At 45.9% G+C, this 72,089-nt stretch overlaps 1 protein-coding gene across 2 annotated transcripts; it reads right to left on the bottom strand.

Moving 5' to 3' along the window:
* Nucleotides 1-18,092: 18,092 nt before the first annotated feature.
* On the bottom strand, nt 18,093-70,581 carry SLBP (stem-loop histone mRNA binding protein). 2 transcript variants are annotated; one of them, XM_086964229.1, is made up of 8 exons: nt 70,379-70,581; nt 68,907-69,038; nt 64,380-64,502; nt 50,705-50,767; nt 32,001-32,132; nt 31,619-31,768; nt 31,348-31,516; nt 18,093-19,454 (listed from the first exon to the last, which is right to left on the bottom strand). In XM_086964229.1, exons 1-8 carry the CDS (start codon nt 70,426-70,428, stop codon nt 19,338-19,340), a joined length of 936 nt encoding a protein of 311 aa, XP_086820355.1. In that variant the 5' UTR covers nt 70,429-70,581; the 3' UTR covers nt 18,093-19,337. The 2 variants fall into 2 exon arrangements, with proteins under 2 accessions (XP_086820355.1, XP_086820357.1); XM_086964231.1 differs by having other exon boundaries at nt 64,380-64,487.
* Between the last annotated feature and the right edge of the window lie 1,508 nt (nt 70,582-72,089).

The raw sequence follows: 72,089 nt of genomic DNA, 5'->3' as shown, positions 1-72,089 counted from the left end.
TTTGCCAAGACGTGTTGCCCCAATCCTGGGTCCAGCGACGTCGACAGCATCAACCATCGTGGGACAGCTCGCACCCCCATCCTGGTTGCCGACAACGCCTCCTGGTCCGTGAGACTGCAGAGCCCAGCGTCGCCCACTCACCTGGTCGAGGTGACTTCGCCCGGTGCCATCCTGGTGCCCACACAATCACTGGCTAGTGATTAAGAACTTGGTCCCCTCTGCTTTCAGGTGTCACCCATCTTCGATCCAGGCTTGGATCCACCGAACAATCTTCACTGGTCGCCTGCCAGCAACAACTTCTTTCAGGCTCCATAGACTGCAACGAGGATTCCCGACGTCTTTCCAGACCTATGCATCCGCAGCCCCTGGGCTAGGTAACTTCGGCATTTCGGTGCCCCAGCATAGCCTCACTATCCAAGGGTCCAGATCCTTTTTCATTTTCAGCCTAACTAGTCGGATTCGTCCGATATCCTTAACTTTGCTTTTACTAGCCTCCATAGACTTTGTCCCGCATCCCGCGTGAGAGTGCACACTCTGCACCCGAGTCCCCTAGGCCTCCTACTAGTAATCTGAAGGTTCAGTAACGTAGTCCTAGCGATTCCAAAGCCTATTAGTCCAGTACTTACCTGCTAGTAATTTCGCATTCCACTTTTGTAGTATATGGTTTTTCGTGCCCCTCGGACATTTGTGTAAATTGTGCAACTTAAGTATTTTCGTAAGAGTTTTGTTGTGTGCTTAGTACCCTGTCCTCATAAAGAGTACAGGGCTGTTGTGATCTAAATAAATACACTGTTTATTTTCATAACACTTGTGTGGTGTCCTTTCACTTGGTGTTCAAGGGGTATATGTGATGGTATAACAGCTGGCTTAACACGCCCTCTAGAGTTTAGCCCGAAGACTGCTCGTATCCATGCTACTAGGATAGCTGGTCTATAAGGTTGACTTACAACCAATCATCAATAAGGGTTGTTTGGACTGATACAAAGTGCTCACCAGAATAGTGAACATTATAGATCAGGCCAACTTCTCACACTCCATATCCGTTTTTGCTCTCTCCAAACACACCAGATAATATTGTGGGTCTTGATATGCTCAAATATTTCAGGGCTACGATACGATGTTCTCCGGAAGGATTACGGGTTATTTTGAATGACAACTACCCTGTGATTGAGAGATCCTGTATTGTTAAAGAGGACATTGCATTAGCCTCACTACCTAGTACGTTGTGGGCTACTTCAGACACCGATGTAGGGCAAATGGTTATTCCGCCAGTGCATATTAGTGTCAAGGAGGGTGCTTTTTTGCCAAGACTGCTCAGTTTAAAATTTCTGGAGAAGAAGCACTTACACGCATTGTTCATGATTTGATTAAAGTGGGGGTTGTGGAAAAAGTTCCTTACAATGTTTGCAATAGTCAGATTCTTCCCATTTTGAAAAAAGATACTGACACCAGGATTTATAGATTCATCATTGATTTAAGAGAAGTCAACAAGATTGGACTACCGCAGTACCCTGTGGTTTCTGACATAACATTACTTACCCTGGTCCCTCCAACAGCAACTACATTTTCTGTAATCGTTTTGAAGAATGCTTTCTTCGATTCCTACTCATCCTCATACCCGATATTTGTTCGGTTTCACTCTGAATAATCGATCATACAGATTTTGTAGAGTCCCTCAAGGGTACCCTGAGAGTCCGAGTATTTATAATCAAGCCTTAAAACGACAACTCGATTCCTTTACTTTGTCTAAAGGAGTGGCTCTCATACAATAAGTCGATGACATATTGTTGGCAGCTCATACACCTGAGCAGTGTGAAAAATGTACTTTGTCTTTGCTTTCTTTTCTTGCTACACACCATCATAAAGTATCACAAAAGAAATTGCAATATTGTAGATCGAAGGTAACCTACTTAGGTCACCTTTTGTCTAAGGAGGGCCGTGCATTGACACCAGATCGCATTCAAGCAATTTTAGACTCCCCAGTACCTTCCACACAGAAAGATGTCTGTGTGTTCATTAGTTTGACTTCGTTTTGTAGGCAATGGATATTGGGCTTTTCACACATTGTTAAACCCCTGCTAGCGCTTTTGACTAAAAACACTCCGATCCCCCTTCCATGGACAGATGAATGCCAAAACGCTTTTCGTCAGTTAAGACCAGCTCTTTGCTCTGCACCAGTGTTAGGCACACCAGATTACACGAAGGCTTTTACACTCTACGTACACGAGAAAGATGGTTGTGCATTGTCCGTTTTAGTACAGAAACACGGGGACAAGCAGCGTCCCTGCGCATACTTTTCAGCTGTCCTTGATCCTGTTGCTCATGCGTTGCCTGGGTGCTTCTGTTCAGTTGCAACGACAGCTATGTCCATACCTCAGAGTGAAGGGATAGTTTTGTCACACAAACTGTTGGTGCTAGTACCCCATGCAGTAGATGCCCTTTTGAATCAGACTAAGACACAACACTTAACTAGTGCTCGTCTGATAGGATACGAATTGACATTGTTAGCACCTCATATAACCTTGAAGAGGTGTGCGACACTGAACCCAGCCACTTTGTTGCCATATCCTGTGACTCAGTCTCAGTCAAAGAAGCCTCACGATTGTATATTCCTTACTGAGGGACAGACAAAGGGTTGCATCAATTTGCAAGATACGCCCCTTTTAGATGTAGATGGGGAACTGTGAGTTGATGGGTCCTGTTTGAAGTTACCAGATGGCACGACTTCAGCTGCTTATGCAATTACCACGCATGAGACAGTAGTGGAAACAGCTCGCATACTTCAGAAGTCAGCTCAAGCAGCTGAACTAATAGCTTTGACACGAGCATGTGAACTTAGCACTGACTTGTGTGTGAACATTTACACGGATAGCCGCTATGCTTTTGGAGTGGTCCATGATTTTGGCCTACTCTGGAAGGAAAGAGGCTTTCTTACATCCCACAGGATGCAGATAATGCACGGAGAACTAGTGCATAATCTCTTGACTGCACTTACATACCCAAAGAGAGTTGCTATTATGAAGTGTAGCGCGCACAAGAAAATCATTGACAAAATAAGACAAGGCAATGCCCTTGCAGATCGCGTAGCCCGTGAGACTGCGATGCAGCGAAGCACTACATCCATGTACATAGTGAAATCACAAGCTGAGCGTTGGCATGATGCTAGAGAGGAAGTATTGTATATACAGAGATCTGCCTCTGTGGAAGAACTTGAGCAATGGTCTAAAGAAGGAATGTTAGACGATGAGGGTTGTTGGCATAACAAAGAAATGAATACGTGGAAATTGCCTGCAACCTATTTACAACTATGGTTCAAATGCCACATGGGCTGGCACATGTTGGAGCTCTAGCAATAACTAAATTGCCTACACAAGTTTGGGAGCATCCTGAAATTGCCAGCACAGCTAAAAGAGTAGTACAGTCCTGTTTGATCTGTTGGCAGTATAATCCTGGAAAAGGGACACGTACTCCTACAGGAGGGTTTGCTACACCAACCGCACGTTTTGAAGTTTTGCAGATGGATTACATCCAACTCGAACACTGTAATAATCTGAAATGTGTCCTAGTTGTGGTATGTGCCTTCAGCAAATGGATAGAGGCATACCCTGCTCTCACCACAGCAAAGGTGCTTCTAATGGGGTTTTTCCCTAGATATGGTGTTTGTGGAGTGACAACGGACCTCATTTTATTGGGAAAGTTGTTGAGCATGTCCTGAAAGGATTAGGGATCAAGCAGAAATTCCATGCAGTCTTCCACCCGCAATCAGCAGGATTAGTGGAAAGGTACAACTCTACTTTAAAATTGAAGTTGGCAAAAAATACTAGCTTCCACGTCTTTAAAATGGCCAGATGCACTACCTTTGCATTGTTGTCCATAACATTGGTGCCACACTCACGAACTGGGCTTACACCGTATGAGACAGTATTTGGGAGAGTGATGAACATTTGGGGAGTTCCTAAACCACGCCCCATACATAATGTTCCTTGTGTTCTGTTGAATGATTATTTGGCACAGTTAACCGACAGTTTGATCTCTAATCATCAACAGGTTCGAGAAGCGCTTCCTGACAGATCTACATGATGGTCAAGGTCTTCGACAGATCGAACAGCTTGGAGCCGAGGTGGCGAGGACCAGAGCAGGTGCGCCTTGCGACAAGGACAGCAGCTCGAGTGACTAACAAGAAGAATTGGGTCCATAGCACACACTGCAAACGTGTGTCGCCTGCCTTGGTGGAATCTGCTGTGCTGACTGACCATCAAGAGATTCTGGAGACGGAGAAAGTTCAAGCTATCTCACCTGATGAATCTGCTGAACTCTTCCCGGACCACACGATCGCTGGAGAATCCTGATATCAGCTGAGACCAAGGAAAGATTCTGCTTCGCTGAAAAAGTATTGTTGAGCTAACGCGGTGGATTAGTGAAACGGAACCCCGATGTGGCGGGGGGGGGGGATCAGTCCTGTGTAGTGTAGTGACACCCGTCTTGGCCCGTGGTGAAGAAATCAACAGCTGCCCAGGGATAAGAGCTCCAACGATTGTTTTCAACAAGTCATTAGAAAGATCAGTTATCGCTGTTGCTGAAATGAATAACAAAAGAATCATTTGTGCTATAGGGTTTGTTGTTACTCTCACCTGGCAATAATCACCTGGTTTGTTGAGAAAGTGGCTCTTGCTCAACAGCTTTTTTTTTGCCACTACTCCGGCTCCAACATCATTACTTCGCTTCCCCACCATGAGCAGAAGTTCGACAATCCTACCTAAATAATACATTCATCCAGATGTTGCATCATACACACAATGCCACGAATGCTACCAACTATTGGGTGTGTGGGATGATACCCGCACACCAAAAGAAAGAAGGAACCTTATGTGGCCTTAATAATTTCACATAAAAAAATAGTGCTGCTAGGTGATCTTAATTTTTGGTTGGACTCGGCGGAGTTAGGTACCCAGGCAGCCGCATTGAAAGATGTCCTTCTAGATATGAACCTCACTCAGCAAATCCACCTCCCTACTCATACAAAAGGTCATAGCCTTGACCAAATCTGGTCTCAGAACATACCTCTGGCCATCAACTCCATCTTGCCTTGCATCTGGTCGGATCACTTTATGATCAAATTTACCTTGACCGTTGAAAACAACAGGAAACCTCCTATTCAGCCAGGAGGCAGAACTAGAACCTGGAAGAATGTGGATACTCCGGCTTTTATTGGCACTTTAAGATCTTCTTGCCCTCTTTTAGATCAGGACACTGAAGAAATGGAAGCAGCATTCTCCATGTGGCTACTTCAGGCAGCCGATGTCTATGCTCCTTACACTAACTTTCCACGCTCTCGTCCCAACGACGCTCATAGGTGGTTCTCACCTCATTTGAAAAGTCTTAAACTTGGAGTTCGTCAGATGGAGCGCAAGTGGCGAACAGACTATTTAGAAGTAGACAGAGTTAACTATTGCAAGACACATAAGGACTATCAAAAACTGCTTCAGGAACACAAAACTGACTACTTCTCCAAAAAGATCCTTAATGCTCACAACAAATCTAAAGAGCTGTTTAACATCGTAGAGAACCTGAGTGCTAGCGACAGAACGTCTCTCCCGATAGCCCCTACTCAGGAGCTGTGTAACTCACTAAACTCCTTCTTCTCGGATAAAATCAGTGCTATCAAACGAAGCATACCTACTACTCAGTCCCCGCTTTTATTGACTGACAATTATCACAACACTGTGACCTTGAGCTCATTTCCCCTAGTTGACAGCATTACGCTGCTCAAACTCCTCGCCAAAGTTACTTCAGGTTCTCCTGACGACATCTGCCCCCCTTTTATCTTAAGAGAAGTGGGAGCCAGTATTCCGGAGGGTATACTTGCTTTACTGAATGGCACGCTCTCTCAGGGCAAAGTCCCTGAAAATTTTAAAAAAGCCCTTCTTATCCCCCTGTTAAAAAAGTAGGTGCTAATCCACAGGACCTGCAAAACTATAGGCCCATCTCCCTGCTGCCTTACTGTGCCAAACTTTTGGAGGCTCATGTCTGTAACAGCATCTCCAAATTCTTGGAAGAATGAGTATTTTGCACCGAATCAGGCTGGTTTCCGCCCATGTCATTCCACCGAGGCGGTCATCCTCTCGGTGCAGAATACCCTACGACGGAATGCGGATGAGGGAATACATCAGGCTCTGGTGCTGCTGGACCTCTCAGCCGCTTTCGACACGGTCGACTATAACATCTTGGTCGACCGTGTCGAACAGGCAGGTCTCAGGGGCCTGGCATTGAGCTGGATCCGCTCATTTATTACGGGGCGCACTCAGGCTGTCAGACTCTGACCTGTCACTGCCCCCACCATACCTCTACCTGCGGAGTCCCGCAGGGCTCTTCGTTATCACCTCTGCTTTTTAATATATATCTACGCCCCCTTTTGCACTCCCTCAGGAGGGCCAAAGTAACGATATTCAACTACGCAGATGACCTGCAGTTGATTTTCCCTTTAAACACCAAGGATGCTGTGGTTGAATTTCAAAACACTATGTCCCACATTTTGAAATGGATGAACTGCAGTCATCTGAAGCTCAACCCTGGCAAGACCGAACTGGTCTTGCCGGGGCTGAGCGCCCTCAGCTGGAACCCCAGCTTCTGGCCTTCCTGTATGGGAACTCCCCCATCCAAGTCATGCTCGGTCAAGAGTTTGGGAATACACATTAGCGAAGACCTCTCCCTCAAAAAACAAGTCGGTGCAGTTGTCTCAGCTAGTTTCTTCCAGCTGAAGAAAATCAAGAAAATTGCTAGCTTCTTTTCCCCGGCCGCTCTAACTCAGATAGTCATCTCCCTGGTTCTGTCCAGACTTGACTTCTCTAACAGCCTTTACCTTGGCATTCAAGCTGGAGAGCTCAAACGCCTTCAGCTAGTTCAGAACCAGGCCGCCAGACTCCTCCTGAACCTCTCTAAGAGGCAGTCTGTAAGATCCGGCCTGAAACAGCTACACTGGCTGCCTGTGGAGCAGCGTGTGGCGTTTAAAACAGGGTGCATTGTATTCAAATCTCTACATGACTCCGGCCCCCTTTTCATCAGAGACATGTTTAAGAGATATACTCCTTCACGTAATCTTCGCTCCACTCATAAATCTCTTCTGACTGTCCCATCCTACAAGCGGAAGCGTCTTGGAGGCAGCTGCTTTGACCTTCTTGCAGCTGGGTTTTGGAATTCCCTTCCCCTCCATCTGAAACTGAATGACAACATCCTCAGTTTTAGACATTCCTTGAAAACCTGGCTTTTCACTCAGGCGCACTGTTGAGCTGCTCCCTCCCCTGTGACCCTGCGCTAGCTCCTTCCTACAGCGCCATGAAGCCTCCGGGCGTACGTGCGCTTATAAATACCTACTAACATTAACATTAACACCTTTTATTCCTCTACCGTTTTCTGGTCAAGCTTGGTATGCACTTATGTTTGCTTCCAAAAAACCTTCAGTAGGTAAAATTATCTTTCACTTAAAGTATGCTGTCAGGATGGATATATGATGTTACAACGCGTACTTTTAGCACGCATACTATTACCACAGATTTTTTACAACGCAGGTCATGTTACAACGGATACCTTTACAACGCAATACACTACAACGCTGATACTATTACAACGCATACCATTACATCGTAAGTATAATTATAGGTAAGTATACAATATTAATTTATATTGTAAATAATTATATTAGAATTTTTATATTTAATTATTTATTATTAAATTAATTTAAAAAAAAATTGTAATTTTTAAATTTGTAAATATATATATAAAATACCCCTGTACCCCAAAACCCAAACCCAGCCCTAAGTATATAATATTAATTTATAATATAAATAATTATTTAAGAATTTTTATATTTAATTATTTATTATTAAATTAATTTAAAAAAATTGTAATTTTTAAATTTGTAAATATATATTAAAAATACCCCTGTACCCCAAAACCCAAACCCAGCCCTAAAACCTAAAAATACCCCTGTACCCCAAAACCCAAACCCAACCCTAAAACCTAAAAATACCCCTGTACCCCAAAACCCAAACCCAGCCCTAAAACCTAAAAATACCCCTGTACCCCGAAACCCAAACCCAACCCTAAGACCCCCTGTACCCCAAAACCCAACCCTAAAACCTAAAAATACCCCTGTACCCCAAAACCCAACCCTAAAACCTAAAAATACCCCTGTACCCCAAAACCCAAACCCAGCCCTAAAACCTAAAAATACCCCTGTACCCCAAAATCCAAACCCAGCCCCAAAACCTAAAAATACCCCTGTACCCCAAAACCCAAACCCAGCCCTAAAACCTAAAAATACCCCTGTACCCCAAACACAGCCCTAAAACCTAATACCCCTGTACCCAAAAACCCAAACCCAACACTGAACCCTAAAAATACCAATACCCCTAATAAATGTTATTTAAAAAAGATAAACTTACCTATAAACTTACCTAAAATAACGATGTAATGGTATGCGTTGGAATAGTACCTGCGTTGTAGAATAATGCGTTGTAAAGGTATCCGTGGTAATGGGGTATGCGTGGTAATGGGGTATGCGTGGTAACGGTACTGCGTACTAAAAATTGCGTGGTAACAGTTACATACCGTCAGGATAAAGATGGTTATCCTCAAGCTGAAGTGACTAAATGGTAAGAGTATCAACCGGACAATATTTCGACACCATATGTCTTCACGAATATGAGGAACATCAAGAGCACTGGACCTTTTGTAATTTCTGTGACCAGAGTTATAGCAGATGTATGTATTGGCAGTGCTGGAAGAATTCCAGTAGGATGCCGGCTGAGCTCTTCAGGTCTGCCCGCTCCAGTATTATCACGGGAAGCGCGACAGCACTCCCTGGCCATCCTCCTAGCCAGGGGTGGGGGGGGGGCAGGGAATCTTCTCGGGGAGCGCAACGGCACTCCCGGGTCTGACTTCTTCCCAGGGCAGCCCCTGGGACTGGACCCACCCCAGGTGCATCTCTGAGACCGGCAGCGGAGCCCCATGCACTTTGTCGCTGGTCCTAGGGGGTCAAAGGTCACCTACCTTCCGGGGGCCATATCTCAGCCCCTGGGTGTCCGATCTGCCCCATTATCGAGTCTTCTTACTCCTGGTGGCGTCCCCCAGCCACTGGGGAGACTCATTTGCCTTCTGGGTCTCCAAGAGGGTGCGTTCTTCAGGGAGCGGTCTTCATGGGCTCCCTGCGAGACGCTTCTCCCTGCGCAGAGGCCCTTGCTTCTGCACACCGGTCATGGGCTCTTCTGGCACTGTTGGGGGCCTGGGGGGCAGTCAGAGGTCCTCCTTCCAACTGCCCATGGCACCAGGCTCCAGCACTTTCCGCCTCAGCAGACCACACCCCAGAGAGAGCTTCTCTTCCTGTGCAAGTACTTTTTAAAAGTTGAGTAGAGGACTGGCAGGAAGTCTGTGTGTGCCCTATCACACAGCGACATCACTTCCCTGCCCCCGCTCCCTCCTTGTCCAGCCCCAGGGTTTGTTCAAAATGGCGTCGTACAGGGTCTCTGGCCGCATGGCCTCTGAAACCCAACTCCTTCCCCCTTCACATAGTTCAGCTTGGCAGTTCACCTTGAAGCCTGGCACCCAGCAACAGCAGTTGATGGATTGGCTTGTAGCTCAACCTATCTTTTCTCCTTGGAGGGAAGCTCTTCGCTCTGGGAAGAAAGGTCATTAATCTAACTTGCCAGACCGCAGCCAGGGACTCCGAGAAATATGAAATTTGACGACCCAAAAGCAGTACAACAATGACTTTGGACGCTGCAGAATACTCATTTTCACATCCGCTACACTGGACTGTAGTGCGTGTCTGGAATCTGTAGGCTTTGTAGAAGTCATTTTAGCCATGGGCCCCACATCTCCATAAAGAAATAATGAAGTGAAAACACAGTAAGACACACTGACTTTCCCTGGCATGTTCCTTTCCAGTGTATAAAGCCTATTCATTCCATGTCACCACCCAATTCTGCATAAGTCCTACCACACCATTCACTCTGTAGCTGCTCCTGGAATGCACACGCTAGAAATCTCCCCTGCGCAGCCCCAACACATATGTACACCTGTGTCTGCATGTAAGCAGCACTGTGTACCATACTCCAGCTGCTGCGCAGCGGCCTAGTCAAGCCAGGGGTACACCAGTAACATCTCCACGCAGTCTCCTTCATTATGAATTCATTGTGGGCGAGTCCCAGATTATGAGGCTCCCCCACAATAAAAGCTCAACAATTAGGTGCTCAAAAAGTGAAAAATCCGTCCGGCCCATAGTGTCAGAACCACCTTTTAACACAATGCCTTTACACCAATGAGGTTGTGGCCACTGCTAATGTTAATGCAAAAGTGTAGAGGTCTATTGAAACGCCTTAAGAGTTATGCCCCCATGCTGACGGTTTTGGTGTATAGTATGCCTTAATGCCCACACATGTATACCTGGTGTCACGCCTAGTGCGTTGCTTGTTTTTAAACTAATGTGCTTCATGCTACTGACAAGGCCTTCATTTTTTTTTTTTAAGACCAACGGTCCCAAACTTTTAGTTTCACAGATAAGCCAATAATTATTCATACAATGTCATAACAATGAAGTATTACTACAAACGGTACTCAGCCAATAGCACATGTTGACATGTCAGTTATACATGAGTGAAAATAAACAGTAGCTAGTGGAGGTGCATTAGTCCATAAGTGACGGTGCCAGGAAATGTCTCAGGCTGCAGTGCTCGCAGTTCGTAGCACTGCAAAAGGACCAGCGTGGTCACGAAAGCCAACAGTCAATGTTTGAAGTTGAGTTCCCTGATTAGTACAGCAGCGGGTAGAGGCAGTATCATACCCTCCGTTGTCATATGGGTCGCTGGGTGCCCGCTTCCTGGTCATGGATGCATCCAGTCAGCATTATGTGAAACGTAAACCGGGAAGGGGGATAGAGCATCATCACGAGTACAGTATGAACATCCTGTGTGGGTCGCGCAGGGGCGGTGACAGTTGAGGATGCGGTGTCGCTGCGGCTGCGAGGGGGCGAAAGGCGGGGGGGAGAGCGGTAGGGGACATCTCCGTTGTGTAAGGCCTCAGTTGTCGTGACGAGGCCTTCATGCTTGCATGTTTATATTCTCAATGCTAATATGTTTGGGCCTATTGTTAATGTGATTTTTGCTAATGTTATGCAGGATAGGTTTTATACTTCATGCCTACTTGATTTATGTTTATTGCATGGTCTTGCCAGGAGCGACTGCGACACTTATTTTATTGCTGATCCTATTTATTTTGTGCAAGTGATAACTGGCAGTGGCCCGATTGGCCCTGCCAGGTAAATAGTCCCCCTGTATACTACTACCCAGTGAAAAAAAACAAGATCAATGTTCATAAAGGCTATACCAGACTTGGAATGCAAGGTCAGGGGGAAGGGGAACCTCTGGGTTTTCCACGAATGGAGGCATGCATATATTTCCACGGTAGGAGTGCCATTGGCTCCAAATTGTATTCCTTTTCCTGGGTTTACCCCGCGCCACATACAGTCTTCTCCCTGAACATACACCAGTCCATATTCTCCTTCCATGCCAAGACCATGGGCAGCCACTGGGAACCCCACAGCTGCGCAATGTCTCTTTTAGCAATCATATTACAAAGGGTCGCCCACTCCATCTGTGCAACATCATAGTAATTCAGTTCCCAGACATTCAACGCCTCGCTTCGGGTAATAATGCCACGCCTGTGACTCTTTCCATCACGGCATGTACACGATTCCAGAACGCCCTCACCCCCGGGCACTCCCAAATTATATGGAGGAAGGCTCCAGCCAGTCCACAACCACTCTTACATAGCCCATCCACTGAATAACCCATATGAATCAAGCGCAGGCCAGTGACATACCCGATGTAGGATTTCAAGTTGAACGAGTCGGAGGCGGGTCGGAATGGCAACCTCCTTCGGCGAGGATAGCGCCGACTGCCAGTACTAGTCATCCAACTCCAAACCGTCGTTGGTCTAGACCTCTGAGCCGCGCCAACAGATCCGTTCGATTATTAATTTCTTATATATCAAAGAAATAGTGCTGTCGGGCACGTGGCCGTCAAGCACCCGATCTTCCAGTGGGGAGGATTCAGGGATGTCAGTACCCTTAGGAAATACTGAATTCAACGCGTGGGTAATCTGTGCAGAACGGAAGAATTCTCTATCACTCAGCTCATACTCTACCTTCAGTGCCTCGAAGGTCTTGAATTTACCCTTGACCCATAGATCACTCACCCTACTGATACCAATCATATCCCACTATTGAAATACTTTTGTTTTCCACAGACAACCCAGTCTTTCAGACGCTTAAAGTGGAATCACACGGGTCAGTCGATCCTTCCATCCAGTTGCCGCATTTGCATCATGCCACACTCAAACCGCTATCTTGGTCGGTCCCGACAGTTCCCTCCCCTCTGCTTTGGAATAAAGGGTGCTGTTATAGTCTCCACCCGGTAACAAGTGCTTATCCATCTCAAATGCGGGGTTGGAGGCTGGTCCATCCATTCCATGATCAATCGCTCCCAACTGAGAGGCCCAATAATATCGCTTGATATCCGGAAGTGCGAAACCTCCGTCATACCAAGGAAGCGTGAGTTTGGCGAGGGCAATACGCGAGTGTCCATCCCAGATCAATCGTCTCTGCAAACTCTCCACCTCCCAAAAATAACTGGCAGGAATATCAAACGTATTCTGGAGCGCATATAGAAATCACGGTAATCACATCATTTTAAAAAGAGCTGCGCACCCAAGTGGTAGCCTGAGCCAGCCCACAACGTCAGATTTCAACCTCTGAAGAGGAGGGAGTAGATTACGATCATATCGAGCCACAGGATCTAAAGATATAAAAATGCCCAAGTACTTGAATCCCGACCGCGACACCTGGATGGGACAACAATGCGGCGGGGGGGGGGGATAATCACCTGATCGCACATACACAGGACTTGGTCCAATTGATCACAAGGTCAGAATTCCTTCCGAACAAGGTGAGCACATCAAACAATACATTCAACGACTTACGAGGGGACGTGCGGTACAACAAAATGTCATCAGCATAGAGTGATATGCGATCCTCGAAGTCCGGGGTCCACTGAATACCCTACATCAAGGGCTCCATCACAGCCAGGGGCAGCAAGGGCGAAAAGAAGCGGGGACAATGGACAGCCCTGCCACGTACCCATCCCAAGAACAAAGGGCTTAGATACTCGACCATTCACTACCACCTGTGCCAATGGCTTCTCATACAAATGTTTCACCCAACCAATGAAACCAGGGCATAATCCAAATTCCGCAAGAGCGGCCCAGAGGTACGGCCACTCCACCGTATCAAAGGCCATTGTAGCATCCAAACAAACCAAAATGGCAGGTTCACGCAACTACGCCGCCCTCGCGAGAACCCGTGCAAGCGCCTCAGGTTTAGTGCTGTATTGCGGTGTGGGATGAAACCGGACTGATTCGGATGAACAAAGTCTCTAATTACTTTTAATAAGCGGTTTGCCAGCAACTTAGCGAGAATCTTTGGTTCGGCGTTTGCGAAATGGGCCTGTAGGACGCACAGCGATCACGCGGTTTCCCCTCCTTATGAATCACCACAATGGGAGTGAGGCACTGATCCAGAGGAAGGGAGCCGATGTCTCGCGACTCTAAAAACATATCACGGAGATACGGCTCCATTTTGTCAGGATGCAACTTATAGAGTTTGATGGGCAGACCATTAGGGCCCATAGCTTTGCCCGAGCGCAGAGAGCGAATAGCGAGGGCCACCTAGTCATATGAAAATGCAGCGTCCATTGAGTCAGACAGGCGAGGCAATACAATGTCACGTAGCAACAGGTGGGAGTCTTCCTCCGGTCTATCGGAGACTGGGGAATACACATGTCGGAAATGTTCCGCAAAACACTCGACAATCTCAGTCGGATCAGTCACTCACTCCGTCAAGTTTCACAGGAACCACACGACTCGCCCTCCTTTTTTATCTTCAACCCACTACCCCCCATCCCGGAAATGAATGCAGAGTCCTCCCCCTAGCGAACACAGTACCCAGATACAAGACCACAATATGTTGCCTTGAGAAAAAGTAAAACATGCCCTAACTCCCCCTTCCACCACCCCCCCCCCATCATCAACCAGTTACAATACCACCCCCCGCACCCGTGCGTTAAGACTCAAAAACATCCTCAACTTGCAGTGTGCCTGTCGCCCTAACAGTAAACTAATCTACAAAAAGAAACCCAGAGGAGGAAAGAGTCCCACTCCCCCCGCCACCCTTGGGTCATCATAGACCACATAAGTATGAAAGAACTCAAACCGAGCTGTATGGTATGTTAATTGTTCGGAAATCAGGGACCACATGGTCATTCTTGCTCCGGCACGCAACCCTCTGCTCCACCAGAGTGCTCCGCTCTGGTCTGGTAAGGTAATGTATTCATCCAGTTACTCACATTCTCAGGACGATCAAAGAAAAACGTCCAGTCGTCATATTCGACACGGAGCCTGGTTGGAAATGAAAGTCCATGTCTCTCAACAGTCGCTTCATCCCCTGAAACCCCATCCTCTGTCTCTGAACGAACTGGGTAAAGTCTGGGGGAAAAGCTAACCGTTGTGTTTTCAAACTTCACGGGGCCTCCCACCCGCGATGCCTGCAGGATAGTGTCTATCTCTGAAGTTGAAAATTCTGGCGGAAATCGGCCTCGGAGGGGCAACCGGTTTCGGCTTCCCACCAGGTACTCTGTGCACACGTTCCACGGCAAAGAATTTACTTAGGCCTCTGGGGGCGAGGTGATTTAGGATGAGGTCCTCCACAAGGAGATCAACTGCAGGATTTTCCATTTTTTCAGGGACCCCAATAATACGTACATTATTGCGTCTGGCCCAGTTTTCAAAATCCTCAAGTCGACGAGCCATGAGATCATTGGAGGATCGCAGATTGCCGGTCCCCGCCTGTAAGTCGCACATATCGGTCGTAAGGCTGGAGGTCTTTAGATCTAAGGATTTGACCTAGTTACTTTGATAAGTCCGCTCTAATCAAATTGGCGTCAAGCGAGTGTCGAGAGACTCATATTGCTGGCCGATGGAAGACTTAATACCAGCAATGGCGCCCATGACATCCTGCAGAGTCAACTCGGTCGACGAAGCCGGGTCTCCGCCTACCTCCTCCAAAATCTTATTCGTACCACCCAGGGACCCCTTAGGCTGGGTATATCGATCCATGACATTCATTTGAATAGTTCCCCCCCAGAGAGGCGTCTTGGTTTCCTGCTTCTCGTTGTCGGGTCAGCCCGCCATATTGGGCAATGTGCCCCCGAGGGGCCTGTGAGACCTGGTGAAAATGGCTCTTCGCGGTCGACCCGCAGGAGTCAGCAGCTGCAGCCCAGCACACAGACGCTCGCGACCGTTGGCATACGGTGGAGTCACAGAGTTCGGAAGACCTCGAGTGACCAGGTCAATCTTGGGATAGGATATGGCCCAAGACTTAAAGCGAAACCGAAAATTAACTCCAAGGCAGTGCGCCGAGCCCGTCGGGCTGTTGTTCAACTACTGCCTATGCGTCTCAACGACTCGAGCCCGAGGCGTCGCCATGGGGTGGGCCTCAAAAGTTCAGGTTGTCGTAGCTGCGGTTCCCGAAGTCCAAATCAATTTTTGACAGCAGCTAAATAAGCTGAGTTTAATCTCCAACAACCCGTCTTCATAATCAGGATATTGTTCAGGATATATGCAGAGGGCGGCGAGGGTCTCGGGAGCCCTGTGCTCATGCGGCCATCTCTGATGCGCGCGAAGCTCTTCCCCGGGTTTGTGTTTGGAGGACATTCTCTTTTTCCTCTGAAGTCGTGGACAGTTTTGAAGAAATTCTGTACTTAGGTAACGCCTCAAACCTCCTTCCATTGAAGGAATGCTGCCATTTTTGCTTCTAGCAGTTGACTCTTCTCTTGTCCTTTCAACATCTTTAGTCCAGGAGGCCCTTTATCTAGGCATGGTGGTTTCAGTCTCCGATGGTTTGGTGGTATTCTTCGAACCCTCTCCAATGGAACCGGTCTTAATCAATTGATGTTTTCCCCTAGTCAATATCCCCGTCGAGGGATCCGAGGGGTTCTTTTGGCCGCAGCTGACCCTCTGTCTTGGTCTTTTTTGGCACCCTGGCTACCTTACATGACTCCCTTTCGAGGCCCTTAGAATCCGAAGGGTGAGATGTTTTAGTTACCTTTTCCTTTTTCCCTCAACACCCTTTGAAATCTTAGAGGCACGTCTCTTCAGCATCCCTCTTGAGGATCTCAATGTCAGATTCTCCGTGGATTGACTTAGCAGCCGCACTTGGTTAGTCTTCATCGCTTGACAAGGCCAAGTCCTTCAACAAAACCTGCTGCTTCTGATGACTGAACATTGCTGTGGGATGTTCCTCCCTTTGCTTTATCCAGGCCTTTAAAGCTTGACAAATATGGGGCAGGCTTCGCAGTTCTGGTCCTGGTGGTCTCTTGGTTGGCAGATGTTACAGACCTAGTGCTGATCGTATAGTGCGAATTTGTAGGGGGGGGGGGGGGGGCGCGGGAGTATTGGAGCAGATCTTTTTTGTAAAGGGGTATTTCCAATTGCCCCTACCATGCCTCATTTTCGGTCCACATGCGTAGCAGAGTTGCTCTAACGGGGCCCCACCATCACCAATTAGAATTTTGGCAGAGGTCCCTCTCCATCAATGTTAAATGGGTTTTCTGCTTGAAATCGAAGAATTCGGTCCAAAAATTCAGACTTTCCCCCCGCATCCTGATCCAACAGCAGAAAAAAGAATCTGAAGATAGTTATCACGCACCAGAACTTCTGGGGCACAGTCAGAAGTCACACAAGGGATGGACCGGGCACGAAATGGTGGTCGACGATGCCCACAAAGGAACAGAATTCTGGACCCAACCACTAGATGGCAGAATAATGCACAGTATTTAAATCCAGAAAATGATTTAGGCTGCAAATAGTTAGGCACAAATGGGTATCCACAAAAATCTTAGTACCCGTTGTTTCGACACTTCCAAGAAAAACACTACACTTTAGCGGCTAGGCCTAGTGCCTCAGATAGGAATGGATCAAACCAGTCAATGGGAGTCTCCTCGAGAGGACTTTCCTTGACCACGCAAGAAGACTCTCCTTGGACTTAGTTTAATCGGTTCCTGTCATGGGCACTGGGCCCAGTTGCACAAGCAGAGTACATTTTTTTTCCTTTTTAATTCAGATGTGTGGTAACACTGGGTTGCAGGCAATGTGTGACTGCAGATGGAGGACGTCCCTCACAGAACTGTACGGAAAATATCTACAGCCAAGGTTTGAGGTTTGCAAGGGCTGCTAGGCAAGAAGCAGTCCTGAGATCTACATGCGGAACACCACCCTGGACTTCCCCCAAGTTTGTAGTTTTCAGGAATGTCTTGGTTTGGTAGGTTTCCTAGGGTGGTGGCAGATTCTAGGTCCATAAATGCACAAACATCAGCATTGCAAAAAAGTTTTGATTTGAAGTGGGAAAAATGATGTTATCACACTGTGTTTAAGGGACTTTACTATCAGAAGCACTAGCCCCACCCAAACAAGTGCGGTAACACTTTAATCAAGAGGCACGTAGAAACAGATTAGTAGAAAATTTGCCATTAACTATTAAATCTTAAAGCTTTGTTTTTTTAAAGTTTGAGTGGAAAGGAGTATACTTGAGTGGAAAGGAGTATACACCCAGAAGAGGATGAGATCAAGACTGGTTTCATTTTGGTTTACTTTCTGAAGAGGAGCCAAAGCACACAAAGAAATATACTTAGGAGACTGCAGGACAATCTGGGCTAAGACTCAAAGGCAATTTGGTAAAGTAGTTGCATAAATGTCAAATAGAAGGATTAAAAAAATGCAACACAAACAGAAGAAACTTTCCTGTATCATCACAGTGAGACACGCTGAACCAGGTGCATTTCCAAGCTGAAGTCTGAAACAAATTAAGGAGATAAGGACCTCCCATCCATCAAAGGGACCAATGCTTGAAAAACTACACCTACAAGTAGCCCACTGGCATTCCATTAAGAAAACTCCATTAGGATGCCAAACGTTAAAAAGACAACACATTTAAGAGACAACATTAAGTATTAGTTTTATTTATCAACATTGTCTCATACAGATGAAGTGGAAACAAATATGAAAATAAGCTTTACAAATTTCATTTCAAGTCTGTACAATGCTACATACAATTTTACATTAAGAGCATAAGTGAATAACTTCCACATGCAGGTTGTTTTTTAGGCGAGATGCTGCTTATGATTGGTTGCTTGCAATCGGCACAATAAGGCTGCAAATTCATGTTGGTGCAAACAGGCTAAATACCAACTTTGAAAAAATTCCAGTTACTGCTTGAATAGACCTAAATGGACACTGCAGGCAGTTTTACAACTATAGCAAAACTGCACACTCCTGTTTAAATGTTAAAAAGAAATGTAAGTGCATGAATGCTCCCATTTGTCTTCCACCTGTTCACATTTCCAAGAGTAGAAATGGCCGTTAACCAGAGAAGAAGCATTTGCTTACAATGTTAAGAATGCACAACCAATTTAACTGTGCTAGGATGTGACCACATTACAACCAAATTTGTAAAAGCACCAACATAGCACAATGATAAAGTAATAAATGAGGCATGTTTTAACCTCAACGTATAAAAATGTAGCCTGCAGTAGCTCCACTGACCCATGGCTCAACCCAGTGCAACTCAAACCTTTAACAAATAATTTTAAGAAACAATATTAATTGTAAGGAGTAGCACTTTTAACTTCCATTGTTCCTTGTTTACACGTCGAATGTAGGTATGCAGGGGTACTACAATGGTGGCACATTTCTGCCACTGGTAGAATAGCAAATGCAGATTAAAGTGTTTAGGGCACTATGTAACTGCATGGTATACCCACTGCGCTGTCAAACAAATTACAACAATTACTAGAGTGGGTCACTGCAAAACATGCAAAAACAAGAGAATACAAAAAGAAAGTTTCAAAATTGGACAGTTGGCCTGTCTGATGAAAAGATATTAGGAATAATTACAGCATTGTTCAACACTTTCATAAGAATTCAAATGTACTTGCTGAAAATGTTCTTATAGCATGTGCTTCTCAAATGCTCGGCTAAGGGCTGAATGTTTCTCCGGGTTTGTTCGCTGCTGGATGAAGTTTCCTACCAATATAAAACCTATAAAAAGCACACTTAAAAATAATGTACACTGCTGTTTAGACAGAAGGTTCTTCGTCGAATCAAACTGGGATCCTTTTACACGGGACAGTATTGGCTTTGATTGGAACAGTCCATCCACCCATCTTGAATTAAGATTAGCTTAGCCATTTTGAATTTTCAACAGTCTCTTGCAAACATGTATCCAGTTCAAACTCTGCTCCATCTTGACAGTCGATACGCCGAACCTTTGTAGGAGTTCCAGAATAAGCATCCTAAGAAGTACAAGGTAACAGTTTTATAACAAATCGGTGGCAAAAAAACACAAAAAAAAAAAACTCATACATGTTCAGTGGCTGCAGTATTTAACCTTAGCTTTCAGAAGAGGTGTTGTTGAAATTTGAGATTCTCCTGGACTACATTAGCCTTTGGAGCATCTTGACTAATAAAGTATTGTAAGAGGCCAAATCCAAGAAGTAGGGTAAATTTATATTAAACTTGAGGAATAAAGCAGGTATAAGGAAATGTAAAGAATAGAATACATTGCGTTGTTGCCAGGACATAGAAGTCCAATCAAGAGGAAAATATGTGAAAAATATAAGACATACATGGTGACAAACAACTAAAACATGTGTGTTAACCTAGAAATTAGAGTATACTGGAACCAACCATAAAATGTATTTCAAAGAGAATATACAGCATAGATTGGCACAGGAAAACATTTGTAGGCTAAGAGCTTATGGAAATATAAAACATAAATACTGTATTTTCCGGCGTACAAGACTACTTTTTAACCCTTTAAAATGTTCTTGAAAGTCGGGGGTAGTCTTATACCCCGGGTGTCAAATCAAACACCGCTCCACCTCAGTGCAGACTTTGGACATTGTTATGTTAAAAGGATTTTTACCACGCACGGTCACCAGTCGGTTTCATGGCACTCATAGACAAGGCAGTGAGGTGTATTCGTAGGCTAGCTGGAAGAGATGGGTTTTGAGAAGTTTGCGAAAGTGGGTGTAATCGGGGCAGAGTCGTATAGTAGAGGGAAGGGAGTTCCAGGTTGAGGGGGCAAGAAAGGAAAAACAGGAGCCACCATGTTTTTTCCTGTTTGAATCTGGGGACGATTAAAAGATTGTGAGCAGAAGACCGAAGATTCGTCAGGGGAATGCGACGCTTGAGGCTGAGGGAAGTGAAGGCTGGGGCAAGGGCAAGGAGTGACTTAAAAACAGTAAAACAGTACAGCCCAGTTTGAAAATGCATCGAGAGGCAACCGGGAGCCAATGCAGTCTCCTCAGCAGGGGCGAGGCATGTTGGTGCTTAGGCTGTTGAAAGACCAGTCTGGCTGCCTGATTTTGCACCAGCTGAAGCCGATTAAGATGGTAGGCAGGGATCCCCACATACAGGGAGTTGGCATAGTCAATACAGGAGGTGACAAGGGCCATGATGACAAGTGTAAGCCTCTGTAGTGAGGAACCTTCGGATTTTACAGATTCTGCGCAGATGGTAGAAGCAAGCAGAAGTGACGGCGTTAATTTGAGGTCTCATGGATAAGTCACTAGAGATGATAACGCCAAGGCTCCTCACAGTATTGACGGGACAGGGTGAGGGGCCAAGAGATTGGGGCCAAAAACTGGAGCTCCAGGGGTTGGAGGACCATCCTGTCAATACCAACTCAGTCTTGCTGGGATTGAGCTTCAGCTGGCTAAAATGCATCCACTCAGATGGCAAGCATAGTGGATTGGAATTTGGTACAGGAAGAAGGAGAGGAGTCTATGGGGAAGATGGTAACGGGGGTGTGACGGAGGGAAGCTAAGAGGGGTTGCATATAGATTAAATAAGAGGGGCAAAAGAGCAGAACCCTGGGGACACCACAGGAGAGTGAGGAGTAGGGGGCAGAGAAGGTGGATAGATGAACCGATTGGGAGCGCTGGAGCAAGAAGGAACTGATCCATGTTAAGGCCATGACATTGGAGCTGAAATCCTGCACCCTCAGCAAACATCAGAGCCTGCGCTTCAACAGGAGTTACCCTACCATAGATTCTAACACCCTAATACACCAAGTCTGAGGTTTATGCATCCTATTCCTTAATTCAGTTGTAGCCTGCTTTTCTAATTATTTTATTTCCCAGTGAAGCAGCAGGGGAGTTTAAGCTCACAGGATGCGGCACAACACAGTCGATCATGAATGATGGTAAGGGGGAAATTCGTGCATCAGCAACAGCCAATAAGTGCTGTACAGAAAACAAAGGCAGGCAACAGCCAATAAGTGCTGTACAGAAAACAAAGGCAGGTATTTAGTAGAACAAATTAATAGCTTATGTAGATTCAGTGTGGGAAAATAAATACCGGTAGGCTGATATTTTCCACTTTATGGCTGAACTTAATATAAGTGTTGGCAAAGGAAGCAGGCCGGAGTATGAGTAGCTTGGTGAAATGCTATACTCAAATTGACTGTACCCACCCGTCTTTTGCTGAAGGTCATATTTTCTGCATGGGTGGTCTGCCTAATTAACTGGATGTATGTGCTTGGAGTCTGTCCTTTTAACAGTGCGATCCATGTGAGACATTCTCTGATTTAAGCTGCTATGTTGGGCAAGAATCACTAATAAGCCCAAAATAAATTCTCAAAATGGCTATGCAGGACTGAATTAGAAGAGGGGTAGTCTTACACGGCGAGTATAGCACAAAACCTACATTTTATCAAGAAAAGTAGGGGGGGTCGTCTTGTACACCCAGTCGTCTTATACGCTGGAAAATATTGTAAATACATCAAAATCCCCAAAAAACATTTACTAAAGGGTTTCAAGCAGGGATACACTGCTGGACAAGCAGAGATCTACTTCATTCTAGGCAACTAGAATATGCTCAAAAATCCATGCAAACAAACATCGAATCTGATCTACACAATTCAGTACACTAGGAGGGAACTACAATAATAAATATGAATTATTTATGCCTCGAACAAGACTGGTTCAGTGCACCGCTCAAGCATTGGCAGCCTGGTTTGCCTGCACTTTGCCTATGTCGGAGGATGCCGGTTCGGCCCAGAGGACTCCTACTTGCAGTCTTGTTTGCTTTACGTCCTCCGACGTTCCACTTCCACCTGTGCCCCCACTTTGTGCCCATATTTGCTTATATTTTACAAGTGTGCAGGTTTACTTTATTTTGTAAAGATTTGGGGCTTTGCCAAGTGACTCGCTTGCAGTCCATACCCTGCTGCCCCTCCTCCACCCTCACCCACCCACCCCCTCCAGCTCCTGTCCTTCATAATGCCGGTCCTCTCGCTAGCCCCTTCCAGGACTACAAATGGATTCAGCACCACTGCCATGCCAAAAAGGCAAGCCAGTGTGCACTTGAACCGCTCCCAGATCCCTCGCGCTCCTGCAGATATACCGGCCATGAACTCCTAGGGTTAGACTCTGGGCACCAAAGAGGCAGCTGTTCACCCCTGCACAATGAACAACCAAAGGACCTTTCACTTGCTGACACTGCCACTTCACCTACAACATAACCCACAAAGAATCCCACGCCACTCCCAGCCAGAAGATCATGAACATCCCAGAACCGCTCCAATGCATTCTGTTCAACGCCTGCTCCCTCTGTAAGCACGCCACAGAAATCTGGCACATCACCACCCTCAACTGACGTTGAACGCATCAGCTTCATAGACAGATACGAAGGCAACAATAAGAGACCCTTGCCCACAGAACCCTTCTGGCCGCCAAACAACTTTCTGTGATGCCATCTCAAACCCCATCACCCCCCCTCCTCGGCCATCAACTCCACTCACTACTACTTACTCCGCGACCTCAAGCTGCACAGACTATCCCAACTCCATCACCTTCCTGGAGAACCTGAACAACATTGGCCTCACCCAGCTGGTTAGCAAACCCATGCACAAGGCCAGACACACACTGGAACCCATTTATACTTCCAACGACAGAATCCAATTCAGCCACACCACAGAACTCACCTGGACTGACTAGGCTATTGTACACTTCACCATTAGGGACTCTCTGCACACCATCACTAAGCCTCGCATCTCTTCCCACCATAGCTAGAGCAAGGTCACCGAAGTTAAATCAACTCGAACCCTCACCAGCCAACCGACCCAATACCTCAGCAGACCTCGACCAGGTCGTCCAGAACTTCTCCGCCAGGATCATTGACTGGGCCGACAGTCACCCCTCTGACACCTGCGAAAGCCAGCCAAACCTCAAAACAAGCCTGTTGGTACACCACAGAGCTCAGGACTACCACACACAGCTGCTACCTACTGGAGACGTGATGACGCACTACAAAAAACCCCAACAAAGTCACACAAAACAGCTTGCTGCATTTATCACCATAACATCAAGTAAGCTAAGAAAGCAGCCATCACCACCTGGATCAACACAGCGGCCAACCACACTAGGAACTCTACAAAATAGTCCAGGAATTTGCCAACCCACAGCCAAAGAACATGGTCCACCCCTCCCAAAAACTTTGCGACAACCTCGCAGACTACTTCCACAGCAAGACTGCCAACAGATACAACTTCAACCACTTTTACCCACCAACCAATCACCATTTTGTCTCCACTCACCACCCAGATCATCATAGCCATCATGTCTTCCACAAACTCCAGGACTCCCACAGCAGTATCCTCAACCCATCCATCAACACAGCAACCTTCCCGGGCAGATGGTAACACAAATCAGAAAACTCTTAAACACTATGCCAACCTCTGTTCTCTCAAAAAATGTCTGATACCTCAGCTTTCTCTAGTACTTTAGCCAGGTAGGGGAGCAATCAACCAATACATCACTGGATTCCTGGAACAAGACCCACCTACAGGATTTATTTTTTTATTTTATTTATTTTCAAAGTTTTATATAGCGCGAACAAGATCTTTGCAGATAGAGTGCTTTACAGAGAGGAGGGGTAAGGGAAACAAGAGGGTGATTAAGCAGACTTTTGTTACAATAATGACAATAGGTAATACGTGAGTAACAAAATAAGATCGCAATTAGATAAAAGCATAATACATGTAGATAATCAAATAAACAGCTAATACAGAGTTGGTGTAAGGTCTTAGATCGGACCAAAATAGAGTTCAGGTGAATTTAGCCGTTAGTATGGCTTTTACTTCTTTCTTAAAAAAATGCAGTGGAGGGGAGGAGCTACGCGGGCATCCAAGATGGTCGCGTGAGCAGGGAGCTCCCGAGACCCGCGCCGCCCTCTTGCATCTATCCTTTCAATATCCTGATTATTTCTACGGGCTTTTGAAGTTCTACTCCTGCTGATCCTGGTACACTTTCCAGGGCAGAGATCGGACTTCGGGAACCATTTTTACACCGTCATTTACTTTCTGGCCTACCCCGGACGGGACCGGGGTCTCTGCTGCTCTGGCTGGCTGAGACGCAATTCAACAGCGGTCACTGGACATCTACTCCACCGGTGCCATTGTCACTTTCACTTTCCCTTCTACCTCCTCATGGACTGTCCTGGACGTGCTCCTCATTCCGGACATAGCCATGGTATCACTGGCTACGATTTCGGACAGAATTACTGTTTCGGCGACCTAAAGATCACTGCCATTCACACCAGGTCCAGAGAGGCCCTTCGGGGCGCGGCTTCCAATATGGCGACTAAACCTGAAATGGAGAAGCGCAAGACAAAGGTGCCGAGTCGTGGGGGTTCAGTTCAGTCCAACGTTATGGACCGCTATACACAGCCGAAAGGCTCCCCCAGTGCTGCTGGCCGTAGTCTTGAGGACCCGAAGACTAACCTGGCAGCGACATCGGAGGTCTCCCTCCAGGATCTCATGCACACCATCGCTGGGATCAAGACTGATATGGGACTCCAATATGAGGCCATTGTCTCGATCGACACGGTGGCGGTTGATGTTACCCTCATAAGAGCGGACTTGGCCAAGACCAATGAGAGGGTCAAAGCCTTGAACCTTAAGGCCTCCAGTCTTGTCACTGATATGGCGGACGCACAGTCGGAGATCGGCAACCTGCGGTCATCACATGATCTGATGGCTAGACCAGGGCTCGACAAATCTGAAAAATTGTACTAGTCCTGCAGGTCTGGTAACTTGGAAAATCCCCTCGACCCAAGTGCAACCTACTTGACCTCAGTCTCTGAAATCGGAGCAAAAGTGACAATTTAACAAGATTTAAAGGCATCTTTATTGCTTAGCCCCTTTGTGAGCAATAAAAATGCCTTTAAATCTTGTTATATTGTCACTTTTGCTCCGTTTTCCAAGACAGAGGACAAAAGTTAGTTTGTCTTCCTACTCGCCAGAAAGGGCGAGTAGGACCTAAAAATAGCTCGCCCTCATCCATTCTCCCTCGCAAATGCGAGCGGGCGAGTGGATTTGTCGAGCCCTGTAGACGTCTGGAAGAGTACGAAAATAGGGCCCGACGTAACATCCGCCTAGTCGGGGTACCTGAGAACAGTGGTGACACTAGCGTTGACCTTCTAGTGGAGGACTTAATTGTGTCTCACCTTGCTCCCAAAGGCCTCAGTAAGTTTTTTGCGGTCGAGCGTGCGTACCGCTTCCCGGGTGGAGAGACCAAGCCGGGGGCTCCCGCGAGGCCTATTATCGCTAGGCTTTCCCACTTTCAGGATAGGGACGCCAGGCCTCTCGGAGACATGGCCCACTGAAATATGAGAACAGTTCCATCTCTATCTATACTGATATCACTCCTCAAGTGCAACGGCAGCGGATGGGATTCCAGGGAGTGAAACGTCGATTGCGGGACTTGGGACTCAAGTATGCGATGCGGTTTCCAGATCGACTTCGCATTGAGTATCTAGAACGCTTTTTTTTTTTTTTTTTTTTTTTAAATCGGCCGGACACTGTTGGCGACTGGTTGGACTCGCTGCCTAAGATGGATACTGGAGTGGAGGCCCCGGCGACGCAGAGGGAGGTGCATCGGCACAGGAATGACATTATGGTTCTTGATGTCTGGTTTTGGGTCGCATTTACCGGCTGAGTTTTGCTTCTATTCCTTAATATTGCTTTAGGCCCGAGGGTGGTGCGGGGTGGGACTGTCTCTCCTCCTCCTCCGGGGTTCTTTGTGTAGAGTTTTATGAAGGGGCGACAGGCACACTGCAGTTTGGGGTGGCTTCTTAGTCAGCAGGGGTGCAGGGTGGGGGATGTTGTAACGGGTTGTTGGTTGGGGGTGGTTATTGTTTTTGTGTATGTTCTTTTCACATGGTATAATCTTTCGCGATTATCCTTTTGTTCTTGGGTTTCGAGGGGGGGGGGCTCGGGGGAGGTGCTGGGACGGGGGGGGGGTGATTTGAAACTGTTGTCTTGGAACGTTAATGTCTGGGAGACCAGATTAAACGTGGTGTTGTACTTCAATTTATTAGAAGTCATTCCCCTGATTTAGTCCTGCTACAGGAGACCCATTTGATAGGGAACGCTTGTAAGGCGCAATACACGTTCCACTCTGGAGCCCACGGCAGCCTCTCGAGGATGGACTATTTTCTGATGTTGGCTGCCCATACTCCCTTTGTGTGTGGGGTTCGTCATCTTCCCAGGGGCATTTCTGATCATTCCCCCTTGATGCTTGAGGTTTCGGTGGGAGCAGGATTCCCCCTATTCATCCTTGGCATTTTAGGAACCCCAAGCTCCGTTCTGAACTTCTCAAAGCTATGGACTTATTTCAATGAAAATGAGGGGTCCGTCTCTTCGCCTATTTCCTTGTGGGAGGCCTTCAAGACTGTAGTACGGGGTTCTGCACGGTCCTTCATTGCTGCTGCTAAGAAGGCCAAGACTGAAACCTTGTTGCTCCTAGAGGCCGAGATTACCTCGCTCGAGAGCGACTTGGGTGGTGACGATACCCCTGCTATCTTGCACTCCCTAGCGCTGAAACAGGCTGACTATAGGGCCCTGGTGACCAATGCTGCTAAGGTTCTGCACAGGAATCAACTGGGCAGACTATGATGTGGGAGATAAGGCTAGTAAGCTACTCGCATGGTTGGATAAGTCTGAGAGACTGAGTCGTGTGGTGCCAGTGATCACCCGTGTGACTGGGGAATGAGTGTCTGACCCAGGTGAGATTGTTGAATGCTTTGTGGACCATTTTCAGACGGTGTATCGATCGGTGAGTGATAGAGACGAGTCTGACTCCCGCTTGCTTTTGCGTGATATTGCGCTGCCCTGTGTGTCGGACGAGGATAGGTCCGCTTTGGATGCGCCTTTAACGGTAGATGAGGTCGCTATCGCTATACGATCCCTTTGTTCGGGTAAGGCTATGGGGCCGAATGGTTTACCCATTGAGCTCTACAAGCTCGGACCTGATAAGATGGCGACCCATTTGCGCAATATGTTCATGGACGCCTTAGAGGCTGGTCTCCTCTCCCTTGATCAGCGTTTGGCTACTACAGCTTTTAGCGGTCTCCAGGTGAAAGCCTCTTGTGAACTATCCCCAAAACTTGTAGTGGACTTCTAGCCCACCCATAGCTTACTATTGGTTGTCCGTCACTCATTTGCTTGCTTCTTGTTTAAGGCTTGCCTTCCTCTTGCGTACAACATCTTGTTTGATTGGGTGACTTATTTTTTTACCGCTCACATTTAAGGAACTACTTTTCTATCGGGACTATAAGAGTGCATGTGTTTGCTAGCTCTCCCCGCGTGTGCTGCTCATTTCTACCTCACCCCATAATTAGCTGTGCTACTACCTGCCCTAGCCTGATTTTCCATTTTCTATTGAACACCAAATGTCTGCTACTCTCCCACCCACCAACTGTTACTCCTTTGTTGTTTTCTCACCCCTTGCATTCCCCAAAATACTATTTTTTATTTAACTGAAAGACCTGGCAGCTCCCATCTGCTACCAGGCTACTCCACTTTTACAAATCTGCATCTGCAAAAGTGAAAATTCATTCTTGGGCCACTATTGAGGAATACGCACAGGTTTCGGGCTACAAACTCAATAGGGACAAATTGGAATGTAAACACAACTAAGGCAGTACTAGAAACTCCGGGTTGGCATGGCAAAAAGGAGATCTGAAATACCTTGGGCTACACTTCAGAGAGATCTCAAAACAATCAACCACAATCCTAAACAAAGTGAAAGAAACTTGGAACGTGGTCACCAAAGTTTGTCAGCTGGTGGGACAGAGTGGAAACAATAAAAATGATGATAGCACCCATGATTAATTACCTGCTCAGCATGCTCCCGCAAATACCTACAGAAGACTACCACAAACAACTAGATACCCTGATAAACAAATTCCTATGGAAGGACAAAAGACCCAGAATAAGTCTACAGAAACTAAAGTTGAGCAAAAGCTTAGGGAGGTGCCAACCTCACCAACTTCAAAACATTCCAGACGGCATGCCTAGCCAAACAAGGGATACACTGGCTTTCGCCACGATAATACACACCGGCATGGCTAACGCTATAAAGAGCAATCCTAAAAGGTCTAGACCCATTAGCCCTACTCACAGCCAATAGACACCCCGAAGACAACAATATCACACTCAAAAACACCAAGAACGCCTTTCTTGAAGTGGACAAAAGAATGGAGAATAGCATAAACCCAAGATGGGAATCCATTTGGTTCAACACAAAAATAGAGTACAAAGACAAGACACAACATGAACCCCTGGTACGAACGGGGCATCTCGACCCCCAACCAACTAGAAAAACTTAGCACTCCACTCACATTTATCTATAGCTTTCTAAAAATAAGGGCGGCGCTCACCAGGGCAGATCTTAAAAGTACCATCAATTCTGCAGTATTCGGCTAACCTAAACAAAGTTGGCCACCAAACGTCGCACCTATACAAAGCTGCTATGCCCAGTATCGACAAAACTGAACGCCAAGACACTAGAATACTGGGAAAGCCACCACAATAGGTGCTTCAGCGAGGGGGGAAAAATTCACCTGTGGACCTCAGTAAGCACAAACAAAGTCACCCCAATCCTATCACAGACGAAATACTGGCTCCTCCACAAAGCATACTGGGCCCCGGCCAGACTAGCAGCCGTCAGACTACGGGACAACGATCTATGCTGGAACTGCCACAAACAAAAAGGAGACCTAGCTCACCTAATCTTTCACTGCCCCAAAGTCAAAACATTATCGAACAAAATAAGATTTCATAAATAGCATAATGGGGTACTCACTGCAACCAGACTTTCTAGGGGTAGTCGCTGCCTTCATGACTCCAGAAATTCAATCTAAGAACGCTAGCAAGCTAATAGACCTACTCACAGCAGCAGTCAAAACTATCCTGGCAAACTGGAAAGACACAGGGAAAGCATCCTTCAAAAGCTGGTTCAATTGGATCACCTTCCTAAGAGGGGCAGACAACATATCAAAAAAAAAAAAAGACACCCAACTATACCAGGAAGTGCGAGATGTGGCACACCCTGGACAACTATCTGGCCTCACACAAACCACCATAGGCAAATTACAGGGCTCGGGGCTCTCACTCACTCCCCACAGTCTGCGAACTCCAGTAGGATGGCACCCAACAATAAGCGCCATCCATCCTGTCCTCAACTCTTTCCTTACTTTACTCTTCCTCCTTTCGAGGGCAATATATAACATGGCCAAGTGCTAGTACGCTTAGCCCACGACAAGGTCTAACGATCGCATTAACAAGCCTGACCGTGACGCCAACTGTCAACAATATTGCCATCTCCATATCTGAACTGTACTTACAAAACTCTAATAAATTCTTTTGAAATAAAATAAAATTCATTCTTGGATAAGAAATAATAAAATTGCACCAACAATACTCCATTATTGTGGCATTATGCATACCATCGCCCACTGAATAACAGCCACATGTGTATGGTGGCAACACCTTTTGTCACAAGCACTTTAAGCAAAACACCTATGCTGCACAGCATTGACAAAGCCAATAGGTCACCAAGGATAAACCCATTGCCTTTGCCCGTTTCTAGGTTTCGCATTAACTGTTATTGAAAGCTCATTCCAGACGGACAGAAAATTAAAGGCAAAATAGATACTGCAGCACTGTAATCGGTGCACATGGTCTGACACACTTTGACATGCCATTTTCAGATATTCACCAATGCGGCTGTGCTTCAGGGCAACTTTTTCTTTTTTTGCCAAACATGCACCTGTCAACTGCTGGTAATCTGCAGCTGGTCTGCCTACAACCAGCAGCAGACTGGGTAACAAACAAACAAAAAAACTTGAGTCTTTGAGCGAAGACAGATGCCACTGACTGGGAGCCACTCAAGCCCAGCTCATACCTACTAATCCCAATGATACTGGTCCACCACAAACGTAGCATCTATTGGTGCAGGCACTGTAATGGTGTATGGACAATGAATATAGGCACTATTATTGGTTCCTGTTGCACCAAACTTGATGACCAGACCAAACTAGGCATGGGCCCTTGGTCAGGGCTGACATCTTTTCACACGGATCAGCTTATCGGATTGGCCTATGTCCCAAATGCTGGTGCTTGGGGCCAGCCACTGTGCGAATTCTGGGGTGTGCATTTACCCGCATCAGCTGGTCCAAATATACTTGGAAGGCAGAGATCACCGCACACATGGGAGGGGGACCAAGTATGCGAGTTAAGAGGCTTTGCGACTCTGGGGCCTGGACTACAAGACCATTTGTTCGGTCCACCCTCACAATGCAGTCTCAATGTCAGCCTTGATTAAGTCTCGGCTAGGATTAACCATAGCTGCCAAACCCATCAAGAACTAACTGGATTAACAGAGGTTTATCTCCTGTGATCTGTGCCAAAGATTTTTATTCACCTACTGGCTAGTAAGACTGCAACTGGCAACATCACATTTGATAACTACTCCCCACTCTCCCAAACCCCCACCCGAGAACAGGGTCATTCCTAACAGAATCACAGCTTTAAAGTATCTGCTCCAACATCGAATGAAGTGGAGCAACCAATTTTGGAGTTTGAGATCGAGGAGAATGTGGTGAGAGGTGCTGCAGGAGGACTGAGGTTGCACCACAACAGTTGATGACTTAGGTTCAAAATAGTTATCATGGGCAGTAGCTAGACACTTACATTAAAGGAATTAGATAATCAACATTCAATAGCACTCCCTTCAGGACCTTAAATAACTAAGTATACAAAACATTAATTCCAGAACAAGAATGTTTCAGTTATGCAAAGTGTATATGAAATATTACAGGATCTAATCCTCAACTTACATCCTGAATGCACAAAGTAGGTTCGTCCTCTGGATCATCCTCCTGACTGCACAAGATGGATTCACCCTCTTGATCACACACGGTGGGTTTATCTTCCTGACTGCACAACATAGACTCTGTAGAACCACTATTTACTGATTCAGTCTCTAGCTCATCAAGGACCACTCTCCTGAAGAAGAAAAAAGAATATTCAGAAAAACAATGTCCCAAATTGCCCAGACAAAAAATAAATTATTAGTCTAGTCCATAAGCATCTTATTCAAATACATACATGTCCTGCATATCACTTCCTTCTTCACCAGGAGGATCCCAAGCATGCAGAGCTATCTTCCAAAGTTTGATCTGTTGATCCCAGGACCTGCGACTGTATTTCTTATATTTGTTTGGAGTTCTTGGATGGATTGCTGGGTTTCGAAGAATCCTTTCAACAGAGTAAATAAATTGCCAGTGATTATTACTCAATATAAACTATCTAAGAGTCTTACAATAACCATCAAGAACAAACATCAAGTCAGATATTAACAATTTGGGAGAAGGCTTTAAAAAGTGGGAAGACCAACTAGTTCAGGATAATTAACCAACTATTAAGATTAAGATGAAAAGAAACCAATTGAGCCTGGAGACAATAAGACATCATTAAGACAGGACATTACCTAGGCACTTCTTTGCAATATCTGTCGTAGGCAATAGTGTTCTTTCCATAGTTGATTTGTTTCTGCCTTCGAATTAACACATTAACATCAGTTTCAAACTCTGCCGTCACAGAAGACTCTTTGGAATCCGAACTAAATAGGAAACAATTATATGAATCTGCATTACTGGACATAAACAGTTAAAACGTTTGTCAAAGGCTTATCAATTCACATTAGTCATTGATGACAAGGTAGCGCAAGCCCCCTTTCATTTATTAGCTTTAGTTCAGTTACAAAGACCATAAACGTACATAGATTCAACCAGCAACAAAAATTAAAATACACATTAAAAATCCCTGTTAAAACCGCTCGCCATAATATAAAATGTAATTACACCTTACATTTATAATTTTAAAAAAATTAAAAACTCTGGAGTAAAATATCTTGCATAGCAAACATTGGACGAAAACATATACAAAATGGATCTAGGGCAGATAAAATACTAACACCCTGCATAACACCATTTCCTATAGAATAAAACCCTTAGATATGCATACAAGAAAGATTTAGAGTGATTCTCTGCGGGGTCTGTCTTGCCAAACAGACTACCTGGGATAGGTGCTAAAAAACTGCTGAGTATTTAGCACAAAAGCCTAGAATAAAAAAACATAACATTTACTTTATAGGAATTAGGAAATTCCAGGTATTTAGCACCATATAGGATACAGACTGTTGCATTCAGCTTTGGTTCAAAAATCGACAGCCTTTATGAACAATGTTTCCCAAGTTGCCACATATTGTCTGAGGAGGAAAAACAAAGTGTCTAACTCATTGCCATATAAGAATATGATAATATAAACAATTTCTTCACAGACTGCAAACATAGCAAGAAACAGCAGAAACAGTGGGTTGGTGCGGATAATATTTCAGAATTCTGAGGGCCATTTGGCAACAAGAGGTACCCAGATTGCTACATATCTGTAATACAATGAGTAATATGGTGACCATGGACTCCACTTTGTGCACTACTTCATTTTGTACTTTCTTGCAGCAACAGGCTAGGAAGGTTTTCATTTTTCACAGCAGAGTAAAACAGTTTCTGAAACGTGGTGTGGGATGTGCAGTTGATTTCGTTCACAAGGGAGAGATGAATGTACGGTCCTGCCTCGGAGCAAACCGACACAGACTGGTGCGGCCAGCATCCATTTTGCACCCAAACTAAGGCGGAGGGGGGGGGGACTGGCACTGGAGAGCGGAGGTTTCTAGAAATCTATCCTGGAGTGGAGTAAAAGTTATTAAAGAGTGCGAACCCTTGGCTCGGAGACAGAAGCTAGTCTATGAAACAGACGCGTTGCCCAGGGACTTTGGGGAGCCTTCAGGTGGGCAGAATGTTCAAGGACACTCCATCAGTGATGCATCCCAAGTTTTGAGATAGTAGACATGGAAAACCTAGTTATCTACCTAACATCATGTGACATTTGGAGTCCGCAACTCTGTTTTCTCTCGCAAACCGGCTGGCAGCGAAAGAGTGAAGTCAACTGTTTTGCAGCGTGAATCTTTCTGGATTCACTATGCTGTGCATTATTCCGTGGTCTTGTGTTTGGGTCCGGATTCGTAGTCTTTTTTGTTTTTGTAGCCCAGGTGGGCGTCGACGTCCCACCTTTGGTGTATTTCCAGTGACATCGGCACGCTTTCTGCAGAAGCTCCCACTCTTGGGCGCCATCTTCAGACTTATTTCCGCGGTTGGGTCTGGAACGTTCCCGAAAGGGCTCCAGACATTTTTGGAGAAAGAAGAAGAAAATACGCACTTTTTGCAAGAAAAGAGATTAAGATTACAGGAGACTATATCATCGAAGAGGACGACAAAGGGGAAGAAGAACTTCAAGAACTTCGACGTCCATCAGAGAATGCAAGCTCAGAGGGCCCCCTGAACGCATGAGATGGACAACACCTCTCAAATTCTGCTGTAACAGCCACCACAAGTACGCGCAGAAGGACCAGCACCCGGTCTGCAACCTTTGCCTACCGGTCGACCACAAGAGCGAGGACTGCAACGCCTGCTCCGCCTTTACGCCGAAGACTCTTAGAGTGAGAAAGAGACTGAGGATGGCCAACGCCACCATGCAGGGCAAGGGACAGCCACCGTCCCTTCGAGACCTGGGGCTATCAGACGAGGACGACAACGCCGAACATGACGGCTATAGGTCGTAGAGACCGATATTACGAAGACTCCAAAGAAGGTAGGAGACTACGGCCCCTAGGGCAACGAGAGAGTCTCGAAAAATTGACGGCAAAACCTCGAAAGCGCAGACGCTGAAAACTTTGGCGTCCGCGGCTACACCAAGGCACAGCGGATCCTCTGAGAAGGACTCCCAGGCACCAAGAGCAGCAAAAGTCGAAAACCGCCCCCGAGAAGGAGCGTACGACGCAGAGGGGAAAGGACCCAAAGGGCCCTTCAGCGCCACCGAAGGACCCAAGAGCCAGCTCGGCACCGAAACCTTCGACAACGAAGTCGGCCGATCCATTCGACGCAGACCATGCGGCCGAAATGGAGAAAAAGAAAAGACGCCTCAGACCGAGATGGAAAACATCCTGCAGCGGAAGAAAGATGGACGCCAGAATAAAAGAATACACAATCCCGATGAAACCTAGGCTACAGGTGGTCGAGGAAACGGAGGAGCACTACGACGAAGGACAGTCAGTGGACGTCGAGACCTTAGACGACCAAGAAAGAGGCCTCCTACTACGAGGAGGAATGAGACGACCGCAGGACACTCCTCGGGTCTGCATCCTCGGAGACTCAGGATATAGATTGGCAGGACGTCGACACAGAGCCCAGAGGAAGCCGTCGACACGTACCCCTCGAGGCCTTCGCCACCAGATGACATCGGGGTCTACAACACAGTCATCAGGAATGCAGCTGCAGTTTTCAAAGTAAAACTCGACCAAGAAAAGCAGAAAGCAGACTTCCTTCGAGACTCTGCTCCCTACACAAACAAGGAGCCAGTTCCTGCCCATGCTCTACAGTGTCATGGCACAGGGAAAAGAGGCTTTCAAAGAACCAGCTACATGCAAAGCCGTCACTCACGGGTCGGATAAAAAGTATAATCATTCCTCCAAGGACCCACCCTACATTCAGGGATCTGTCTCAGCAGACTCAATCATCGCAGCCACGGCAAGAAAGAGGGCCAATGTGCCTACCACTTCTGGGCCACCTCCAGACAAAGAAAGCAAGATGATGGACCTGGTGGGGAGAAGAATTGAACAGAATGCCGCAATGCACTGGCGCAGATCCTGGAAGAGCTAGGCGAGTTAGTAAAGAACATGCCACAGGAATTCAAGCAAAGAGCTGAAAACCTTGTCGAAGAGGGGAAGAATGTAGCCAATTCTTACCTCAAGACTGCCCTGGACGGAGCAGACACCTCCAGCAGGCTCATGATGGGCATCACGGAGAGAAGACAAGCCTGGCTCAGAATTTAGGGCTTCAAGCCAGAAGGGGAGCACAGCATCCTCAACACACCGTTCAACTGAGAAAATCTGTTCGGGGCCCCAGTTGATGAGAAACTCAGCCAACTGAAGGATAACAAGACTGCAAGATCCATGGGGGAATTGCAGTTCAGAGGTACTAAAAAGGGGCACCACGTCACGAGGACTTCACGGGAGGGGAGGAAACCAGCCAGGAACATCACACCAGGCGTCCAACAAGCCCACCAAGCAGACAGCCAGACACAGCAGGGGCAGCAAAAACAGTCCTGGCAGTACCAACCAAGAGGCCAGTCCTTTCACGGGAGAGGGAATGGACAAGAGAGGGGGACCGCAGCCCGCCTCTAAGTGACTTAATAAAACTCCATGTGCCCACCCGAGCAAAACTCCCAGGGTGGAGCACAAACACATCGGACAGGAGTTACACAAACTAGACACCTCCGTACATGTAAGACCAGTGGGAGGAAGACTGAAACACTTCTTCAGGGAGTGGAAGAGTATAACATCAGGCAAATGGGTACTCATCATACAGTACGGGTACTGCACAGAGTTGGAGGGAAAGCCAACGGAGAGGAAACCAAAAAGAAGGCCACTAGCAAGGTAAGACCTAGAGCTCCTTCGGGAGGAAGCAAAGGAGCTCCTGCAAAAACAAGCCATAGAGCCTGTACCTTACAGGGAAAGGAACAAGGGCATATACTCCACATACTTCCTGGCACAAAGGTGGACAAAACTATGACACCCATCCTGGACCTAAGATTCTTATACAAGTTTGTAAGAACGCAAAGGTTCAAGATGACCTCCCTACAAGGGGTACTTCTTCAACTGCAAGGCGGGGACCATAGACCTAAAAGATGCCTACCTGCACATCCCAATGAACAGGGGCCACTAACACCTCTGATTCATCATCGGAGAAGACAACTACCAGTTCACAACCCTGCGTTCGGGCTCAAGTCGGCACCAAGGGTTTTCACAAAGTGCCTCGCAACAGTCGCAGCACACCTACGAAGGGAAGGGATACACGTGTACCCTTACCTGGACGACTGGCTGATCAAAGCAAGCTCATACAAAACGTGCAAGCAGCATGCACAGAGTGACCAGCACACTGATGAACCTAGGATTCTCCATCCACTGGGGAAAATCCTCCCTGGAACCAGAACAAATAAAAATCTTCCTGGGGGCACAGATTGACACCTGACAGAGCAACTTGTTCCCCAGCGAGAAGAGAACGATAGCGCTCGTGAGGGAGACCCAGCTCTACCAGAAAGGGCAAACTCGGACAGTGAGGCCAGCGAGCAAAATCATGGGCATGACGACATCATGCATACACCTAGTGCCAAACGTACGGCTCCACATGAGACCTTTACAGGAATGGCTACAGGAGCAATGGTCACAAGCTACAGGTCGTTGGGAGGATCTAGTGGTTGTAACACACGCAGTGCACAAAGAGATGGCATGGTGGAACATGGAGAACATAAGGGGGAAGCCTCTTACGCAATCAACGCCAACAGTGACCATTACCACAGACGCGTACCGGAGGGGATGGGGCGCTCACATGGAGAAACTCCAAGTAAGAGGCCTGTGGACACCAGCAGATGCGGTCAGACACATCAATTACCTGGAGTTGAAAACAGTTTTCCTAGCCATAAAGGCCTTCCAAACAAAACTGTACAACCAGAGTGTTGATCCAGACAGACAACACAACAGCGATGTTTTACATCAACAAGCAGGGGGGAACACAATCAGGCCAGCTTTCGAAGCTAGCGCAGGAGATATGGAGATGGGCCATCCCATTCAAGATAGACCTGCTAGCCATACATCTACCAGGAAAGGCCAATGTAGAAGCAGACTGACTCAGCAGACAGACATCGGCATCCCACGAGTGGGAACTCAATGCACGAGACGAGAAGGCTCTTCGACGGGTGGGGGACACCGTCGGTAGACCTATTTGCAACACGCCAGAATGCAAAATGCCAAAACTTCGCATCCAGACAGCACGGGGAGGGCTCCCTGGGGAATGCCCTATGGATAGACTGGTCCAGGACATTTGCTCACGCTTTTCCCCAGATACTGCTGATACACAAGGTAACCAGCAAGTGCAGAGCGAGCAACATGACCCTGATACTGGTGGCACCACAGTGGGCCAGGCAGACATGGTACTCGCAGATCATGGAGATGACAGAGTGCACCCCACAGATACGGGAGAAGAAAGGACCTACTCTCCATGCAAAACGGAGATGTGCTGCGCCAGAGAGCCTGAGCCTCGTAGCGTGGCTCCTGAGGAGCTAGAGTTTGCGCATTTGAAACTGCCAGAAAGCACCCTAAGGGTACTTCGGGAGGCACGAAGACCCAGCACACGGAAGTGCTACGTAGCGAAATGGAAGAGATTTACACTGTGGTGCAGGAGGGATAAGCTACACAATAAGATTAAAAAAGGACTCAGTCCTAAAGTACCTCAAGCACCTGCTCGACAAAAATCTGAGCTCATCCTCACTGAGGGTTCACTTGGCAGTGATAGCCGCTTACACGAGAGGAGAAACGTGCAAGAGTTTCTTCACATCACAGGTAGTGAAGAGATTCCTGGAGGGAGCAAAGAGGATCGCACCGCCAAAAAGGGTGCCACCACCTGCATGGAACCATAACCTAGTCCTATCGGAACTCATGAAGGAACCTTTCGAACCGATTCACAAGGCCTCCCTAGAAATGCTGACCATGAAAACAGCCTTCCTGGTAGCAATCACTTCACTGCGCAGGGTGAGCGAATTGCAGGAACTAACACTACAGGAACCCTACATACAGATACACAGCGATAGGGGGGTGGTGATGAGAAGGGACCCACACTTCATGCCAAAGGTGGTGTCAAGGTTCCACTTGAATCAAACTATACAGATACAGAGTTTGTTTCAAAAACCGGCAACAAGAGCTGAAAGGGCACTGCACTCTGGACGCCAGAAGGGTAGTCATGCACTACATTGAGAGAACGAAGGAACCCAGGGAACCAAAGCAGTTGTGTCCTTCGCTAAGTTTCATGGGGAAACCAGTAACTAAAGGAACAATTGCCGCTGGATCGCCCAAACAATACAGTTCTGCCACAAGCAGGCAGGGCAGGAACTAACAGAGGGGACACGTGCCCACTCTACCAGGAAAAAAGGAGCTACAATAGCTTTCCTAGCTAACACACCAATTCAGGACATATGCCAGGCAGCAACATGGGCTTCAGTGCACACGTTCACGAAGCACTACTGTGTGGATATACAGATGACCAAGGAAACACAAGTCGGACGAGGGGTGCTTCAACACATTCAATAACCAACGCTCAACTTCCACCCAGCCGCCACAAACATGAGAAACCGCTACAAAGTCTATGCAGAGCATATTGAATCCAGAAAGATTCATGCTGCAAAAGTTTACCTGTCGGTGTAGTTTTGCAGCTTGATGATCGTTCTGGATTCACTAGCGAACCCACCCACCTCCGCCAGAAAGATGAGGCTGGAGAGATAAGGTGGTTGAAACAAAGACAATACTTGGAAAAGAAGCCTTAAAGGTTGAAGTGAAAAAACTTTAGTTGAACATTTCCATAACTTCCGTAACAAGACTAACACGAGAAAAAAGAATCCGAAGAAGGCGCCCAGGAGTGGGAGCTTTCGCAGGAAGTGTGCCGACGTCACCGGAAATACACCTAAGGTGGGACGTAGACGTCCACCTGGGCTAACGAAAAAAAAAAAACTAAGAAAAGACTACGAATCCGGACCCATCCACAAGACCGCGGAATAATGCACAGCATAGTGAATCCAGAAAGATCATCAAGCTGCAAAACTACACCGACAGGTAAGAAACTATTAGTTTACATTAAACTGCGGGAGACGGTCGATCCGGGGAGGGGTTCCGTTTTCGGCAGGAAAAGGCAGCCACCCACAACCATTCTCGAATCGGTATCTTGCAAGGATCATTGGCGACTGCCCCCGCAAGCAGCAAGAGAACAGCAGCTGTAGGGCGGGAGGACCTTTCAGCGACATATACACTCTGGTGAGTTACAAAAGACCTGCACCAGTGGGGAGGTGTAGACAGGCACAGCTGAGCCCCCATATTGGAGCTAAGCACAATATAGCAGCGAATAGGTCGGCGGATGCTGTCCGCGAACGGGAGGTGGCCACTGAGGAACTGTTCAGTAATCGGTCTAATGTGCACATACAACCAAATGCACAAGCAAGCACAAGTGCAAGAGTAGATGACCCAGCTAGAAATTAAAAAAAAAAACTGGAGAAATGTATGAGAATTGAGATAAATAAGTGGTGGGAAAACCATTCACTTAAAAAATGAGGCAGGTAGGGTACCTAGAGGGCTGAGAATCCTTTTGGCCCGGAGCTATGAGGACCCGGACCCGGCAATGTTGAAAGAGTGGGGAGAGAGCAATTTGGAAGACTCAATGAACTTAGTCCGCATCAAGTATGCGGAATCTGAGCAAGTGAAATTGATTAAAGAAATTGAAGATATATAAATGAAGCGTTAAGTAAACTTGAGCCAGACGAATCATTAAAAAAATATGGAAGACAAGAGCCGCTGACAAAACATGAGGGGAAAAAAATTAAACGCAAGGTCTTTAAATTCGCTCGGGACCAGGCAGATTATGAACAAGGGCAAATTTATACGAAAATTTGTGTCGGCCAAAAAGCTCCAAATCAATCCCAGAAACACTGCAAAAACTGTAGGTCAACAACAATTAGCAGGACCCTCTACTGATATGTAACAGATGACAGCTCAGTGACCAGTGAAACTAGCTCTGATTTCAGCTATAGAGGCACAAATGATGAGACAAGTGATATAAGAAGATTGGATTTGGGAGAAGAAATAGATTTTTTTAATGGAGGAACGGCGGAACACCCAAAGGCCACGAAAGCAATCACAGCCTCCCGGAAACAAAGAAATGCAAAAAGAGACATACGCAAAAAAAGCCAATATAAAGCCAAAAAAAAAAAATACCGGTAGTCACCGATACAAAAAATGACAAAACTATCATAAACCTTTCCCCAATGGAACTAACTGAAAAGGAAAAACAAATACTTCTGATAGGCCTTTCATTCTGTCCACCCAACGTCTTTAATTCTGCTCGGACCAATATTTTTTAGCTTTATTCGAAAAGTCAAACTAATAGTTTCACAATAAAGCAAGGATTGGAAAATTGAGCTAAACAGGCTACAAAATAAAAAAAGTGGGCTTCAGGCCTTAGATGTCTCAACTTATCTTGCAGAACAGTCCATCATGCTGGAATCAAGTAAGGAAATGGACAATGTAAATCTCTCCACGCAGCACTAACTAGCACCAGCGGACATCCTTCAAAAGGGAGTAGGGAATATCCCCTTCAAAAAAATCCACATTTGTACCACAAATGGCAAAAGATTCAATCGATATCTTCCATGAAAGAATTACAGAGGACATAAAACTGTTTTATCGCGCCAATCGCAACAAACAAAAAAAAACAAAAAAAACAAATTGAATACACAAAACGAATTGAAAAACTGAGCAGAAATCATGACGTGGCAATAAGGCAAATCGGACAAAGGAGGCAACATTGTGCTTTGGCCCCAAAAAGATTACATCAAAGAAGCACAGCGACAATTGGCAGACCAAATACTCTACGAACAGACCACAATGACCGAGTATACCAAGGCCAAAGAGATACTGGTCAAACAACTGCATCAATTCAAACGTGACGGAACCATATCCTTGGAAGAATTCAAATTCCTTTGGGTAGAACATCCAATAATACCATCAATCTACTTTGTACCCAAGATGACAAAAATGTTCGCCCCATTCCCGGACGTCCAATTATTTCTGCGATCAACAGTATGAGAGAACATATCACAATATGTAGACTACTTCCTGCAAGATCTAGTGAAAATCCTCCCATCCTATATCAAAGACATCGGTGACTTTCTTACAAAAATCAGATATGTCAATTGGGGTACAAACATGCAATTCATCACTCTAGACAGTCATTGTACACCTGCATTGACCATGACATGGGACTTGAAGCCATAGAATACTTTTTGGGGACCAGACCAGTTGAATACTATGAACACAACAAAAAATTAATCAAATATTAGCTGGTGCCTCAATAACAACTATTTTAGGTTTGGGTCACAAATGTATATGCAATTGAGGGGTGTGGCGATGGGATCCTGCTTCTCCCCCAGCTATGCCTGTTAAATGGTAGGCTGGTGGGAGGGGCGGGTCCCAAAGCAAACACCTCAATAAATATACAGGTCATACACTGGTTCCGTTAAATCGATGATTTTTTTGTGGTATGGCAGGGCAGTAAAGAAAGTGCAAATCTATTTGTACAAGACATCAATGACAATTCAGCAAATCTAAAGTTCACTTCATACATCAGTGAACAAGAAGCGGTTTTCTTAGATGTTAAGGTCTATGTACATGAAGAAAGCATACATACTACCCTACACAGAAAAGCAACCGCAGGGAACTCAACACTCCATGCTTCCAGTGCACCCCCACAACTTCTAGTACAAAGCATCCCATATTCAGAGCTTTTAAGAATTAAAATAATTTGCAGTACTAGAGAAGAGCAAGAAAGATGCACTAGGCAAGCACTTCAAAGATTTCGTGAAAGAGGGTACAAAACATCTTCCCTTAATCAAGCAGTAGCTTAAGTTAGCAATAGACCAAGAGACTCCCTGCTAGAACCCTCCAAATCCAGAGCTGGTCAAACAAGTGAAACTGATGAAATGAATACACCCAGACTCATACTGACCTTTACCCAACAAGAGCGTCAAATTAGAGAAATTATAAAACGCAACTGCCCAATTGTTTTGACGGACGCAGTCTTTGCACCAGATCTACCCAACTGCCCTACCATAACTTTCAGAAAAGTTATTTCCATGAGGATACAAATAGTGAAAAAGCGCCCAGAAACAATCATTAAAAAAATCTGCTTGGTTACAACCAAGACAAAGTTTCCATATATGCACCTCATGCCGAGCATGCAGATTTGGTATAAACACCACAAAATACATGACTCCGTTCAGCCCCAATGAATACAGGATCAAAGGCAGTTACAACTGCAAAACAGAATATGCCGTTTATGTCCTGACATGCACCTGTTGCCTAGGATACGTGGGCAGCACTAAACTACAGGTGCATGTCAGGACCTTACAACACCAACGGGCAATTGTCAACGACACGGCATACCCGGCAGCCAGGCACTTTAAAGCAGTGCATGGCAATGATCTCAAGTGTCTGTTACTTTGTCATCACAGCCAGCCCCATTTCCATATGAGGGGCAACCAGGAATGATTCCCTGAGGCAACTTGAATCCAAGATGATCCTAGAACTACACATTAAACACCCTAGGGGCTTTAATAATACAGAAGATCTCCACAACTTTTTGTAATACTCATACAACAATTCTGTATATGTACTGAACTGGCAACCAGGAATGATTCCCTGAGGCAACTTGAATCCAAGATGATCCTAGAACTACACATTAAACACCCTAGGGGCTTTAATAATACAGAAGATCTCCACAACTTTTTGTAATACTCATACAACAATTCTGTATATGTACTGAACTATCTATTAACTTTCCCCCAGCTGTAACATACCCCTCCCGTCCTTTTAAAATATAAAAACCCAGTAGTGAGAGATAATTATACTTTTTAGCACTTTTGCACACAGATCGAGCACAAATGGACAAGTCGGGGCTACATAAGCGAACTGACTGTCTAACTATCCATATTGTGTAACCCTGGGGATACAAAGACTCCGATAATTCAACCTCCGTGGCCACAATACCTATGGCTTTCTGTAACATCCCATCTAGCGAGGTGGATTTGAGACAAAAGGTGACTGTACCCTTCCTTGGCAATTCTGCTTTCCCATAAGGCAGGGGTCTTCAAAGTGTGGGGGCGCGACCCCCAGGGGGGCCGTGGAGTGATGGAAAGGGGGTCGCACATTCCCGATCACAGTTCTGCCTGGGCCCATCTGACTACAAGGATTCAGCCCCCCTTCTCCCCTGTAGTGTGTCTCAGCTCGAGCTGTTGAGAGTTGCGCTGGGCTGGGTCTGCAGTCTTATCTCCAGCACCGCACCCCTGAGTTTCACAGGCCATTAAAGACCATTTGCATATTTACATACCTTTTGAAAACTGGTTACTGAGGCTTTTTTTTTTTATAGTTCCAGTACCCCAACTCCGCCTTTTCCTCACATTTGTATTTTACATTTACTGCAATGGTGTGAGAATGCATTTCATGAAAAGAAATATAAAGTAGGGTTGCCAGAAGAAAAAATACCAGCCATTTCTCTTGTAACACTTTGCTACCTCTCACATTTTGCTTGCTTTAGATACTTGCACAAGTGCCAGCATTGCCTACATAACGTCTGTTCTTGTGCTGGAGTGTGCCATTTATTGCAGTATTATACCTCTACTTTTACTTTATACGCTTTTGTAACCTGCACACACATCAATTTTTCCTCCTGTAATGTACTGTTTGCCCCCTCTTGTATTTTGGTTGCTCACTATTGTCACTTTTGCCTCATGTAACTTAACGTTTGCTTTTGTAATTTGTTCACTTGTAATTTTCTCCTCATGTATCATTACTGTTCCTATTGTGAAGCGCTCTGACACCTTCGGGTTAAGCCTGCGCTATATATAAACACAAATAAATTCGTAATGTGACTTTTCTGTCTGTTACCTTTAATTATCAGTCATGGATCATTGAGGCAGCCCTAGAACACAATTAAAAGTGCTTTCTATTTAGATTTGCTGTTCCCAGTATGCACAGAGGAGTGCTGAAATATACAGCTTTAGGTGACTGCTTATTTTTGTACGTCTGGGACATCAAAATAATGATCAGGCAACCCTAACCATAGGACTGGAAGTGTGTTGCAAGATCAGCATATTATTTATTTCCTCCACCCCGGAATAATGTCATAATAGCAATAGTTTAACTTTCATCTTAAACCCTACGCCGGCGTCAATAACATGTTGAGTTACTTCAAGTGTCTGGAAATGCACACTGCCTTCAGAGAACTCACTTCTCATTTTCACACTTCACTCTCAACGATCACAATGCAATAACAATGCACTTGCGTTATTCACCCAGTACCTCAGCCTGCAGTCACACTACTCATCTGCACTCATGTGGCACCTCATTCAGCCGCCCCCTCATTGCTCAATTTGCCACTCGCTCAAACAAGCCCATCATTAACCATGCATTCATTCATCCCACTCTGCACTTATATCCACACCCAAATTCATATGGCCACCTCACTCAACCTACAGTCACTCCTCTTTCCCTACTCCCATACTGTTGCATCGCTCACCGTGCACTCACATGGGCACTCTTCTCATTCACAGAGCGCAGAGGGTTAATGTGCCTGCTACAAAGAATATGTACTATGCAGATCACAGAACTGAGTGCGAATAAACTATGCGTAGCACTAGAAGAAAAAAAATGTTTGTCAGAAAGGTGCTAGAGAGATGAGGTGCATTGTTGGTGCCACTGCAACTTTTAACCACACACCCATTGCCTTGCCTGTGCGGCCAATGACAATACCTATGTAACTACCAACCATAACACTGTACAAGTGTGACTATTACAAGCCCCCAAAGCTATAAGAATGGCATGAATGTCAGGAGTTAATAGTTGTTAATGTATATTGAATTAAAATAACAGCTGTGCTGCTCATCTCTAAATTACACAGACGGAGCCACCATGTGGCAGACGGTCATAGTGCCAGTGTGCACAATTAGGTGCCAGTGCGGAGCACCGGAAACCACCTGCTCCAATTATGCACTTGTGCTGAGGTAACAGGGGAGAGGGACATTTGTTCATCTCTACTTTGTTTGTGAAAGAACAAAGTAGAGATGTGAAAGATGAATAGTGGGACTGGAGAGGTGTAAGATACAAATAGACAACAATTTGAATGGGGAGACTTTGTGAATGAGAAGTGTAAATGGGCACAGGAGGTGACGGGGCCAGAGAGGCCATGAGATAAATGCGAGAAACGGTTAGAGATGAGGGCAGTGAAAAGACAGAATGGCAAGAGGTGATTATGGGTTAAGTGAGACGTTGAATGGGGAGAGTTCAGAAGTTGTAAAAAGGGGCGAAAGAAAATGCCGGCAATATGAAAGAGGGATACGGGGTTGGGAGAGGAGAGAGGGTTGGAAGGGAGGGGGTGAGATGAAAGCGGTATGAGTAAATTGCTTAACTTTGCACAAGACCGCCAGGGTTTTAAGGGACCCCTGCTGCTCTCGGCCAGGGTCAGGTGAGCTTCTAATGTGGCAGCACGTATTCCTGCGGAGTGGAAGGCCCATCACAAAGGTTTACTAGACATCTTTGATGTTAATTGCTGTATTTTGGTTATAAACTGGTACTGATGGGGTGAAATATTTCCTGTGTTATTGTGCCTAAAAAAATGTAAAAATAATGAAGCAATTCTATCCCAAAATAACGTGGCATCACATATTATTTACATTTTCCTCCCACACAATTCAGTCAAGCCTTTCGTGTAATTTGGTCCTCACCTGCATCGTCGTTCCAGAAGCCCTGCCTACAGGTTAAGAAGTGTTTGTCAGGAGGGGGTCCTTACAACAGAAAATGTTGACAGTGGGGTGGGGGGGGGGTGTGTCTCGGCACCCTAAAGTTTGAAGGCCTCTGCCATAAGGTCAAAGCGGCTTTCTGAAGTGGAGGGGAAATGTGCCAAAAAGCAGAATCTCTGATTTCCCTTCATTGCACTAGAGCTGTGCCTCTGCCAGCCATTTGAAAATAGATGAAAGGTAATGTTGGACTAATAGTACAGAGTCAGTGCCTTTGTCCCAGGTAAAAAGCAGCTGGGTGTCATCCACATATTTAAAACACCTTAGCCCCCAAACTCCTCTGCCAGGTATATCAGAGGACTCACATAGATATTAAATAGGAGTGGACTGAGGGAGGATCCCTGCGGGACACCCGTTGTTACTGGGTATGGGGAAGAAGAAGACAGTGGAATTCAGATCTGCTCAGACTGCCCTTCCAGGAAGGTTCGAAACCAGCCCCACAAAGTGCCTGATAGAAGTGAGTACGGGACCGTGTTAAACACCGCCCAGTGGTCAAGCAAAATCACCGCAGCCCTCCAGTCGGCGTCCCAACAGTCCCGAATAGCCTGCCACCTCAACCAACACAGTTTCTGTGCTGTGTGACGCCCGGAACCCAGATGGAGCTGGGTGTAGGAGCGCCTCCTTTTCCACAACATCAGTGAGCTGTTTGTTTACCACCTTCTCACACACACCTTTGCCAATGCAGGAAAGATGGATAGGCTGGTAATTCCCCAGACAAAGGGGGTCCAATGACTGCTTATTCATGAGAGGCAGGATCTTGGCCTTGTTTCAAGCCACAGGAAAGACTGCTTTCTGAAGGACAAATTAATGATAGTGTTCACTTCTACGTTGGCGATCTCAGCTACCGATGCCAGTATCCTAGCAGGACAGGGGTCCGAAGGCGAGCCAGACTTTAGACCCTTAAGATTGAGACATTCCAGAGGATCAACTGGCCTGAATTCTGACAGAGTAGCCTGTATGAACAGGTAGACACTACAAGAGTGCCTCCGAACAAATGCTGCAGGGGGTAAATGCTGCTCAATAGCCAGGATCTTATCCCTAAAGTAGTAAGAGAGGATGTTACACCAAGAAGTTGTCACGCTTGCTTGGGCCACAGGGGACATGAACCTCTGGAAATCGCATACATTTCCTTCAAGTTAAAGTTGGCAGATTCAATGCGGGCCGAGTAGAATTGCCCTTTAGCCAACTTGATAGCTGCATAGTAGGTCTTGTGCTCATCCCCAAGTTCTCTTTTCGGCTGGGTAATAACCACTCCTCCGCCAGGCCCGCTCAAGGATTTTACAGTCGTGCTTCAAAGCTTCAAGGGATGGGTTAAATTTAAAGAACTATGTTCTTAAGTGGTCTATGGTTGTGTGATTTTAACTGACTAAATTAAGAGGTCTGTGTTTGTTGTGGACAATCAAACAAGCTTCAGAGAGTCCAACCCTTGGACTGCTGACATCCTGCTGCTGTCTGCGTATTAGGGAAAAAGGAATGAATGTCAATTATAGAGTTTTTAAATAAAGAAAACTGGTGTAAATTCTGTAACAAGTGATTGTGCAAGACTCATTGTGGTATCGTGTTGGTGTTGTGCGCGTGTGTGTCTCGTGTTGTGTGCGTGTATGTGTTTGTATGCGCGTGTGTGCATGTGCTCGTGTGGAATGCGTGGAATGTATGCAAGGGCGAATGCTGGGGTAGTCAGTTACTGGAAGGGAGGACGGAGGAAGTACTATCGTGTTGCTGTATCGCCATTACTTGAATACTAAATAAAGAACCATTGAAGAACCTACATTTCTACAGAATCCTTCTTACAACACATGGCGACGAGCGGGATTTGGCAGCAGCAACATCGATTTTTTTTTAAAGAAAATTTTTTTTCTACCTTCAAATTTCGTTGACCAGTGAATATCGGATTACTATCATTTACTGACTAACGGATTACTTATAAGAATTCCTCTACAACAGTGAGTAGCGGTTGGCAGAACGTTCGTGAAAGTGTAAATTTTACCTTAAACCAGCTACCGCAACGTATGATGCATCTTTTGAAATGATCAACTCGTGAAGAACAGCTGCGCGTGCGGATTAACCTCTAGTCTTCCCGTAGCTGATTGTTATCGTCACGTGATAGTGTCATCACGTACTACGCACAACGTGTGGCCATTCTGGATGCATTTTCTTTTCACCAATCCAATGCGTTAACAGAGTAACTAATCAACACGATCAGAACAACATCTGAACAACGCGTCAACAGAGCATCATAGCAACGCGATCAAAACAGCAATTAACCATCGCGTTTGACATTGCATTTAAGCAACGCGTCGGATGTCAATTAAATAAATATTTACACGGCGGTTATAAGCAAAATTAACGCTGGCCATCCAGTTGATCTACGTTGTGGGTAACATCCTTACGTACTATTTTGAACGTTTTTTTTTCGTTACAACTACAAAGTCTTATTTTTTTTTCCATACTATTTGAACTTTGGTGAACTTTTTGTACAAGGGAAATTTCATATTAACTTAGACTTTGGTGAACTGTTTGCGCAAGTATCTGCAAAGAAGTTTTTTTTTTTGCAAAGTCAAATTACATTGCTTTATATTGTGATCATAATGTCTTCTATTCATCCACCGCCATTTTTTTTGGCGGAATCTGGTGAACCTCCTATTGCATGGGATCTTTGGATTGATATGTTTGAAGCGTATGTTGAAGTATTAAATGAGGAGGAACCTTCTCAAGATAGGAAGGTATCACTACTTAAACATAGATTAGGCGCTGTAGGTTTGAGGGAGTTTAAAAATCTACCAAAAATTGAAAATGCTGGTGATATGGGTACTTATCAGTGTGCTGTCAAACAGATGCAAGAAAGATTTGGAAGGAAAATTAACGTAGTGATGGAAAGGTTTAAGTTTTATTCAAGGGCTCAAAAAAGCGATGAGTCAATTGATCAATTTGTTTCTGCTCTAAGGGGCCTAGCAGTTACCTGTGAATTTGAAACCATCACATATGATCAGGTTTTGCGGGACCAGATTCTTATGAAGACTAAATCTAAAAAAATTCAGGAGAAACTATGGTCGTCTGGCAGCACTTCATTGAAGAATGCAATTGAAGTTGCTAGAAGTGTAGAAATTTCTGACCAATGCATTCGCGAAGTCAGAAATGAAAAAAATGATAGTGATTCTACATCTATTAATGCTGTGAATAGAGTTGACAATTATAAACCCAAAAGTGATAGTAAGACTGATAGTAAGATGACTAGCTACTCATCTTATTCTAATAAAAAGGGGAATGAAAAAGCTTATGTAAAAACTGGCGAATCAAAAAAGTTTGCGTGTTTTAGATGTGGGTCTTCGATGCATCTAGCTAATTATAAGTGGTGTCCAGCTCTCGACAAAATATGCACTAATTGTAAAAAAAAGGGTCATTTTACTAAAGTTTGTCGGGATTTCAGAGCTAAAGTTAACTATTTACAAAATGATGAACAAGATGATATCAATTGTGTTCATGCTAATAACCAAGATGATGCTTTTTATGTTGTAGGCGATGTATGTAGCATACAGGACGAATCTCTTAAAGGGACAAATAAGGTAAAAAAATTACCGTCTTGTCTAGTCACCATTGATGGTTTGGAAGTAAAGGTCATGGTAGACTCTTGTGCATGGTACACCATTATGGGTATGGATTTGTTTAAATCTCTTTGGCCTACTAGACCATTATTAGGTCCTGACGTACGACCTGGTAGTTACACTGGGCATAAAATACCTTTAGAAGGGTTCATAATTGCTGAAATAACCTTTGGCCGTAATTCGTGCCAGGGTAAAATCTATGTGGCCGATAAAGGTTATTTACTGGGTGATGATTTTGGTTTTGCAAAAGATTTGGAGTTATCTAGTGATGCAAGCAGTTGTAGTACTGGTAGTTGTAGTACTGATTGTGAGCCTGGTGATGGTGTTGGGGATGTTGGTGATGTTAGGCCTGCTTCCTCTCATTCCGGCGTTGATGATGAGTGTCTCCGACGTAGTGATAGAGTAAGGAAGTTGCCTGCTCGGTTTTCTGATTATAGATTAGGTTGATTCTGTTGTGGGTGCTTAGACTCTCTGAGGAGGAGGGTGTGTGGTATCGTGTTGGTGTTGTGCGCGTGTGTGTCTCGTGTTGTGTGCGTGTATGTGTTTGTATGCGCGTGTGTGCATGTGCTCGTGTGGAATGCGTGGAATGTATGCAAGGGCGAATGCTGGGGTAGTCAGTTACTGGAAGGGAGGACGGAGGAAGTACTATCGTGTTGCTGTATCGCCATTACTTGAATACTAAATAAAGAACCATTGAAGAACCTACATTTCTACAGAATCCTTCTTACAACACTCATCTTAGCTGCAAAACTGGAAAGAGAGGTTAAAATCATGGTGAAAGCCAAGTGATTCGTAGACCAGTCTATAAAAACACAAATCCTACTTGAGAAAATGTACGATAAAGATTTAACGATCAAACCAATAAAGTTAACTCTAGAATTTAATCACTTTCTGTGCCATGGAATATAAAAGACTACAGTTAATATGACCTAGAATATAGATATAGACTTTGTTCGGAAGAGGCAAGTCTCAGTCATCCAAACTAGATCGCAGACAAGTTTGAAGGCATCCTCAAAGACCTAGGAATTACCTGCCAGACGAACTTCTTCTTTCCCGTCCAACAAAATCATTGATCAAGAGTTTTCTTTTGTACCTAGAAAAGTAAAATATGCGAATGGCTTAGAAACAGTAATTACACTAAGTTAATCACATTGCACTCATAGCCAATAAACAGTGCAGAACTTCATGGTTATTACACATTACCACAGCAGATTAAATCCATACCCTTATCTAAAACAAAGACCCAGGTGTAAAAGTATTGATACTTACCTTGTAAGCATCTATTCGTGGTATGTTGTGCTGTAGATTTACATGTTCTGCATACTCTTGCCATCTAGTGCTAGGCTCGGACGTTTACATTTTGTTTTTCTTCCAAGGAGTCTTCAGTCATGAGATCCTGCAACGACTCGAGGTAATGCACATGGTCACTGCTTTTATCTTCAGATGGGTTCTCACATCTGGTGTAGGGGAGCTACAAATAACCTAAATAGATGACCATGCAAAGTTAATCTAAATTAAGTGGATATATGAATTTTCCGAGTCATCTGGAACAACCAATTATTTTTGGTGAGGTGGGTGGGTGTATGATGCTAGAGCACCAGGCGATGAATAAATGCTTACAAAGTAAATAACAATTTATTCATAAATTGTGTGGCTGTAGATACACTGAATAGACTTAAGGAGTTCTCGCCATGTGGTGGAGAGTCAGATGTTTGAAGTACGCTTCTCCTGCACATGCCTACTGGCCTGCAAGGACATAAACACTGTAATGTCTAGCAAATGTGTGTGGTATTGACCAAGTAGCTGCTTTGCAAAAAAAAGCTATAGGAATGCTACCAAAGAAAGCTATAGAGCCCGTTTTCTACGCAGAAGCTTCCCTTGGTTGCAAGGGGGTGGGGGGGCATAACGAGCTTGGATACATTGGACTCTCCTAGCAATCCCTAATTTGGATACTGTGTGACTGTCTTGGATTTGAAAAAAGCTACAAGCAACCGCTGCATACTCCTAAAGGATTTTGGTCTGTCAATGTAGTATAGTAATGCTCGATTTACATCTTAAGTGTGAAGTGCTCTTTCCTCTACCGGCTGAAATGGGAAAGTAAACGGTCAACTCAATTGTCCGAGATGAAAGGATAACAAAACTTTAGGATTGAATCTTAGTACCTCTGTCCTGGTGTATTTGAAAGATTAGCTCCTTTAAAATTAGTTCTGCATTTCACTAGCTCGCCATTGTGCAGTAATTACTACTAGAAAAGGGAAGTTCCATGATAGGTACTGAAGTAGACAAGTATAAGGACTCAAAGGGCAGGGGGTGGGTAAGGCTAAATAGTACAGCAATAAGATTCCAAAATGGAGCAGGCAGACCTCTTCAAGGCATTATCCTTTTTAAACCTTCCATAGAAGCTTTGATAATGGGGATACTGAACAGCTAATAAGGTTGCCCGTTTTATAGATCTGCACTAATGGCTGCAAGATAAAAGGCATATAGAGGTGCCAGATAAGCCTGACTGTTGAAGATTAAAGTAACATAATACATTTTGTATTGTAGGATTCATAGGTCAATGTGTTGAGCAGAATAATTAGCGTACATATCTTCTCCACTTAGCTACATAGCATGTTCTAGTAATAGGAAACCTTGCCTACTTAAGGATGTCCATACATTCCGATGTTGGGTTTAGATACCCAAACTCTAGCATTTCAGGATTAAGCTGTTTCGGATCTGGGTGCCGAATTACCTCATGATTGTGTGAGAAAGTCATGCCTGTTAGAGAGCTTCTCATGGAGGTACCACCAAAAATTCTATTACACTGGTGTACCATAGTTGTCGGAACCATGATGGAGCTATTGGAGTGAGAGGTTTGCTTGAGTTTACTCACTGCATATGCAAGTGCGAGAGGCAGAAAAATGGAAACAAATATCCCGGATCAATTCATCCATAGTGCACTGCATTGTACCTGACACCTGCAGGCAAAGTGTTGCCTCTTTGCGTTTTGTAATGTTGTAAAGAGATCCATGACTGAGATAACCCAGATACGATGTGGCTGAAAAAAAAGTCAGTGGTTCTGGAGATTGAGATCCTTTTTTTTTTTAGTTCAAAGGATTTTATTAGAAGATTATTGTATATACAGTACAGTACCAATATAGTAAGGGCAATGCAGGTATGTTCCAGACGCCGTTGGGGTTACAATAGGCGTGACAAACAGAATTAACGGTCGGTTGAGCAGCTGTTCAGGGCATGAGGGCTTGGCGGGACATCTTCCGCTTCGTATTGCATTACCCTGGAGAGAAGAGGCAAGTGAAAGTAGGAAGAAGAGGAAAGGGGGGGGGAAATAAGCAGGAGGTCAATCAGGTCCCTGTCCTCTTTGGATTCAAGTTCAGTTGTCATGAATGCGGTGGCTATCCCTGCGAAGTCTGGCTGTATGTTGTGTCCCACTACCTTGTTAATGAGGTCCCACACTTTACTCCAGAATGTCTTAACCTTGGAGCAGTGATAGATCAGGTGTGCAAGATCGCCTTTTTCTTTACGGCAGTTCCAACATATGTCACTCTCTCTGATTCCGACCGCCGCTAGGCGGGCCGGGGTTCAGTACGCTTTGTGGAGTAGCCAGTATTTGGCTTGCGCTAGTTGGGGTGTAACTTTATTCTTGGATGCTGAGGCCCACAGTTTTTGCTTTTCTTTCTCGCTGAAGCTTCTATTATGTAGTGTTTCCCAGAACTAACATTTTGGCATTTAGGTTTGATGAGGGGCTCAGGAGTTTGTATAGGTGGGATGTCTGATGGCCGATCAGGTGTAGGTTCCTCATTTATTGCATGATGGATGGGACCTCTTTGCCTAGGTTTGCTCTCGTGATTGCCGCCTTGATTTTAAGGAACCCATAAAATTCGATGTCTGGTAACTTGAGCAAATGTTTCAAGGTGTCAAATGTTAGTGGCGTGCCACTCTTTTCTAGTTGTATGGGGGTAGAGACCACCCTCCCGCACCAGGCCTTCTTGTCTAGTGTCTCACCCTTGTATTTTATCTTAGAGTAGAACCAGACGGATTCCCACTGTGTTTTTAATGCTTTGTTCCATCTTTTTGTCGACCTTGAGGAGGGCTGTCCTGGTGTTTTTAAGGAGGACGTTGTTGGCCTCGGGATGTTTATTCGCTGTGAGCATGGCTATGGGGTCTAGACAGTCTAGGGCACAGCTTTCCAAACTGTGTGGCGCGCCCCAACCGTAGGCGTGTCGCGTGATGAGATGACTTCTGCCGAGAATCGGCAGAGTCGAGCTGCAGGGGCTCTTAGAAGGGGTGAAACAACAACGCCCTATTATAGGGCTTTGTTGTTGTTTCACCCCTTCTAAGAGCCTAAGAGCCCCTGCAGCTCGACTCTGCCGAGCATTTCACAGGTCTTTAAAGACCTTGTGCATGTTAACAGGGCGTATTAACATGCACAAGGTCTTTAAAGACCTGTGAAGTGCTCGGGTGCGGCTGTGAGCGGTCCCGGGCTGCCACACACGACGGAGGGGGGGGGGGGGGGGGGGGGGGGTTAAGATGAGTGGGGGCTGAAGCCATCTGATGCCAATGGGGGTGGGGGCTGAAACCCTTTGATGACTACATCAACCTCTTCTCAGTGAGTCCCCTAAATTAAGTGTTCTGGAGTTCCTGATTTCAACCCTTCCCATGGGCTGTGTCAGCAGTTTGTCTACATGAACCTGGGCCCAGTGCAGGGCGCTGCACATACTTTCTCCGATATTAAATCTATGGTGGGAGGCTCGCCAGGCAGGGGGCTTTGCGAGAGCAGGAAATGACATGCAGTTTTAATTTCTGCAAGCATTGCGGAGCCGAACACGAAAACAAACCCCCAGACTGCATCTGCAAGGCAGGCCGCACCCAAAGGCAAGCAGCTGTCCCTGGGGACTGAAAGGCTTGGACTTCCGGTAAAATGCGGCGCTTTCATGGACCTGAGCCAGTTGAAATTTTAGTGTGAACTTGTCGCTGTTGCTAAAGAAAGTCGGTGATTACAGGGCATCTTTGCCTCAGGTCTCAGGTTCTCTGGCATTCATTTAGTTCAGTCTCCGGTTCTGTGATTGGTCAGTTCTGGAGTCCCCAACGGACCCTGTGTCTTGAATACATTATGTGTCACTTTTAGCTTCCTCGCGGTGTGACAGTCCTCTCCCAGGCCCTTCCAATGCTTGTTTGTCAAGAGTTGAAGTGCCTAACAGCTGTTGGGGGTGTGAGGGTGTGTAGGGTGTGTGTGGGGTGTGTCTGTGGTGGTGGGGGGGGGGGGGTCGTGTGTGGGGGTATGTGTGTGTGGGGGTGGGGTATGTGTGTGGGGCCTGAACCCACCATAGGTGGTTCGGGCTCGCTCGCCGCGCTTCCTCGCGTTACCGTGTCCCTGAGGTGTCGCCAACATGAAAAGTTTGGAAAGCTGTGGTCTAGGGAGCCTCTATAGTGATAGCCATACTAGTGTATACTCAGGGGCCGGTGTGAGCCAGTAACAACCTTGTTTAGCTAGGCATACGGTTTGGAAAGTTTTAAAGTTTGTGATGTGGAGCCACCCTAAGTTTTTGCTCAGCCTTAGTTTTTGCAGGCTTATCCTGGGTTTTACATTTCCAGATGAATTTGTTCGTCATGTTATCTAGCTGCTTATGGAAGTCCTCTGTCGCCATGAGGGGCAGCATACTGAGCATGTTGTTCGCCATGGGCGTTACCATCATTTTGAAAGCTTATACCCTACCCGACCAGCTGATGAACTTTGGAGACCAAGAGTTTAGTTTCTCCTTCAGTTTCCTGAGTAAGGTGGCTTTATTGTGATCTAGTGTAGACTTAAGGTCCCTGTCAAAGTAAAGGCCCAGGTATTTCAGGGGCTTCTTTGGTCACGTCAGCCCAGAGTTCCCAAGGACTGCGCTGGTTGTGTGGACATTCAGGGGTTTCTATTCAGACCTGTCGTTTAGTTTGTAACCCGAGACTTGGGCATATTCCTCAATGGCACCCATAAGGGCCCCTATCGATGTGGCGGGGTTCTCAGTTATTAGTATGTCATCCGCATACGCTGCTAGTTTCACAATGTCCCCTTTTATTGGGATACCTTTTATGTTAGTATTGTTCCCGATCATGGCGAGTAGTGGCTCTAGTGTGAGTAGGAATAGATCTGGGACAAATGGCACCCTTGTCTTGTACCTCTCCCCAGGATTAGCGGTTCGGATGTGCTTCCGTTTACCACCACCCGGGCTCTAGGCTCCTTATATAGTGCCATTACCATCTTTCTGTAATTGACCCCTAAACCGAATTTCTGCATACATAGTTCCAGGAAAGGCCATGACACGGTCAAATGCTTTTTCTGCATCAAGTGCGATCATGACTGCCGGGTCTTTGCTGGCGGAGGTAAGGTTAATTAAGTGGCAGAGGAGTTTCGTATTATCTTGGGACATTCTGTTCTTAAGGAATCCTACTTGGGAGTTGTGCATTAGGTTAGGGAGCTGCGCATTGATGGTAGGACCTTTGCATAGATCTGGCAGTTAACATTCATTAGGGAGATTGGGCGGTAGTTTTGGGGGTGCTGGGGGTCTTTGCCTTCCTTTGGTATGACTATTATGTGCCTCTACCATTGAGTTTGTCATACTGCCATTTGGTACGCAGTGCGTGAAGACCTCAACCATGGTGGGTTTTAGCAGGTGGAAGAAGTGTTTGTAGAAAGCTGCTGTGTAGCCGTCCGGCCCCGGTGCTTTGTTATCCTTGAGTGTCGCTACTGCTCTCTCAATTTCCACCTCAGTAATGTCATTTTCTAGTGACTCTTTGGTCTTCTGACATGGGTAGGTCAAGCTTGTTTAGGAGGCTTGCTCCTCCATCTACTTTAAGGCCCCTATCCTCCGTGTATAGCTCCTCAGAAGTCCCTGAAGATCTTCAGGATCTCCTTGTTAGCAGTTTGTCGCCGGCTAGTAGGCGAATCACATAGGAGGCTGTCAAAATTGTGTAGAGCTTCCCTGAGGGAGCGGGACCTTCATGACAACCCCTCCTACAACAAATCGCGGCATTAGAGGCCTCCTTGTCACTGGAAGCGTGGAAGTTTTGCTCCACTCGAACAGGCAATTTCTCAACACGAGCTGTCCTTAGCACACACGACCACTCACAATGAGAAACCTGACCCCCCCCCCCCCCCCAAGGTTCATTTTCCACGCTTGCCCACTTATTTATTTAATTTAAGAAGTTTTATATAGCGATGGCTGGACCCAGGAGTATCAGAGCGCGTTACAAGGTGTTTTCATACAGGTACAGTGTGTATAAGCACAGAATGGAATATAAGAGCAAATCCACATAGGATACACGACATCTAGATAAGAGAGTAAAAACAAATTGCTAGACAGTATGATTAATACAAAATAGCGGTCACAGTTTGGCAGGAAGCCTCACTTAAGTATACAAAAGAAAACATGCAAGAGAACTGAGGGTCATGAGGAGGGGAGGTAGGTAATCAGATAGAAGGAAAGGGAGTTGGCCAGGCGGGAGGTCACAAGTCATAAGCGGAGCAGCTAGTCTGGGTGATGCAGCGGGGCGAGGCTACCAGGGAGTGATTAGAAACCCCAGTATTTATTAAGGAGAAGAAGTTGGAGTTCTTTTTTGAAGCTGGGGTAGGACTGGTTACAGCGGAGGTCTTTTGGGAGGGCATTCCAAATAGGTGGGGCATTGCCTGAAAAGGAGCGTGACCGAGTGGAATTCTTTTTCTGAAGGGGGGGGGGGATAAGTAGGAGGGTGTTGGAGCTTCTCAGCGATTGCGTGCAGCCTGCTTTGGTCAGTTTGTTGGAGAGGTATGTCGGTGTGTTTTGGTGGAGGATTTTGTGTGTAATGCAGGCTGTTTTATAAGTGGATCTACCTTCAATGGGGAGCCATTTAAGGGAAGGGCAGGAGAGATGTGTTCAAACAGTTTGCAGTCTGTGATAAGCCTAGCCGCGAGGTTGAGCACAGATTTAAGAGGTGCCAGGTGGGTTTTGGGAATTCCGGTGAGGATGGCATTGCCGTAATCAATGCGCGATCGAGCAAGTGATTGGGATGAAGGGCTTAATTTTCTTAAGTTTACGGAGGGTAAAGAGGGCTCCTTTGGCAGAGTTGTTGATGTGTACGTTGAGAGTTAGGCGGTTGTCAAGGGAGATGCCCAAGGATTTGACCGAGGTGGCTAGGGACAAGGAGCAGTTGAGGGCGTTAAGGTCTGTGATCCACTTTTGGATAGGGAGCTGGTTGTTTTTTGGGGAGAAAAGAATTTCAGTTTTTTTTGGGTTGTTTGAGATGGTTCGAGTGGAACCAGGCTTGAATTTTGATGAGGGTGTTGAGGTGGAGGATGTCAGCATGGGTTTTATCTTATGGTAGAGTGGTGTATCGTCAGCGTAGAGGTGATAGTTAATCCCTGCTTGTTTGAGAATGAGGGCGAGAGGTTCCATGAAGAGGTTAAAGAGAGGGAGATAGTATGGATCCTAGAGAGATGGGGAGGGGTTAGAAAGGCAATTGTGGATTTTAATTTGCTGAGCGCGGTGTTGCAGGTATGAGACAAACCAATTATGAGTCATGCCATTAAGGCATGAATCGTTCTTTAAGGACTTTGAGAAGAACAGAGTGGTTAACGGTATCAAACGCTGCGGAGAGATCGAGGAGGATCAATAGGCTAGATTCGCCATTGTCGAGGGAGTGGTGGATGTCATCTATAATGTTAAGCATGGCGGTTTCGGTGCTGCAGCCTTTCCTGAAGCCTGATTGGAGGGGGTCAAGTAAGTTATGAAGTTCAATGTGTGCCAAGCTGAAGGACAAATTGTTCAAGGGCTTTCGAGAGGGGCAAGTTGGAGATAGGGCGGGGGTTGTTGAGGTCATTAGGGTCAGCCGTAGGGTTTTTAAGAATGGGGGTGATTTGTCCCAGTTGAAGGGAGGTGGGGACACAGCCGGTGGCAAGGGAGGTGTTAATGATCAAGGTCCAGGCAGGTGTGATGATATGTTTGAGGTTTTGGACGAGTTTCGAAGGGAGATGGGTCTTTAGTGTGGGAGGAGGGTTTAAGTTTAGCAATGATGTCCAAGACATCACTTTCAGTGACTGGCTGGAAATTATGCCACGCTGCGTTATTTTTAGGGCGAGTGTTAGGGGGGGGATTAGAATCTTGGAGGGTGGAGGGAGTGAGATCAGTATTATGGAGGGTCGAGTGGGCAGGAAGCAGGTGCAGTTGGGGGGAAGGGGGATGTGTAGTATGGAAGTAGGGGTCAGAGTCGGCAGGAAGGATTGCTCTATTTTCGCAATTTTTTCAGAGAAAAAGAGGGCTATTTCTTCGCATCTGGTCGTCGAGGCCACAAGTACAGGTGGAGCGGCTGAGGTTTGATTGCGAACAATGTTGAACAGTTCTCTGGGTCTGTTTTTGGCTTGGTCAAGTTGTGTTCTGAAAAAGGATGCTTTTAGTTTAAAGATGTGTTTTTTGTAGGAGGATCTTGCAAGTCTGAGGCGAGCTAGGTGCAAGGGGGAAGGGTGCAGTCTCCATGTTCTTTCCGTCTATCTCAGTGAGCGTCTTTCATTGTCAAGCTCCGTATTAAACCATGATTTGGAAGGAACGGTTCTTTGGTTTTTTAGCTTAAGCGGGGCCAGGAGGTCTAGGGTTTCGATAACTGCTTCGTTGTAGTGTTCTGTAAGCTCATTTGCGTTAAGTGAGGGTGGGATGGCGAGAAGTTGGGCATGGAGTTTGGATTCCAGTACATCCGGGGGGATATTATTCAAATTTCTGGTCAGTTTCGAGGGTTTCGTGGGCAGGGGAGTGGCGGAGACCGCTATAGAGAACAGTATGAGTTGATACATGTCGGCCGGATCCAGAGCTACCGTATTTTCCGGCGTATAAGACGACTGGGCGTATAAGACGACCCCCTACTTTTCATGATAAAATGTAGGTTTCATGCTATACTCGCCGTATAAGACTACCCCTCTTCCAACATCATGTCATCAAACATGTACGGTAAACATAAGTAGTTAAAAGGCCCAAACAATTATTATACTGCTACATGTTGTAACGCATCATACTGCATAACTTGGCATTTCTTGCAGCATAACTCTGCTCGGCCTTGCACATACGTTGGTCTTCCCCTGCCGCATACCTCTCGTGGCCTTTGTTATAGAGCAGCATAACTCTGGTGATAGCGTGTCAGTCGTGAATAGCACACATGTCTGCCCTGGGTTCCTTTCCAGCACTACCGCAAGTTGCACCGCGTCCTTCATTTCCTTGCTCTGCGCATTTCAGCTCGAATAGGGAGCCCATGACAACCATACAGAACACTCCTTAACCCCTTCCGTGTACAATTCCATCAGCGCACATTGTACATAATGCCGTGTAAAACTTTGCAACAGAATACAAACACAACCATCAAACCAAACTAAGCACGTTCTGCAACAGCTAGGCTTATTTAGTCGGCCAAACAAGATTGCAGAAGACCAATGCTTATCAGAAAAGGCTTTGACGTGCAAACACAACCATGGCATGTTTACTGAAGCAATAGCACCCTCTACTGACAAAGATACATATTTTACACCATGCCTTCCCATTAATACAAAGGCTCAAGACAGTTTGGTCGTTGTTTCCACTCCTAAAATTTTTGTTCCTGGCGTATAAGACGACCCCCGACTTTTGAGACCATTTTAAAGGGTTAAAAGGTCGTCTTATACGCCGGAAAATACGGTAGTTGACCCTAATCTCCTGGGGTATGAGACTCTGACCTCTCTACCTGATTTGTCCACTGAGGCTTTTGACAAACTTGGCCTCAGCGTTAAATCAGGCTCTCCCCTGGACCCGCTGAAGCCAGCTCTTATTAGTACTCTTTCCCCGCTGTGCCGAGCTCCCATACTAAATCTTATCAACATGTCATTGTCAACTGGAACGGTTCCATCTTCACGGAAGCAGGCGGTAGTCACTCCTATCCTAAAAAAGGCAAATTCCGATCCTCTTTTGCCAGAAAACTACCGCCCCATATCTTTATTGCCTTGGATGGCTAAAGTCACTGAAGCCCATGTAAACTCGATCTTGTCCGAACACCTGGCCCGTAATCAGATACTGGACCCCAGCCAGAATGGCTTCCGGCCAGGACACAGTACCGAGACTGCTTTGCTCTTTATTATCAAGCATTTACGCCTGGTGCTCGACTCCGGACGTACAGCAGCGCTCCTGTTATTAGATCCGAGCGCTGCTTTCGATACTGTGTCCCACCAGATACGGATTCAATGCCTAGAGGAAGCTGGAGTAGCAGGCACCGCTCTCCAGTGGTTTCGATCCTCTCTCAGATCGAACCTTCAAAGTGGCAATTCCACCCTGCCAATCCACCATCTATCCCTTGGACCTGGGGGTCCCACAGGGTTCTTCATTAAGCCCCACATTGTTCAACCTCTATGTGAAGCCGCTAGCTGCAGTCGTCAAACAGTGGGGTCTGACAATGACCTCATATGCGGACGATACGCAGCTGGCGGTGACACTTAGTGGAGACCCTGAAGTGGAGGCCCCCAAATTCCGAGCCGGACTTGTGGCAGTAGCGAGTTGGCTTCGTACCAATTGCCTTCAGTTGAATGCCACCAAAACCGAGGTGCTGGTCCTAGGGAAACATGTCGAGCTATGGGGAAACCAGTGGTGGCCCCCAGAGCTGGGCATTATTCCTATCCCAGCTTCTGGAGTGAAAAACCTAGGAATTTGGCTGAATCCTGCACTCACCTTCACTGACCACACAAAGAGGGTTGCAGCTACCTGCTACGGTATCTTGCGTGGCATAAGGCCGGTCTTGAAATATTTTGATCCCCCCACCAGACAGCTCGTGGCCCAGGCATCAATTCTATCCCGGCTGGACTACGGTAGCTCGCTGATGATAGGGGTAAACCAGGCTGAGGCATCCATGCTCCAAAGGGTTCAAAATGCCGCAGCGCGAGCCATTGTGGGTCTTCCCAGACATTGTTCTGTGTCAGATACCATCTCGGCCCTACACTGGCTTCCGGTCAGACAGCGGATCAAGTTTAAGGCACTCTGTCTGGCCTTTAAAATTATGAAACTCTCTTCACCGCCGGCACTGTCCAACTTGCTCACTCCCTACATCCCTCCGAGATCATTAAGGTCTGAGGCTCTTCACCTAGCAGTCTGCCCCCGTTTTAAACTTAGCAGAATGGGTGGCCGCTCTTACCGGGTGCTTGCTGCGGGATTGTGGAACTCGCTCCCGGTGCACATTCGAGCCCTGAATGATCTGTCCACCTTCAGACGTGCAATCAAAACTTTTTTGTTTCCCGCCTCCGAGTAGTTGCCATTTTCTTCTTTTTCCCTTTGTGTGTTATGTTATAGTACCTGTCTAGCGCCAGGACGCCCCTTTGCTGGGGCATCTGTGCGCTATAAAAATATAATTAACATAACATGGTGGTCGGACCAGTCGATGGGAACAATGTTGGATAGGAGGGCTAGATCTTTGCTAGTAATTATGGCATCTAGGATTGCTCCTTTGGAATGGGTCGGGGAGTGGCAGAGTTGCTCTAGGTCATTGATCTTGAGAAGGTTGGAAAAGAGGGTGATAGAGGGATCGCTGGGCACATTCCAGTGGAGGTTAAGGTCTCCAAGGAAAATGTTGAGGAATTGGAAAGTGAGGATTGTGTAAGGATGTTGGATAACTCATCAACGAAGGGATGAGTATTGCCGGGAGGGTTACATATGTGTGAAGGCGAATGGGTTGGGAGCCGTGATTTTTGAGTTCAGCTTCAAGATATTCAAGGGTGGAGTAATTAGTATTATTGACAAGGGAAATTTGTAGTTCTTCTTTGAAGATGATGGCAACACCACCGCCAATTCGGATGGGCCGGTCTTTCCTGAGAATAGAATAGCCCCGGGGGACTAGGAGGTCCATGCTTGTCGAGTGGTCCGAGAGCCAGGTTTCAGTTAGGAACGCAATGTCGATGGATTCACTAAGGATAGTTTCTGATATTTCTGTGGAATGTCACACAGCGGACCGACAATTAACAAGCATGCAGTGTAGAGGTTTCGGGGGAGTGGATGGCTGTGAGTTGGGGAGGAGGCCTAGGTGAGCAAGGTGAGCGGGGAGTTCTGCTAGTCCCCAGTATAACAGGGATGCAGGAGGCTGGATATTAGTGGGTGAGCGGTGAGGGTAGGATTTGCAGAGGTCAATGATCTCCATGGGGGAGAGGGGGCAGGAGGTGCGGAGAGGTCTGTGTGTGCGGCAGTTTAGAGGAGTCGTGCAAAACGGTTTGGGGGTAGCGGGATTAATATGTCTAGTACGAGCGCAATGTAACCGATGTGGGCGGGCTCTATTTTTGAGGGAATGAGAAATCAGATCTAAGATGAGCGAGATTTCTGGTGAGAGTGGCGAGATTGTGTTCAATGTTGCGAAGGGAGTTAGATATAAGACTAAGGTGGGATATAGGAGAAGGGGGAGGGAGCGGCACAGGATGAGCGATGTTCGTCATAGGGGGAGGTTTGCTGTTGGGAGGGAGGGTGGGGGTCCTAGAAAGGGAGATGGGAGGACTGTGGTAGTAGGGCACGAGGTCATCGAGAGTGAAGGAGGAAATGGAGGGCAGGAGTTGGCGAGTGAGGAAAAACAACTCTGCAAGCTCCGCGTAACGCTGGAAACTCCACGAGCAGAACTCACTGCACACAGTTAAGGACTCAGGCTTCTGATGCGGATGTAGTGGGCATTAGCAATGATCCCTAGCAGGATGAGGAAAACTTCAAACATGCGAATCTACATATTACATGCTGGGGAACAGAATACATGTGCTTCTGGATCAACAGGTTTACGAATCAATTCAAGAGACTAAAGCACTAGCCTTAAACAAAAAGTCATTTCTACATCACGACAAAAAAAAAAAAAAAAGACACAAGCAGCTGTGCTTCGAGTTAAGGGGAAAAATAACTGATGCACATTTGTGAACACCTCAACCACATAGCTCCGTAAGGCAAGACAGTTCTTGATTGCAATAGGCTAGGCTACCTAAATTAACAGCAGAGCTGCAGAAGTACGTTGTATAGATTTTGAAACACGCTCGTGCTACTGCCCAAATACATCAGGAGAAAGTCTAGGAACAAGTACACTCGAAAGACTCTGAAGATAAAAAAATGGCCTAATAACACAAAAAGAATATTAACAAGGCGTCTAATATCACTGCTTGTGTGCTGGAATGTAGGGTTCGTAGTATCGACCTTAGAGAGAATGAGGCAAAAGTTTGTGGTAAATCAAGAGAAAAAAAAAAAAAAGTATACCACTATATTGAATTAGTGAAAGAAAATAAGATGTCCAGCAGCTTGCAGTAACATGGAGGCATTTGTAAATAGCTGCGATCTACAAATGCCAACGATGCTAGGCATTTGACTGGGTGGAGGATAACGTGGGTAGTTTGTGATCGAATGCCAAGCAACACTGGACTAAAAATCCAGCCCCCCCAAAAAAAAAATCCGGACAAATACTACACTAGAAAGCACAGCAGAAAAGTAATCTGCCAATAATTAATAAAGCTTTTAGAGGAGGACACCATCCTGGAAAGCGTGCCATACTTGTACCCAACCAAGTCTAACTATCTTGTAACCGGTTACTTACGTGCAAGGACATTGATCATGTTGGCTACAGAAGGAATGATACTTGGCAAGATCTTTGATAGCATGTAGCTCCGAGGTGACTAAAATTACTTACATAAGGTCAGTCATACGGAAACAACTTCTTACTTTAATCTCTTTACTGACCTTCCAATTTCGGCATTCACATTTGCCCGAATATTCTCTTCTTCCTCCACAGCACTTCCCCAGTCGGCACATCTTGATATCGGCCTTGGGGCTTCAGGTGTAGTAAAACTGTTGGTGAAGAGACTGCTCAAAGTTAATTTTTATCTTACATGTCCTAAGACTACGACCGATGCAACATTTAACAAGGTGGGTAGAGACTCCTTTAAAATCCAGGATGATTGAAAGATGCACAGAATAAGGGTTCCTCAACCTTAACCCACTTCTGAACTGGATATTGAAAGGTGGGCTTATTGCATTAGCGCTAACTACAGCTAATCAAATTGCCGACACTCTCCAGGCTGGCCACAAAATACATAACACGCTGCCAACCAAAAGAGAATAGAAGACCAGTACTGGTCAAATATTTCCTTTTTTGCAGTCATTAGTGCAGAGTTTAAACGTGTTCTCATCACTTTTTTTTAGGCTGGGATAGACAGTACAGCTATTTTGAAAGGCACTTTCCCCAGCACCGGCAAAGCAAACAGGATATGCTACAATAACACAGTAAAGTATACAAAAAGCGATGGATGGCATTCTTAAATTAATCTCAGCCACTGGTGGTCCCATCCAAGTCCATCGTTATTTTACATTCCATGCCACCTCAATTTGGACCCAGCCACATGCAAGCCAGTCTAAATACTGCTCCAATGGAAACAGTCAACGTCTTCCCACAACCAGAACATAAACAATTTAGGAATGAGTTAACCCCGATTAGTGCCCACTAGCCAAGTATATTAACAAACAAAATGGTTCTGTTGGGTAGAGAAAACAATTCCTTTGGAGGAAGCTGAGGACAGCTCCTAAATGTATAACAAGCAAAACACTCTCTGATATGCAGTTTTTTTTATATGTATTAAAAAACATGAAAACAGAAACAGTATATAGGAATTACTTCATTCCACTACATTGCTAATAAACACTTTAAATTCGTGAATGGTGACAGTAGTGATTAGGGTGACAAGTGCAATATATAGTGACACTTATACACACAACGAATTATTTACAATAAAACCACATGGGGGAAGGGACCGGGGAAGGGAGGAAAACGAGGTATTTTCCGTCGTTTTTTGAGGCCAGTCTTTTTACAAATAAATATTCCAAGGAAAACCAATTGGTTAATGTCCAGGTTTCTGGAGTTTAGCTTGGCCAAGGTAAGACGTTTCGACCCTGGTTGCGCCCCAGTTGGTGGTCGCGGCGGGTCTTTAACAAGACAAAGGGGAAGGGAAAGGTCAGGAGGTGAGTTATTCCAGGCGGTCGCCCGTTGGTCGACCCCCGAAATGGTGTCAGGCGCGGTATTAATCCGCGATATGGTTCAGCGTTCTGCACAACCAAGCCGTCCGTAGGAAAATTCGAACTGGTGGGTTCAGGCTGGAAACGCTAAGTAATTGCGTAACCAGGCAACCCGAATCCGGATTGAGGCTGGAGCTGTTGGGCCAATCAGAGGAGAGGCGCAGCCTGGGACGACGTCAAGTACGTCTCCTCGTGGACGCATTGTGCGTCCGTTGCTAAGCAACGTTTTGGGTTATGACGGGCCGAGAATTAAGCCAATCATAGTGGGAGCGTGATCCCTTGGATCGGTAACCACTGTGACGATGGATTTAGATACAGTTTAACAGGCATAAACAGTGCACAACCCAATTGCATCGCTTCCTAAAATTACAAAACTAGTCAAATTGCGGAGATTACAAAGCGCACAAGAACACATCATGTAGTCTTTGAAGAAGTGGTTGCCACGGAGTTAAATAGCAATAGCACCAGTTTAGATTAGGTTACATGCACTTTATAACATAGTAACAAACAACCACCTTTAGTGTTTTTTAAAAGCGAAAAACAGGTCTACTAATCAAAACATAATGGTATGTACATATTGCATGTTCATGTAGGTACACGTGGCGACATGGGATTGGTGTCATGGAAAAACCAGGTTAGAGTAGGGCCATTTGTCTAGAAATGTCCTCGTGTTCATTCAATCCTTGACTAACAGTGTTCAAATTATGGATCCATTTACACTCTTTTCTCCCTAGTGTAGCAGACACAGAACCTCCTCTTGGATTCACATTGATTTTTTCTAAGATGCGCCATCGCAAATCCATTGTGCGCTTTGTAATTCTCCGCAATTTGACTACAGTTTTGTAATTTTAGGAAGCGATGCAATTGGGTTGTGCACTGTTTATGCCTGTTAAACTGTATCTAAATCCATCGTCACAGTGGTTACCGATCCAAGGGATCACGCTCCCACTATGATTGGCTTAATTCTCGGCCCGTCATAACCCAAAACGTTGCTTAGCAACGGACGCACAATGCGTCCACGAGGAGACGTACTTGACGTCGTCCCAGGCTGCGCCTCTCCTCTGATTGGCCCAACAGCTCCAGCCTCAATCCGGATTCGGGTTGCCTGGTTATGCAATTACTTAGCGTTTCCAGCCTGAACCCACCAGTTCGAATTTTCCTACGGACGGCTTGGTTGTGCAGAACGCGGAACCATATCGCGGATTAATACCGCGCCTGACACCATTTCGAGGGTCGACCAACGGGCGACCGCCTGGAATAACTCACCTCCTGACCTTTCCCTTCCCCTATGTCTTGATAAAGACCCGCCGCGACCACCAACTGGGGCGCAACCAGGGTCGAAACGTCGACGCTCTTACCTTGGCCAAGCTAAACTCCAGGAACCTGGACATTAACCAATTGGTTTTCCTTGGAAGATTTATTTGTAAAAAGACTGGCCTCAAAAAACGACGGAAAATACCTCGTTTTCCTCCCTTCCCCGGTTCCTTCCCCCATGTGGTTTTATTGTAAATAATTTGTTGTGTATATAAGTGTCACTATATATTGCACTGGTCACCCTAATCACTACTGTCACCATTCACGAATTTAAAGTGTTTATTAGCAATGTAGTGGAATGAAGTAATTCCTATATACTGTTTCTGTTTTCATGTTTTTTAATACATATAAAAAAACTTTGCATATCAGAGAGTGTTTTGCTTGTTATACATTTAGGAGCTGTCCTCAGCTTCCTCCAAAGGAATGGTTTTCTCTACCCAACAGAACCATTTTCTTTGTTAATCGCATATACCCAGGTTCTGAGGGACACAGGGTCACCCCTTTTTGCTAAAATTATCACTAGCCAAGTATAGCTTGGTTTCAGTGACACTGCACGGGTTCGACGTCTGGCCATATCCGTCCCAATAAGGGCAACACACTAAGGTATACAAAAAGTGATGGATGAAATACCTGAATTAATCTAAGCCAATAACAATTATTCAGGCCGCATCACAGTACTTCGGTGCGGAAAGGTGGTGACATGGTGGATGCAACCCAGGGCGATTGCCAGTGGGCAAAATTAATTGAAGCATTCCATCCATCACCTCGTTTCTACTTCACTAGGTGTACGATATGCCCTGGAGTGGATCGTGTGCTCACAGGAAACAAGCTACACCTGGCTGATGAGCCCCAGCTTAGGCAAAACTGGTCCTGGGTTGCTTCTGTCCCCATTTAATGACGGCCTGGCAGTTCAGGCCGGACTGTTTACATTGAAGCAGGGGCAAGACTGATTTGCATACAACTGGGCTCAAACAGTGCTGACAGTGTGCAAAACAACGATAGACTGATGCAGCCCCAGGTTATTACCACCGGCTGACAATTCTATCCATCACTGAGTTCCCATTAACATAATACTGAGCATGCATGCAATGAACACAAAAGGAGATGGGAGGAATGCTTGCAATTTGTCTAACCACTGGCAACCAATAAGGGTAGCATCCCAGCCAATCCTTTTTCTCGCCATGCCACCTCAGTTTGGAGCCAGCCATATATTTGCAAATCAGTCTTGACCTTGCCCCTCAAGGGAAAGTAGTCTTAGGTTGCTTGGGTTTTGGTTAGGAGAGGGCCTGGTAGTTTGGGTTAGGATGCTTCTATTGAAGAAGGGCCAAGACCGATGTGCAAATAGCAGGGTCTAATCGGAGATGGCATGTTGGGCAAAAGAACAATGATTGGAATGGAGTACGCCGAGATGTGGGTCGCTTGTACCACTACATCCAACCAAACAGCCCAAATGGGGCTAAAACGGTCTTGAGTTGCTTATGTTCCAATTCAGAGGGTCTGGCAAACCAGTTCAGGCTGGACAGTTCCTATTGTAGTCAAGACTGATTTGCATATAGCTGATCTAACCTGAGGTGGCATTGTGGGCTAATGGAATGAATGTCTAGTGGTTAGATTTATTGCAAGCATCCTCCCACCTTTTCAGTGTTTCATGAAATGAATGTGAGCATGCTTTAGCACATTAATGCAAGATCCACTTTGCCAATTCAGCACTACGGCATTGTTAATAAATACGCGCAAAGCATTGCGACAAAGGATGTTGGATAAATAGCGCACCTCGTACTTATCTAGAGCTGTACTATTAGAAAATGAACCTACAACTGTGCCTCTAAACCAACTGAGTAAGTTCCAGCTATCAGCGCTATGCCGTTTAATTACACTCCGTACCTGTCCGGCCTTTGCCTTTCCTCTGTCTTTTCTTCGTCGTCAAACACTGATCTGTCGGAATCGTCATTTCTTCTTCGTCTGCCATCGGAGTATCGTTTTCTACCTTCAGACCAACGTGATGGTGGGAGAGACCTGGAAGAAAGAAAAAGTGATGAATAATTACTGGAGTTAGCAATTCAAGGAAACTGGGTGTGCACAAGCAGTGAGTTTCCGTTGGGATAGTTACAACTCCGAGGCGCTAAAAAACAAGGAGCATTTTTTTAACCCCAAACGCGGGAACCTTCCCGACCTTCACATGCAATGCATTTCAGCACATTTCGTGCAGATATTCTATTCACAAGGCTGCATCTGTTCATTCTTATTTCGGCGACAAAGGGCGAACGCGTGCTTTAAAAATACATATTGTTACCTCGGACAACGTTCTGGTTTTGGCGCGTAGACCAGGAGGACCTCGAGAGGCGCACGTACTCCGTTTATTTGAAACTATTAAAGGGCGCGGGTTTGTAGAATCCGGAAAGAGCATCATCCGCACCCTGCAGTGCAGCAACAAAAGGGCGGCAAACAACTGGGGGTCCAGCAATTAGAGGCAGATCACTTTAGCATCAATTTAAACGGGAACTAAAACCCAGTGGACCCGGGAAGGGCGTGAGGCGCGGTCGATACAAGACCCACAAACATCCTGCTCAAAGACACAGGCCTCAACCCCGGAGTCTCCACAGCTCATCGCAATACAACCACGTTTACTTGCATAGGAGGGTCGTAAAAGCCACATACACTTTATTTTACACGCTACACTCTACCTACAACGTTGCACTCGACCCGAATTCGGAAACAAGGGGCAACTGTTAATAGTTGGTGGAACAGCCTGGGAGAAGCATTCAAAGCCTCCCCTAAAACGAAAAGACGACAAGATTAACAAGCCTCCGTACTCTGCCAGGGCAATTATTCCTCCCTTCCTGGGCGGCAACTGAATCCACGAAAACCATTTTACAGCTCGCAGTAACTTTATCCACGCACAACTGCGTCAACCGTGCTTTCTTTTTGCAATTTGGGACTGTAGGCATGAAAGTTTAACGGAGTAAACAGAAGATCAAGGAATACCAAACTGGGATAACCTAGTCACAAACGGGAAAAGCGAAAACCCAATCCCACCACACAAAAACCTCTTCCTCTGGCATAATAATCAAGCGCCTCTTCTTCTGTTCTGGACCAAACCAGGCAAACCTTACCCCCTCGAATATTCAATCCAAACTCTTCGCCAAACCAAACCCTAGAATTAACACATTATAATATAAGCTACTCACAAAGAAACACCAAGACATTGTCCATTATTAAATCTGAAAATTATTCACACAGCCATGTACATTGAGCTGGCTTGCACGCCTCCCCGGCAATACACCCTTGTGCAAGGAGATAAAGTAGGCCACAAGTACCCTTGTCTCTCATGGACTTGAGCGCTGTCCTTCCGTTACCTGCTCGCCTTGTCGCGGGGGCTAACGCCGAGCCGCTGTTGGAAGGCCATGGCGGGGAGGCACCGGGCTCTGACGCTTTGTTTACGTTGGTGTATGCTCAGTGATGTTCCGCGTTCACAACTTTCCGCTCTCCCCGCTTTAACTCCAGTGGAATAACCCGCCAGAAAAGCTCTAAAATGTAATGCAAGGCGCACTCTCGGGATTAGACCATTGTATCAGTTTGGGGGCGCAAGAAGTGAAGCGAGTTTCCAGCTTTTGAAAAATACGACGTACTACGATTATAGTTTATTTCATTCTCTACTTAGATGGTACATAAAACACTATGTCAAAGTATGCCTCTCAAAGACAGAAACAATCCAATAAAATGTTAACCAATCATACCATTCCCCCCCCTACAAGATACAGAGTGGAACACGTCAGTGACGTCTGTGTTTGGCACTTTGTAATTGGTTAAATCCGAAGAGTGGACGCAACTTCCCTAGGAAGCAAGAACAAAAGCGAAGCGTATTAACTGGACTGCTGCGTGCTCCTTCACGAGACGCCGTGCGCGCAGCAGTCCCGGCTCACGTGACCAAGCTGTTGAAATCGAAAGCTTCACCGACCCATTGCAAGGTTGTTTACACGCCTTTACGCGCTAGAGTAACAGCTGTCAATTCTGTGTCGGGACCGGAGTATCAGATTAAGCTTCTCACTCTTTACTGCAAATAACAAGCATTTGCAATGCAATAGGTCTCGCAGCATTAAAGTTTGAGTTACTGGCATTGTAAATGACAATGCTTTGCATACATTTTTTTCTTTAATTTGCAATTGGTATATAAACATTGTTTGTGAATGGTTGTAAATTGTAAATGTAAATTGATACTTGTATAGCACACTACTCACCCGCAAGGGTCTCAAGGCGCTTGTACGAATACCGCTGTGGAACCCGTCCTCGCTTTCCCTGTGAGGCGTCCACTCCTGGGCACCCCCAGGGTGAAGGCCAGGCATCCTTAGCGTTGTGGGGGCCGTTGTGGAGATTAAGCAAGCTATTGCCCAGAGTTGCAGAGTGGGACTCTATGATTAGAATAGGCACCAAGGCGAGAATTATTAGGTCCGTGGAATTTTGAGCCCAAGACCCGCCGAGGCGGGGAATTGAACCCTGGTCCCGGGCTAGACCTCTTTGGAGAATAAGACACCATTGTACACTGGAACAAGAGACGGTGACCGCTAGGACAGGAGTCGCATGCAGTACACTGGGACATTGGAAACGGACAGAATGGAGATGAGACACTGACATGTTCAATTAGGGAGACACTTATGTGCATTAGGATGGCAAGGCATTGAGTCAAGTGGCCGACATTCACTTACACTTGGGCACGGAAGACTGACTACACTCTAGGAGAGGAGACAGCACACTATAGGTAGACAGTACAGTACAGGGAGACAGCACAGTACAGGGAGACAGCACAGTACAGGGAGACAGCACACTATAGGGAGACCCTGCTGTGACTATTTCATGCTTTTTGTCCTAACGAGCTGAAACTGGGCAATGAGACACTGACAATGCAATGACGGGTATCAAGGACAGCACTGTCTGAAGGAGACACTGTCACAGGGCGTTTAACAGGCACGAGCACAGAACAGTGTGACAACGTATTAACAGGCAACACTGAAATTGTACTGGGACAGGAAGAGATAGGCTCATTCAGAGACCGTAGATAGCGACACAGGA

This window comes from Lissotriton vulgaris, chromosome 3_2, assembly GCF_964263255.1.
Source record: "Lissotriton vulgaris chromosome 3_2, aLisVul1.2, whole genome shotgun sequence".
In the NCBI taxonomy this organism is placed as follows: domain Eukaryota; kingdom Metazoa; phylum Chordata; class Amphibia; order Caudata; family Salamandridae; genus Lissotriton; species Lissotriton vulgaris.
Note: the sequence above shows the minus strand (reverse complement) of the source record. Positions and strands in the feature narration are given on the sequence as shown.

Coding starts and splice junctions, on each gene's coding strand:
- SLBP (XM_086964229.1), bottom strand. CDS start 70,428: ATGGCCTTCCAACAGCGGCTCGGCGTTAGCCCCCGCGACAAGGCGAGC. Junction 50,768..64,379: donor GTGAATGCCGAAATTGGAAG/GTCAGTAAAGAG, acceptor TTACTTTTCTAG/GTACAAAAGAAAACTCTTGA. Junction 19,455..31,347: donor CTACTTTGTGCATTCAGGAT/GTAAGTTGAGGA, acceptor TGTACTTCTTAG/GATGCTTATTCTGGAACTCC.